The following is a 72,089-nucleotide window of genomic DNA, read 5'->3' as shown; positions in this document are numbered from 1 at the left end:
TTATCTGCTTTACTTGTCACTGATGATCACCATGATTTTATCTTATGTTGAGTTTGATGTGTTTGAGGATACACTTCCAGAAGATTACTAATATACAAAAGTAAATATAAGAGACTGCACTTTCAGATGGAGTTTCCTTCCATCATTTTGCCAGTTAGGAGTGAATTTGCTTTCTGTAAAGCATTTGCTAGTTTATTCCACATTTTTGCCATTATGAATACAAGTTAATGACTTCCAGTAGTATAACTGCAAGTTGAAGCATACAATAAAAAATCCAGCCTAAGCCCCCAGGTACCCTCTGGGTTGCACAATGTAACTCATATAAGTAACATACAGGTAATTAGCCTACTTGGGAGATTCAATTTTAAGAAAAATTGAATATAGAAAACATGCAGCATTTCACGAGCATGGGGTATGGAGGACCACACCAGCAAGAGCAAAGGACTTAGGCTTGTTGCCAGCATCAAGATTTCAGTTTGGATGTGGCCATTATGTTCTGAGGTAAGAAAAGTTATGTCTATGCCTGTAAAATAAATGGACGGAGGACTGCATCCAAGGATGTTAGCAGCTGTCTGCTGAGAAGCCAGCAAACCCCAGAAGGGAATGCTTAACCCTCAGGCCTGTATGAATTTCCTCTACCCAAGCTCATGCACAAAGCCCAAGGCAGCAAGGTCACACCTCTGCTAGCTTTTTTAGAACTGCCAGGGAGAAGAAACAAACATGCCATTAGCATACTTATTTAAAATTAATTAGAAACAGCTGAGAGCGCAAATTTGGTATCACTGTGTAATAAAGATGGGTAAAGTCTAAACCATTATCACTTAGTTTGACATCAGTACTGGTAAAAACAACCAAACAAATGATAAGGGAATTAATCTGGAAGCACAAGGTAGACAACTGCTAAATAAACAGCAATAGCATGGGCCTGCAAAGAGCAGATTGTACCTCACAAACCTGAATGCCTGAGTGAATTTTTTTATTCACATCCTGGAAAGAGGGACCAAGCAGAGATGTTATAAAAGCCAGCTAGCAGAGAACTGTAATAAACTTCATAAAGACCTAAGAAAGATTGGCAATTTGATAATATACCAGCAGATTACCAGTATGGAGTTCATATGCAGAGAAAGAAGCCATTTCAACTGCACAAAAGGTTTCTGAGGTAGAAGTGGTCCAACTGTGCTGAGGTGTCATTGTGAAGATCTTGGTAGCCTCAAAGTTAACTAACCCAGACCCCAAACTCAAGAATACTGAACATATTCTTGAGAAGAAACTTCTTCTCAGTGAGGGTGACGGAACACTGGAACAGGCTGCCCAGGGAGGTTGTGGAGTCTCCTTACCTGGAGACATTCAAAACCCGCCTGGACACATTCCTGTGTAACATTATCTAGGTGTTCCTGCTCCGGCAGGGGGACTGGACTAGATGATCTTTCAAGGTCCCTTCCAATCTCTAGCATACTGTGATACTGTGATATTCTGCTACTACACAGGATGGCTATATATAGCCTTCCTTATTACTGTTCATACATCTACCACAAACCTTTGTATTTGTCTTGATATAATAAAGAAATATTTTACACTAAAAACAATTATTCACCAGAAGAACCTCCCCAGAGATGTGGTGAAGTCCCCATCACTGGAGGTTTTTAAGATGTGACTGGACAGTATGCTAGTTAATCTCACCTAGGCTCCTTTCCTACAAAAGTTCTGGGCTGTTCTATGACAGGCTGCGAAAGTTGGGGCTGTTCAGCCTGGAGAAGAGAAGCTGTGTGGAGATCTAACAGGAGCCTTCCAGGATATGAAGGGGTTTAAAAGACTCCAAAGAGAGACTCTTCATCACGGCCTGTTGCAATAGGACAAGGGGGAATGGGTTTAAACTTAAACAGGGGAAGTTCAGATTAGATATAAGGAAGAAATTCTTTACTGTGAGGGTGGTGAGGCACTGGAATGGGCTGCCCAAGAAGTTGTGAATGCTTCATCCTTGGCAGTGTTTAAAGCCAGGTTGGGCAGAGCCTTAGGTGACATGGTCTCGTGTGAGGCCTCCCTGCCCATGGGAGGGGGGTTGGAACCAGATGATCTTAAGGTCCTTTCCAACCCTAACCTATGAATTTAACTCTCACGTGGCTTTAATTGACTGTAGCATACCGAATGGTTTTGTCTGCTTGAAATTGTAATTATTTCCCAACTTTTGCTGAGATTTCAAAGTTTAGTATAGGAGCAACTTAAGAACACCCCACTTTTGAAACAGCCACCAACTGAATATAATGTATTTGACCTCAAAATCTGCCTTGTTATTTATTTTTCTCTCTCTCTGATTATACAGCATTATAGTTTGGAGAAAATAATCCAAGTACTCCTCATTCAAATATGGTTGCCACCTCATTGAAAAGTCATTTCTTCAGAAGAATATTGATAATGTCTTTGGCTGGCTGTGAACTCATGTGAGAACAGACCGGCTTCAAAAAACAAGCAGGACTCACTTCCAGTAGCTGGGCAGCTGCCTCGGCCAATAGATCAGCAAGACCACCCATCTCATCTGCTTCCTCTCCCTTTCCCCATCATTCATCCTTCACTCCAGAGCTGGGACAGGAGGTTGCCATACAGTAAAGACAGAAACAGGCTGCCACTGCACTGAATACTACAACTCACCAGGGCTTTTATGCTTGAGCAGCAGCAGCACCAGATGATGATGGTCGTTGCTTAGCTCCCTAGCTCTGCTGAGAGCCGCCATTGCCTGGGTCCTGGTAGAGGTGGTTCCTCAGTCCCAAAAGGAGAACAAAGGCTCTATTTAGTGTGTGCAGGCACACCTGTGGTGGTGGAGAAGGCACACTGACTGTGAGTTCAGCATCAGGTGTACATCAGGTGTACATCTGGGATGTCTTCAGCCAGTTCTGGCTCAAGACAAGTTACACAAATACAAAGATTTCTAATGGTTACACAAAGTTTACAGAGCTTTTTTGAGTTATCTTTCTTCCCTGCTTGCTCCCACCTTCTCCAGGTGATTTGTCTTAAAGCATACAGTAGTCTCTTATAGATAGATTTGCCTGCTAATATCTGCATCTGAAGTCTTCCAGTTACTGGTAGAGAGATGGTATGCTTTAAGAGAGGATATCAGAGAGCTGTTACAGCTACCAAGACCTCTCTGTCTACAGAATAAATGTAGAGAGCATAGTCTGATCTGAGCCCTCCAGTTTCTGTACACAGGTAGATGATGCCACAACGGTTTTCATATGAAATGTGACTTTCATCTTACACATGGGTGCAGTAGAAGCATCCAGAGACTTGTCCTTTACTAAAAGTTTGGGTAAAATATGAAAGAAAAACAAAAGCACCAGAAACATCACTTTTCCTTTACAATTAGATCTTCTCTTTCAGCTTCCTTAGCTGCACAGGGACCATCAAGGCTGAGAAGGGATTTCTGCTAGGCTGCATTAATAACCATCTACTAGGTGCATGAGGAGTGTTTGAGTAATTCTGCACTGAGGAGAGCATAACAGAAGTGCCACTACAAGGACTGCAAAGGGGTTTTTAATGCCACGACATTAGAAACATCAGATAATGTGATTGTTTTGGTTTTTTTTTTCTTAGAAGCGTTTGACTCTAGTCACGTCCTCCTTCTGCAGCCATAAGACGTCACAGGAAACAAAATCCTGTAACATTTCTCCTTGTGGGATTTTAATAGAGCAGTGAAAAGCATAGTATTGAGAACAATATTAAGGCAAGCTTGCAAAGATATATTTGACCTTTTCTTTACTGGTACTACATCAGTTTCCATATTCACAGCAAACTACAGAATCAGACGGAGCAAGATCTTTTGCCCAGTTCTTCAGTAATGCTACCCTCAAAGCTGTATATATAATTTAAAACTGCAGCTACATTTGGAAGGTGGTGATTACAACACCTTTCTTGAATTTGCTGACATCAGGCTCCCTGACAGATGGCTGTCTGTGGGCTTATGGAGAGAAGATGATGTATAGCCTGTATTTCAAAAGGCACTGATCAGTCCAGCAACAAGCTCCATACATCATCCAAGTTATGTGGAAATGCATAAATCTTTTTTTTTTTTCCTCATTCCTCATTGTAATCAGACTGATCACATGTCAGAGCTCAAAGAGGGTTTGCAACCAAGTTGTTTTACTCTTCACAGTTTCCAGAAACATTCTGTTAAATATTTGGAACTGATGGCTTCTGAAGAAAGAAACAGATTGGCATTTGAACTTGTCTGATAATGCATTTCCATATGCTGCAATCTCTTGCCATACAGCGAGAATCAGAATGTCTGTCTAGCTCATCTTCTTGGAAGCACCAGCATTTTTGATCAGCCATTTCAGAATTTTTGTTTCTTTTGGTTATCATTGGCAACACTAACACCAAAGGCGCTCTTCAGACTGAAGCTGACATTCCTTTCCAGGAAAACCCGCATTTTTGCCAAGCGTCTACTTGGCCCTCCAGAACATTCTTCATCTCTCAGAACAAGTATTGATAGTGCAGTTAACTCCTCAGTCTTAAAAGAGATGTGTCAGCATTGTGAGCTGTCCTTGGTTGCAGAAAAGTTCTCAAGAAGTTGAGGTATGTTATAAATTCTTAAACAAACAAGGCTGTTCTGTCTTCCAGATACTGATCTCTCTCCTTCATAATCCAAATTATGCCTCTGCCTACAGATTTCTGTTGTACCCTCAGAGCTGGTTAAGTAGGGACTGCATACTTTTTCTCTAACCGTTTCTGTAGACCTGAGTTAGCAGTGCCATCATAAAGTGCAGTTGTTCCAGCGTTTTTTTTAACCTGTTTGCAAGTAGACAATTAAAATACAGCTGGTCCCAGCTAGTCAGTAGACAGGTTATATACATTCAAACGATCTAAGAGCAGACTGCACCGCGTCTTTTCAAGGGCAGAACTACATTATTCACATTGCCTCCATTCAGACACATACTTTGGGAGAGGTCATAACAGTTTTGCCTTGTTTGATGTGGCTGAGAAAGACTTGGGAATGTGCTGCCCTTGACAGTACAATTAAGGGCATAACCATGTGCAGTAAAAGCTGGTTTGGATGACCCTGAGTTGACATGCTTCCAGTTCTCCAGCAGCCATCCTGCAAGGCTGAGACATTCAGACTCACAAGCTTAACTGCAATATTAGTTTAAAAAAATATTTATGCACCATAAAAGCAGCCTTTTCTGTTGGTCTTTCAGTGTATAAAATATCCTAACAAGTCTGGGAAGGGAAATGTTCCCACCTCACCTCAAAGGTGCCGGTGCTGGAGTCCCAGCAGGGTCTACAGTTTGCCTTCCAGCATCACACCCTGCTTATTGCCCCCTTTTCCCAGATTGTTGGTTCTCCTACATTGGCAGGCTAGGTAAGAGACCCAGGACTGCCAGGATCACACCCAAGCACAGCGACAGATGAAATAAAGACAGACAAATACTAGTATATCTGCACGTTACTCCACAGTAATTGCTATATGGGTCTTCTGACACTACTGGTCTTGGGCAAACTGCCCCTTTACAGTTCCAGAGAAAGGTCACAGAGAACAGCAACTTTTTATTTAACCCAAACCATGTAATTATTCATGTCAAAATGTGAGCTTTGGGGCAGTTTGCTTATTTGTTTGATTTCGAATAAAACTAACAAGGTAATTCAAGCAGATCTCAATTTATGTACCCAAATGGAGTACAGGAAAGAACACTGGCCACCAAACAGTCCATTATTGTCATCTATGATTTAGGAAAGAACAGTAGAGCCTACCTCATTTAAAATATAATGCTTCCAAACACAGGGAAAGGGTGAGACCTTTTGCAATGGTTTGTCCTTTACAGAGATCATGAGTATTTAGCAATCTGAATACATCTTAATAAAATCAGGTTTAGTGCAAATAAAATCTCCTTCTATTCCTTCACTCATCTCTTTTTAGTTGTGTGGAAAGCCTAAATGATTTGCTGTAGCAAGCTTTTTTAAAGCCTGCAGTAATCTGATAGCAGGTATAACCTCCAAGCCCTCTTGCTCTACAAAGTTCTTCTAATCCATTATCTGTCAAACAATTTCTAAGTGCTGCCAACCAACTACTGTCTCCTTTTGTCTAGCCAACAGTCAGAAACAGGTACCATGTGCATCTGTTCCAAGCACCACCTAAAAGACAGCATCAGCTTTGCTTGTCTGCGCCATTACTAGGTGAATCATGCCATGCCACATCACATCATTTACTCAGGCCATCACCATAAAAAACTATATTTCATAGTTCTGGCTCAATAAATCAAACCTGAAAATCCAGTAAGTGAAATGGTGGTGTTGAAACCTAATGGGCCCCAAATGAAACCCTTCACTTTTCAAAGCCTCTAGGGGGGCTAGTCATTTCTTGTTTCACAGGCTGTAGCAGATTTATCAGCTAAATTAAAAGCTGGACTTTGAATTACAATAAAAATCTGGAACTAGATGATCTTAAGGTCCTTTCCAACCCTAACTATTCTATGATATTGGCATTGAAAAACTGATGAAAGACATATTACCTTCTTCTAGACAGAAGTCTAAACTTCACCTCTAAACAACTGATATGCTGGATTGTTCATATACAACTGAGCTGTGCACATGTGTAGATCTTGTATGAACTTAAAAACAAAACAGAAAGTCAAAACAAACAGCTTTGCATTAAAAATGAAACGTCATTAAAGGATATCCATTTGCTAAAGTATTTCTTTATCGTCATCAATAATAAGCTCAGCACTCATGTGCTTACCAAGGCTAGAGAAAGCCCATGCAAGTCATCAGAAACAGAAGTTACCAGATAGCCAGGACTACTCAGTACCATTGAGGACACTAGAGATATGCCTACAGATTGGTAGTCAAGTACACTCTAAAACAAATCTTAAAGAGCATTAGTTCACGCTCAAAATCAACAGTATAAAGCAATGCTCAAACACAGGGATTTTGAAAATGACAGTGCAGGACAGCAAGCTCCTGCTCCCTCCTACAGCTTTCTTTCCTCAATGGCACAGGTTGCATTGCCAATGTTTAAATCAGCTCCAAGTTCTCAAAAATGCCTGTTCATGCTTGCTTGTCAAGATGTTAACCCTCATTTTATGGCTTGTTAGATACTTCTGCCTCCACAGATTTGCATGATTTTTGTAAGTGATCCCATCTATTTTCCTGCCAATTTGCGGTAGGCCCAGATCCTCCTTAACAATATGCCTGCTTAGTTTTAAAATATATGTATCTTCTAATTAAAAAAAAAAAAAAAGGGCAAAAGCAAGATTAAAGCAATCTACAGTATTAGTAATTGTATTAAAATATAAAGGTGGTAAAATAATTGTTTTGCACACATATACATATATATACATGCCCTAAAACTATTCCTTCCTAATTTTATCAACACATACATTGTCAGGCCTTGAAAGTTTAGGTTGATAATTTCTCAATACTAATTATTACCTTGCTTAATAAATAAGAAATTGCACTCTCCCACTGTACTTGCACATTGCGTTTTTTCAGTCTTGAACTGCGAAGAACTAGAAGGATGTGAACTATCACATTTTCTCAGCTGGAGTTCAGATACAAGTCTGTGGCTCTGTCTTGGAGGTGTATGCTTTTAATGGACATCATAGTGTTGTTACAAGACTCAAGCCTATAATGGATAGAGCACAAATTGGAATCTCCTGCTTCAGCTGATATAAAAACTATGCATGTTTCTGCTGTGCATTGACCAGAATTCAGCAGCTTTCTATTTTCTAACAGAACATTTAAAATTACCATAGTTGTTTGTTTTTTTTTTTTTGTCATATCTCACATTGTTTAAATACTGATACTATCAGAAGAAAATTATGCAAACAAATTAAAGCTTGCGTGGGAAGAAGAAAAATGTCCCCTCTCATTTCACCTAATGAAGGAATTCTTGAGCTGCATCACTATTTCTAGAAGTCTAGAAAACTAAAAAAGAGAAACAACCTTCCATAGTGTGAGTAAGAAAAGCCTCAGGTGTCACATAATACTTGTGACAGAGAAACCAGGGACATACAGGTGTGACTGTCAAAATACTAGTATGGGACAATACCATTTTTAGGATTTCACTTGCGAGATATTAACTTTCCATTTATACTGAATGTATTCAGCAATCATAGCCACAGAGGGAAGCCCTGAGAAGTAACCTTGGGAATATGATTTGGGCCCCATTTATTGCAGAGGCAGTAAATTAAGGTTTTCCATTTCCAAAATAAGTGGGAGTACTGGAGAAAGCACTACAGCAGGCAGATATAATGCCATTTCTACAACCATTGGCTCTCTAGGTGTTGTTAAAACTAAAGCAGTATGCACCAGTTTTATTAGTCATATTCTGATCATAATCCCCACACAAGATGCTAGTGGGTATTCATACCACATAGCCCTGTGTGTGAATCCTGTGAGAGCTTCAGCAGGGTTTAGGGGCTTAGCTACTCAGGACAGCCACAGCCCAATGCAGTTTTAGGCCAAATTTAGGATTAGCCAGTTCCTGCAGATAATTTAACTTGATAGCAATTTTGAACTTATTAAAAAAAAAAACAACCTTCTGGGTACCAAAATGCTTTTGCAGCTTTCAGTTTATAAAATAAAGTTGTGTTATTGTGTAAATTACCAGGCAATAACAATTTTGCTGGTCTTTCTTAAGGCAGAGATTTTTCTTTATACATGTATTGAACCGTGGCACACCTTCCCCCTTGAACAATTCCTAATTAGAAATGTTTAATTTAATTTAATGGTTTTGCCACTTTATTTTACATAGTCATTAGACCCTGAAAAATTGTACAGTATCTATGATTTTCTTCCAAATCTATGGTTCTCTTCTAAGGCCTCCTCACAAAGTGTGAGAAACTGCCAAATTCAAATTACTTCATAAAATTACTATTGCAAGGACTTGTGTGCCATGCTCATAGGGGCAGTGGGAGAAGCAAGAATAAGTAACTTGTCATTCTGGAAGTGGTGAGAGAGAAACTGCACCACTTGACTAAGCAGAGAACATGCTGCAGTTCCCATGGGAAACAGGAGGCTCAACAAGCAAAGAGTGTATTTTGTGTTTGTGTTTGTTTTCTTAGGGAAAAGACACTTTCTTTCTTCCAGTTTGTTCAGTGAGGCAAATTTCACTGCACCAAGACATGCATGGGAACAGAGATCTATATCCAATGTTAAACAGTACACAGGTCAGCAGGTTTGCACTAGCAGCAGGCATACAGATGCTTTTAAATCTTCCGAATGCACCAGGACAAAAGCAGAACCTATCTTTCCACCATAGGAAAACCATTCTGCCTCGGGTGAGAGAAGGCCTGCAGAAAGGACTATAAAGAACGCTGTATGACACTTGGGAGGTCAGAGGACTGTTTCTGCCTTTGGGTGTCTGTGCATCTCCTTGACACAATTTCTTGGGATACGCTACTTCTCTAGACTCATTTCAAACTGTTCTAGTCCCAAAACCAGCATAGAATGCTATAAGCAAATCCAAGTACTCCACACCTACCTTTCCTTTGGACTCCTTATCATCAACCTAGTTAATTTACAAAGACTTAAAACTTTCTATTAATATTTCCTCAAGGCAAATCCTCATTTCATCCCAAATAGCTGTTTTGGTAGAATAATCCTTTCTTACAATGCCTTTAGCCTCTTTTATCTCACTCTTCTATAGAACCAAGATACATTTTGCTGGGGTTTTGTATATACACTAAGCTACTGCACTTGTAAAAGCATAGTCTTCTGCCTTCAATCTTGTTAACTTCAAGAATTACTTTAAAATTCAGTCTAAGCAGAGAAAATGAAAATTTAACATTCAGTACTAAAAATGAATACAAAATGAAGACATTTACTTCAGGTAGTGTAATCTTGAACATTTGCTGTCTTGTGTGCTTTGACTGCACTCAGAAGTGAATGCCCATAAGAACATTATTATTTAAAAAAACACAAAAAAAGATATAGCTGCTTTTCTTACTTACAGCACATGCTGTATATCTTCCTCCTACAATCCTTCTCAACTGTCTGAGGATCTCAATGTCCATAAACAAATGCACAGCTGCTCCCCCACTTAGGAAATTTCAAGGGACAGGGGCTTTGGATTATTTTGGCTGGCTATGAAAGACAGTTATACTAACTCAAATCACTTCTTAACGTGTAAGAGCAATGGCAAGCTTACCACAGAACAGTCTGCTACAAAGTACCCTACTGCCATGTCTTAAAACTTAAAATACAGGCTTTTATTTAAACCATAGACATTAAAAGCCAGGAAAACTGTAACCGTAGATCAAAGCAGAGTTTAGTAATTCAGGATCCTTGAAAAAAGAGAAGATAACACTGACCGCAACCCAATACATCTCTAGAAGGTAATGGCTACGCTAACACCTGCTTTTTCTTTTAATTCAGACTCTAAGAACAGACTTCCCCTCCTCATATTCCAAAATCCTTCCCTACTGTTTATCATAAATACTTCTGTAAATATAACTTCAGCCAGATTAATGACACCCAGTTGATCTTTCCACAAATTGGCTTAAAACTAACTATCCATACCTGTGTCTCTTTCACAGTCCTTTCATAGGTTAGCAGGTTTGCGCTAGCAGCAGGCATATAGCTGCTTTTACATCTTCCAAATGCACCAGGACAAAAGCAGAATCTATCTTTCCACCATAGGAAAACCATTCTGCCTCAGGCTAGAGACACCCTGCAGGAAGGACTATAAAAAATCTATACCTATACCTGTGTCCCACTCCTGGTGGCCAAGTGATGCTGTGATATAGTCGTTGGACCTTGTTTTCAGAGAGAACTGGCATACAGATTGCTGACACCTCACTGGAGCCAGTTTATAATAACAAGGGAGGGAAGTGCAGTAGAAAAAAGGACTCTGATGTACACCACTTTACAGACCTTATTCCATTACAGTGGCTTCCAGGTGTACCAACAGGAGAGAAAATACTGGGAAGTGGGGAAGGTGATTGTAGATCTCCTGAATAAGCTTGGGAAGAGAGAAATATAATTAAGTCAGCAAACACAGAACAGAGAAGCGGGAACAGCAAGTAAACAAGCAATGACATGAAATCCTTTCTGTCTTCAAAGTGTGCAGGGCCAAAGCCAGCTCAAGGCTCTTGACAGTGTGAAGATCCAAGGTGAATTTGCTGGATGTCAAATTCCTCTAGGAAGAGGATATTCTGCTATTTCTACAGCTGGATTAGCATGAAAGTGCTGATAAGAAATTATCCCTATTATCCAGAGATAATAGGGAAAGGGGCAGGAGCTCTCTGTACCAACCATTTCTCTCCAGGCCTGATTTATATCAATGCTTAACATATTTAAGAAGTTAAAACCAGAGTGCAATTACACTCTCGTTTTAGTGTAATGGTATCTACTTATTAAGTTTAGCCAAATCACAACTGATATTATTCCTGAAAAAGATCTCCCATTGCCTGCACAAAAATCCGTATTCCTCTCTTTTCTAAAAAAGACTTTATGTGTGGTGTGAGCAACCTGCCTTTCCTTGAAAGAAGCTATATTTCCAGTGACCCTCTTGAGATTATCTATTTTCAAGTATTGAAAGTCTGCTGTCTGATGTTAAGACCCACCTCTGCAACATATCAGAACTGTTTTCTGAAGCAGAGGCCTAACAAACATATGCCTAAGGTCTTGCCTCTAATGACAATTTCCACACCAAAACTCAAGCTCCATATCACTATTTCCTCAGCAGTAGACCCAGAGTAAGATCTTTCATCCACATCACTCATTCCTGACTTTGGTAACAGATTTAGCATTTGTTATATGAGTGATTCTGTGGCAGTACTGTTAATGAAATCTGCAAAAAAGAACCAAATAAAACAGGTTGGGAAAGCCAGGAATAAGGAGTTCTGGTTCTTACCTTTTAAAATTTATCATTTAGCAATATGGGTACACCCAACCTATTGAATCAGCCCAAATGAGGGGACTGATAATATCTCAGAAGTGATGATGGAAAAGCATATGGAATTTCTTAACCTAGGTTGGTAACCAAAAGAGTTATAACATGGATCTAGAGTTTCTTTCACGCTTTTGTAATATAGAAAGAAACTGTGCCTCAGCCAAAACTCATAGATAAAACTGTAATTTATATTCATAGGTTTTTATTATGTCTCTTTAGATGTGTGTCAGTCACTCACTGATCCCTATAAATTACATTTAAAAAAGCAGTTGGGCTTGCAAATAGGATCTCTAAGGGGAGCTAGTAGCACAGCTTACAGATGGCATTAGGTGAAGTAAGTGAGAAAGATACTACTAAAGAAATCATTATTTTTTAACTGTATTACCCACCTCTACAGAGAAAGATAATTTGGTAGATTGTTGTGGCTTAAAGCTGCACAAAATGAAAAAAAGCAATTTGAATACATGTTATTTTGAGATTTAAACACATATTTCATGTAGCAGAATGACGGCTTTTTCCAAGAGTCTGTGAATGTCTTTTTCTATTGTGCTTGTATACCATGGGATTAACTTGAACAATCCTATCAAAACCACCAAAATGCATTTATTTCCTCCCAAAGGTCAATGTTAGCAACATGTATTGGTGCAGAATTGCCCCTCTGCACATCTCAAGTGACAAGGATACAGCTACATTAATGCAGCCATCTAGAGCTGGCTTAAACACTCATCCCCCCACCTTACTTCTATCCTGTTTGCACCTGTAGCTAGCAGTGTAGATTCTTCCCAACCATACATATCACAATTCTCACAGCACATGAACATTCTGTCCAGCCCATGATTAACAGTTCCCAGCCATCCTCATCCCTGACATTATTATTTCCAGGTGAGCCCAGAACCTTTTAGGCTACTAAAAGAGCTCAGAAGGCCAAGTCCTGGGTGTGGTGCTGCGCCATTCGACCTGTATGGTAATAGCATGAGTTTCACACAGTATTAACCCTAAAAGACTTCATTACACAGCAAGCTGCTCTCAAAAGGTCTTTCATAATGCAAAATATTTGTATGCAGTACTCTTTATCAGAACGGGATGAAGCATTAGAAATATGCAGGCCTAGAAATAGACTTCATACAAATGCCAGAAAGTCCACGAAGTCTATAGAGGAGAATCCCAGTAATTGTACAAATCATTTTGTACTGAAGCCTCAAACTAGGTAATATGCAATGGGATCTACAGTATCTTCTCTCTAGAAGTTAGTTGTTAAGGCCTGGAATCAAGATTTAAATCAAATGACTGTGGGGAGAAGGGTGTGAGTGTGTACAGTGCTTCTCAGTGCTAACGGAAGTATAATTTAGCTATAAGCATAGCTGAGGAGCAAGATGGGAAGGTATAGCTGAGGAGCAAGATGGGAAGGTATATACAGCATTTTCTTAGCAGCATGCAGTGCCCATGAGAAAAAAAAATAATTTAAAAAAATAGATCTAGCTCCTGATTTCATCACTTCCTTCTCTTTCTCTGAAATATTCAGAGATCTTGCTACCCTTTTAATCCTTCTAAAATGCTGCTGGTATGTAAGTGCTGCAGTGGGGCCAGACATTCAAAGCTGTTTCCTACGTCCTTAGCCTCATTTGTTTCTTTGTTCTCTTCCATGCCTTTTTTGAGACCACCTTCCACATCATGGATTATTCCATTCTTCAGTTTTGCTCTCTCCCTAACGGGATATCTTCTTCCTGCATGTTTCTAAATAATTAATACTTTGGTACATGTAGTGCTTTATAATATATTTTTCATTCTTGCACCATTCCAGGAACTTCATTAGCATAATGGTAGGACAGATGCATATTGAACTAGAAGTTGATTTAGTGCAGTGGTCTCAGTTAGTACTGTAAAGTCACAATTGCATTTCATTAGAGATTAAGAGTAAAGCTGCTAGCATACACTGTCATTAGTTGGTTCTTATTTAAGCTTTCAAAACCAAAAATTAGCATTTAAAATGCTGATAAGAGTAAATTACTAAACCCCTAGGCACCAGAAATATTCACATAGCAGGACTCAAGGTAGGTCAAGTCCCTCAGCTATACTAGTTTACCCTAGATTACCTTGGTATCTGCATTAGTGATATATCATGCAGTAGTACTCTTCCCACAGACAACTTTGTTGACACCAGGAGTCATCTGGTGTATGCTTTGCACAGCAGTGGTGCACTCAGATTTTATTTCCTCCAGCCAGAACCAGGCTGTCACTGAATCACTACCACACAGTGGCAGATCAGCCCTAAAGCCATTCCTGATGAAATCTCTGTTCAACACATCAGTGCAACTAGTGCTGAATCTTCCCCTGAAACCTCAGGAATTTTGGATTTACTTTGTTGTGTTTGTTTATTTCAGGGCACTGTTTTTTGCCTGGTAGAAATATAATTAAAAATAGTGCCCAAATAAAGACTTCTGGTTGCTAGTTCAGATCACAGAGTTAGGCTTTAATGTTATCTAGTTACTTATTTAGTAACATAATTTTCTTACTTCTAAATAAATCTCAAACTCATTTTGATGCAGTTTCTGTTAGCAAAGAACTTAACTAAATAGCGAAGGCTTAAATCAGAAACCTCAGCTACCACCCCCTCAGAGCAGTACAGCTGATGAAAAGGTACTCTTTCATATATCCTTGTAGGAATAAAACATTCTTCCCATCTTTTCAGTACTCAATCATTATCATCTTCATCTTCACTGCTGATGAAGTGGAAAGGCCTGGAAATGGATTCTGCTCCCTTTCTGAAGGTGCAGATGAGTGATTTCATCTTATCTGAGCATCATCGATTACTTTCCCTAGCTTTGTGGCTATCCTGAATCATTTCCTTCTATTCTATGCTTTCACCAAAACTGAGGAAATGGAAATGCTGTGAAGGATCAAACTGAAAGACACTTGCACTGATTCATGTAGCTACAAAGGTTAGAAAAACAACTGTGCTACCTACTTGGCACTTGTGAAAAATCCTGTGTCAGGAAGTGACACCCTGCTTCCCTCCTTCTCCGGCTGTGTTGCCTTTCTGATGTATCTTTATTAACTCTTTGACAGTTTGAGAGAAAGAAAAAATATTGTGGTTTTTCCTCACAATGTCAGGCACAGTATTTTTCTCATATTCTTTATGACAGATTTGCAAGTACCTTTTTGCGGCTGCAGCCTTAACCATAACTCTCTTGCAGAAATGTAGCAAGAACCAGAATAGTTCTAAAAATAAAACAAACAAAAACCCACAAGAGATCAGAGAAGGTTGGGAGAGAGAACGATTTTAGTGCTAAGGCAGAAGTTACCTCCCTCTGAGATATCCCATGCACTTCTTTTCACTTCACACACAACTCCTTTTTAGGTATTAAACTAAAACCTACACTCAGAACTTGTATGTTCTACTTTCTTTCACTATGATTTTGGAGCAGTTTCTGCCTCTATCCTGTCTTTGTTAGACGGTTTCTCTGGCACACTCAGAAAATTATACCCAATGGTTATTGAACAGAAAAGGTAAAACATGCTTAAATATTCTCAACATGCAGCTAGCCAGAGAAATGGGAAAAGCAAGATGGTTTTCTTCTCTTACACAGAAGCAAGGAGAAAAAGAACCTTATCATGGCTGAAAGACTGCAGGCTTTTTTGTCAAGGGATGGGAGAACTAAGAGGAAACATCACAGGGTCTTCAAAGAGAAGAAAGGGTTTTGCAATGACAAAGGAATCCTTGATGCCACAACCTTTGTGTAAGGAGCAAACATAATTGCATCAAATTACACAAAGTGGAAATTTAGGTTAGACATCAGAACAGACATTAACAACAGCAAGGATAATTGAGCACTGGAGGAGACTATGAAATAACCACCAGAGGTTTTAAAAAACATGCTAGACAAGAAACAGTCTGGAAAGATATGTCTACAACTGAAGCTGAGTAATGGACTAAATGGTCCCTAAGGTCCCTCTCAGTGCAACATTTTTTTTATGACTTTGTGATTCCACATGACCTATCCATGCCCTGGATCATATCCCGGAAGTAAAACTAAACATCTGGAATTATTTAATCTGTATTCTATAATAAAACAACACATACTGAAACTTTTCCTCCTGATCCAAAACATAAGTGGGAAACCTTGATCCATGTTTTATACCTGGAGGTACCCAGCAAGTACCTTTCCTCTTGTTGCTCACCTGCAACACCTGCAGTGTGCTACAGAGTCCACTGCATTTTTTTTGGCATGAAGAGCAGCCATCACATTTTCCAGAATGTCTCATTTAGCCCAGAGTGATCCAAATTTGTTCCTGGTATGGAACATGAGGTAAATGACAGAGAAAGCAGCAGAATGTTAAAAAAAAAAAAAAAAATTAGCCATTTTATTGATGACTATATGAGTGGTTTATTTCATATATTATGCAACTGTACTTATGACTGCATAGCTTCAATGACACCAGAAGAGAAAGGACAGCACAATACAATGGCAAAAGAAGAAAAACCATTGTTTCCTTGAAATATGATCAAAAGATCTTGATTTTATGGTTGGGTTGCTATTGTCTGTGAAGGGATCCTTATCATACTGTGAGTTATGTAAGCCAGCACTGGCAGCAGCAAACAGTGGGCTAAAAAATGCACTCCTAAAGAGAGATGCAATTTCTGCTGCATTTCCAACATATGGCTAAAAAAACATCAACAGAAACCCGCAGGTAACTTCAAGGAGTCTGAATAAGCTCCTGTAAGAAATGACCCTCCAACAACAAAGGATCTGGCATGCTTTTGTCCTCCTACCTGCAAAGCAGCAGGAACAGTGGCAGGCAATTGTGTGACCGTTCTCACTGGACTGTGGCCTTCACAGATAGGAACACATGTAAACAGAGACAAAAGGTCAAGCTTGCATCAATACTCTATGATAGTCTCCAGTGAGTGTCACGTACCATGTGTATGGTATGTAACTGGGTCAAGAAAAGAATTTTAGTTCCTCATTGTCCTGTATGTGGCTTCCAGAGACATTCTCAGGTTCTGGCCATTTTTCTCTCCCAGAACTGTAAAAAGAAAAAAACCCAAACCAAACAAAAAACCCAAAACCAACCAAACCAACAAAAAAAAAAAAAGAAAGAAACAAAACCACAAAAAACAAACAAACAAACAACCCCACACTGGATTTTTTCTTTTTAATCACATGGGGGGGGGTAACCTTTTTTTTTTTAAGTTTTTTGGTTTTACTTCAGAAATATCCTCCTAGGATGATGTGGGCATTCCACTTTTAGCCAATGTCTGTGCCATAATAACATCTCTGTGACATAGCATTTATTGGAAATGACAGCCTGACAGATGGCAGGGCAAACCCTTTAATCCTAGTTCTCGACAGCATAGTACATTGCACATCTGATGCCAAAGAATGTTTTCCTCATGTATGCAAAGCCACATGCTCCCTGAAGCCTTCAAACTCCTAAATCTATCATAGAGGTGTCTCAGTTGTAACAAACACCCACAATGCACCCTCAGATGGTTAATAAACCATCTTTGGTATTATATATATTGCACGAAACACCACCTTACTAGCTGAAGAGCTAGACAGAAAGGAAGAGGGAAAGGATGTAAGTGGAAGAGAAGGAAAATTACAGATTTTGGGGAGAAATTGTCAAAAAATTCCTTCTATGCAACTGCCAGGAAACAGCAGCTGACCTTTGTAAGAAGCCACAGAAGACAAACTGGCTTTTCATGGAACATCTTTCAGGTCACCAACTGCCAGAATTAGGAAGTCATAAAAATGAGATGCACAGGCTATTTTTATAAACTATTCACTGTAAAGAAAAATGTAGATTTTTCCCAGATAACAATAATTAGGCCCAAAGGACAAAAAAAAAAATAAAATAAAATAAAAAAAAAAGGCAAGTAAACCCCAGCAATTCCTCCAATTTCTCAGTTTTTCTGTTTTTTTTTTTTCCAGATGAACAACATGCATAGATTCAAAATGTAGGCTAGGAAATGTGAATTACAAAGATTTGACAAGTCTTTCTCTGGATCAGAATTTTACTTTACAATTACTGTCCAAACTAAAATTTCAGATTTAAATAGCACAGCATAACATTTCTTTGTGATGCTCTGCACTGAAGAATCATCAGAGGAATTTCCAAGCCAAAAGTTTGGGTCTCCTAACTTGGGAGGCATGCAGTAAGGATGTACACTTCAAGAAAGTGCCATGTCTTTCAGAACAACCTCAGGGACTAAATGCATATCAGTGTGTCAGCAGCTGAACTCTAGTATTACCAGATTTGGAGGGTCACTTGCCCAGCCCATTACCCCTCATTGAAGTGAGGAACATACACAGCTTGCTGTATGGATCCATTGTCCCACAAACCAATATGGTCATGCAGACCTGCTGCCCAATGAATCTGGGGAGAAGTGGAGCTAGGAGGCACTTGAATCAAAGATTGATGAAAAAAAGGAAACCACTACATTTGGGCTTTGATGAGGATAAGAAGAGTGAACTGGAAAAAGAGAAGGTCAAGCAAACCCTCGTGGGGAAGTTCACTAGGTAGAGTAATATAAGAACAATGAAACATATCCAGGTAAAAGGCTTTGCAAATTAAATGCATGTGCATGACTGAAAACCTGGAAAAGGCCACCATGTAACTTCAACACTGACACCAACTTCTTTTTGGACTATTGTGCACAGAGATGACACTCAACCCATAGATGATGAGTTTTTTGTTCTGAAGGCAGTAGGACCATGCTTCTCCTTATAGCCTCCTCTCTCTAGTGGTTCTCTCCCACACGCTCATCTTCACTTTTCTCTTAGGGTCTCTCACCTTTTGTTTATATTTCCAGCTTACACTGTTTTTCCACAGTACTGACCAATAGCTGGCTTCTGCTGTCTCAGGAACATTCCCTATCTGTAGATGTTTGCAGGCCTGCAGATTTTAATTTCTTTCTTATAAGAATAAAAGAACAGCTGTAGTGGGCCAAACCAAAGGCCCATCTAGCACAGCAGAAGGTTTTATGACAGGAAAAGGAATTCATAGTTGTGGGTGCCATTTGTTTTTGAATTGGAAGCAGCTGAATGTATGGAGGCAACTGTCTCTTACTATTAGGCAAAGCATTTGACATATTCCAGAATGAACCAGGTCTTCATTAAACAAATGGTCACCTGTATGCAAAAAAAAATTTAAAAAAATCCATGTGATTTGTTCTCAGTACACTCTTATTCATCTGTGAATCAGTTAAGAGCTGACCCCTTCCAGCCATTTGTGACTTCTTGTTTGTGGATTCATGCCTTGTCTAAATTGAAATCAGCAGGAGCATCTACTCCTAGACATATTCTGGCTGTGTCAGTTGCCAACAGCAATTACAGAAACTCATGGGGAACATTGGCTGCAGGTTAACGAAACAGATGTCAGTTGTAACAACACAAGCATGAGACTGAATTTCAGAGTGCAAGCAGCCCAACGTGCCATGTGTAAGTTCTAACAGCTCTGGCCACAAATCAGACCCACAGCTAAAAATCACTATTTGCAACCATCATTCACATTCAGAGCACCTCCTACTTTCATTTGCCTCGTGGAAACACATCCATATTGCAGTAATAAAATGCATTTTATTTCCTAGTAAGGTTTTATAACCTCACCAGAGGTATGAAAATCAGAGAGGTGGAGATGTGACAACAAAAGATTAGAAACACGGGCTCATTTCTATTAAAGGAGAACAGTCATTCTAGGAATAAGACTAATAAAATTTAGAGATTAATCATACTGGCAGATTTCTTTTTTTAATCTATTGAATTTTAAAGCAAGTGGCAAGAAATGTTTCTGCAAGTTTTGTGCAGTCATCACTCACAAATGTGCACCCTTTTTAATTCACATCTTTGCTTCTGCATAAGTGAAAAGAGGAAAACATTTTGAAAATCCTGAATATGCTAATCCAAATAAGCACAGGCAAGTCTATCTCATGTGAAGAACTGGCCTGTGCCTGCCCCATCTTATTTTCTACTCACAGTCTTACTGACACAAGCAGAGTCCCCTCTCCTTCCAAGGTAAAAACCCTAGGTGAAAACAGGATCAATGTAGCAGAGTTTTACCATCACTTTGTATGCAGCACCATACAAGCCAGGAATCTACAAATTCTTCAAACACTTTACAAACCTGGAAGGCCATACCAACTCCCAGAATATGTCCTGTACCTTCTCAAAGTACCCCCTGCCCCTCAGAGAAAGCTACCAGAGGTTACATGCAGCATGTTTTCTGCATAATCTAAATAACCAGGGGAAGTGAAGAAAACAGCTCCCCACATACTAGTTGTTGCCCCACTAAACACAGGCAGCAACCAACCTGAAACTTCTGAAAGGAGTTCAGCAAGAAGCACGAGTTTTCCACTAACAAGCAAAACATTCATACCACTGATAACATACAAACTGATTGTAATAAACATTGCCTAACAGAATGAAAATAACCTGGGCCAACAAGCAGTGTTGCAGTGCTCCAGACGCCTGGGACTAGTTTTATATGGAACTAGACATACTACTCACTGAAAACTCTCTGTAGCAGCTGTCTACACAATTTAAAACAAAACTAGAAGAGGTCCTATCCTTCCTGCCAGAGAAGGACCTCAAGCATTGTAAAGGCTCAGCAAAGGAAAACTGTGAGAAGAAGGTGGAAAAAGAATGAGTGTGATCTTCAAGGATGGAACACTGTTCACAGAGAGGCACACTCATATAAAGTCCTGTGTGCAAACCCTTAACCAAAGACCAGTAGCACATCATCACTCCATGCTCAGGTGAGTTGTTTGGCCATGCCCATGCCACCCTTACATCCATGCTCAGAGGGGCAAGAGGCTGCTCTTGTTGAACTGGCTGCAGGTGGGTTGCATTCTACATATTTTTAGATCTTCAGAAAAGAATATGTATCTGGAAAGCCAGGCTCTACAAGGAGCTTGTTAAAGGAATAAAGGATGCAGTGTTACAGAGTCAGGGACAATTCTGGCCTTGGGTCTTTCAACTCCTCTGCCTGCTGATCACCACCCCCTTAGTTTGAGAGGTGGCAATAGAAGGTAGACAAATCAAATAAAATAATGCACTATTTCTCTTTGGTACAATAAAAGATATGTTTCAGAGGCTTTCTCATGTCCAAATGTCCTCTCTTATCCTGTGTTTCATTACAGGATCACTCAAACCAGACAGAATAAGGTAGCTTTAGTACATATAAATAAATTTCTAAAGGGAAAATTTAATTTTGTAAGAATTTATATCATTCAAGGTTCAAGATTATATTAACAAGCTGGTAAGAACAATCAGTACTTTCCAGTGCCACAGTCTGAGGGAAGTTTTGACTGGTCCCAGGAGGGGTGGGAACCACTCCAGCCACACACCTGCATTCCAATAGGAGACCCCTGGGTCCTCATATAAAAGCAAAAATCACAGGGGAGGAAAGTCAGCTATGTATTAAAAGAGAAAAAAGATTTGTAATCAGGGGTCACCTGGAGATCGCTGCTTTGTCTCAGGAACTGCACAAAGCAGGTACGTGCACAATTACAGATGGTACAGTCAGCAGAGAACAGCCTACCCTCTGGGGACAGGCAGCCACTTCTTTTTTGTAGAGATTAAAAAAAAAAATCTCTTGGGAGAAAAATTTATTTAAGCCTTCCCTGTTTTCTCAGTTCGTTTGCAACATCCCCAGGTCAGGCAAGAACCATTATCTCCTCTTTCAGGAATCAATGACCTAGGTAGGATCCAAGCTTCAGCAGCTGCACTGTAGGATAACCACTTTCTAAACTGGACTTGACACTGAGTTGTTGCAACTAAGTGTGAAGTGGATTCAGAAAGCCCAACAGAGAGTCAATCCACATAAACATCTATCAGGAGTTTGCTGCACATTCTGCAAACTAGGTGCAAATACATTTCTGATCTGCTCCATCCATGCCTCAGACTAGCCTGACTGAATAGCTGACATGGCAAGGATGCCATCAGTTTCCAAAAGGAAGCTTCTATATATTGAAAGAAATTACCTGGAAAATATATTAATTACATTTTACTGGAGTCTATTTGAGTCTTTCTTCTTTTAAATATGAATTTTATTTTTAGGGGAGTATAAAGTTGATTATTGTTTCTGTTGAAGCAAAGACAGGCAGTAAGACTATAAAGAACGCAAGGTATTTAACATTATTTAACGAACGAATGATCTGCAACGCTGAATTCAGAAGCTAAAACTACCAGAAAACCACAGCAGAAGCAGAAACTCCCCGTAAGGAAAGGCAACAATCAAAGAGATTAGGGCACAATCCCGCCCTGTCCGGTGTGCTCCTCCCCGCTCCGCTCAGCTCCGCACGGCCCCGCTCCGCGGCCGGTTGATGGCCCCCTGTTGCCACCTGCCGGCAACCCGCAGCCACGGCCTTGTCGCCGAACAGGGCGCTTTATTTCACATACAAGTTAGTCTGATGAAATAATGACATTTTAAGGAAATACACCGAAAGAAACAAAAAACCCAAAACCCCAAGCCTGATATTTAAAAGGTTTAGTCAACACAGAGAGAGATAGGAAGTCCAAACTACATTTCTTGAAACTGTTTCGTGACTGGTCTTTCCAAGCTTCTCTAAAACTGGCCAAGTTGATTTCATAACAAAAAAGAGCAATTATTAAATGGGATGCAACATCATTCTCCTTACAAGTATCAATAAAAATCACTGAGAACTATTTTTCTGGCTATCTTCTGCCCCCCAGAGCAAATTATTGCATACTACGATCCCACCTCCTGGGCTGAGGATGGATCCTGGGGATACCGAACTCCTATATATATGTTAAATCGCATAATTAGGTTGCAAGCAGTCCTGGAAACTGTGACTAACAAAACTGGTGATGCATTAACCATATTAGCCAAACAGAACAGCAAAATTTGTATGGCGGTATATCAAAATTGCTTAGCCCTGGCTTACCTTTTAGCCCAGGAAGCACGTGTGTGTGTGAAATTCAGTCTATCCAACTGTTGTTTACAGATAGATGACAAAGGAAAAGCTATCGAAAAGATAATTACTGAAATGAAAGGGTCGCACGTGTTCCCGTTCAAACCTGGAAAGGGTTTAACTTATATGGAAAAATAGTGGAACAATAACTGGTGGAACTTTGGGGGGTTAAGAGGAATCCTGCTGGGTTTTGTTAATAATTGTTTTACTCATTGTACCTTGTGCTGTTCCCCTGATGAGTAGAATGGTCCGTAGGACCATAGAGCAATCACGGTTTGAAATAATTACTCCTGAGAGAACAGAATCAAAAATTAGAATGTTAAAAATTTGGACTTGTGATGATCCATTTGAGGAGGCAAAACTAATTTAATAAAAAATAAATGAACGAATGAGAAAAGCCAGAAATGGAAATTATGTCTCAAGTCAAACAGATTAAGAAAAACAGGGGGAATTGTGATAAACACATAAATGTACTTGCTTCCACAAATCATACGTGTTGCTATGTGGATATAACTGTATGAGTTCATGAGTTCGCAAAGCTTGCTAAAGACACAAGATTAAACAACAAGTTGTAAATGGCCAGAACTCTTGAGCAAAATGGAGTCACATAGCAAAAGAATTTGTAGAGCTAAAAGAAAAGGTGTGTGTGGGGGAGGCTTGATATGAGGAAAGCTATTGCCTGGAAAACATAGGGTTAAAGTACTTTTAGCTTAACTTAGATTGAAGATAAAGAACGTTTGTGTTGTAAGTCTGTGATGAGATAACAAAATTTAGTGGCCACACCAAACATGAGCGAATTACTTCACACCATCGTTCTACTTATCAGTTAGTTTAGAGACTGCCTCCCAAACATCTGCAAGCTTTGGATACTCCTTGTCTGCCCGTCCTGTTTTGCTTGCAATAAATTTTGTACGAAGGTCACACTGTTCTAAATCTTTGCCAGCTATCAGAAAAAATACAGATATGGCTGGTTTCAGCTAGTTTGTGATTACTGGGGCATCCAACTGTGCCAAAGGTGAAAAGTGCACCATGAGGAAGACTGCTTACTTCATCTTGAAGACCCCTGCCCGCATGAGGAAGATTGCTTACTTCATCCTCAAGACCCCTAACCATAACCACCAGAGAGCAGTGCGCAGACAGATGCTGTTCCTGGAGGTAGTTATAATATTCCCCACCTATACGGAGGAATTATCAATATGTATATGGCTAATGCAATAGTGAAAGTATATAAACCTGTACCAAATGCTAATCAGTGCACCTCTGGCTATGGTCACATGCCCAGTGCTGTCGCTTTTCCTTTATTGACTTTGTCCCTCAAAAAAAACCTGTTATCTTGATTAGAGGAGTGAGCTCGTATTTCACATCTCCCATCATCTTTGCAAGCCTAGCACGAAGTTTTAAATCCTGGTTTAGTTTTGAAGAAACACTGTCAAAGGAGAACATTTTCATGAGCATCAGGAACTCAGATTTTCTCAACACTCATTATACATACCTAGAAACATGCCCTAGAAACCAAGCTGATGGCACAGGATGGCCTGTGGATAGCCTAGTAAAAAGTCTGTTGGCTGCAAAAACAAGGACCCTATTTCCCACATGCATAGCTGGAATGGGATGGAGTATTAAAAATCTCCTGCCTATTTTTGTGCCCAATCTCATTAATATCTCTACAAAAACACCTACAACCTCTGCTGCTTTCTCACTGGCTTTGTGCAGCACATGGCAATATGCCATTCTGGCTGCAGCAGTCAGCATCCAGGTCATTCCCTCATGTTCCTCTGCACTTCACCATGGTCACCCTATCCTCTGAAAACATGACAGGAGAGGAGGAAGAGAAGTGCTTGTTTGCCTGACAGTCTATTGTGACACCAGACTACAAACACAGTGTGCCTGCACTGTGACTTCCTGAGGAAAGATAATCAGAATATTGCTTTTCCCAACATGTGTGCACTTGGAACATCTATTCACATCAGAATCCAAACTGACCACTGCTAACTAAATTCTGAAACACTGCCACTTGGGCTGCAAATTATCTGACTCCATTCCATATTCATTCTGTATAAACCTCCATATTCAGGCTATTCACGTTTTCCTGAAGGAGATGCTTAGGATTAGCTAGAATTCACCACCCAGGATAGGTGTCTTATTCCTCCTATCACTCAGCAAATCGTGCTAGTCCTGCGGATGCTGTGAATCAGGCCACCCACACTTCAATCAGGCTGCCTAACTGGGCAGACCAGAGTTGGCATGCTGAGCAGATACCCATACTCAAATCCCTTGTCACTCACTCTTGCTCCTTAACAACTATGACAGCACACTGTGCAAAAAGATCTCAAAAACCATCAGTCTTCTTCAGTGATAAAACTTCCATGAAGCACTGGAACAAACAGGGATTCCCTATACATTAAAAACAAAAAAAAACAACAAACCAAAACAAAACAACAAAAAAACAAAAGGCATTTCTTCATCACACAGCGCTTCAAGTAGGGGCACAACTTTTGTCTTAAGCCTGCAAAGGAGCCTGTGCTTGGTACCCTTTATTTCTACCTTTAGGAAAAGCTCTGTTTCACAAGACACCAGAAAGGCTGCTATGAGGAAAATTATCTCAGCCACAATACAAGAATTAGATTCATAAGGTGATAAGAGTTAGTCTTTTTTTTTTAAAGTCTTTTCATCAACTACTTGTTTCTCAACCTCTATATTTAATACCTTTTCAAATATCTTAATTACAACCTTTCTGGCTTATTCTCAGAGGCTTTCCTGCATGTCCATGTCCATTTGAGTAATTTTCCTTCATAGGCCCCAACTCTGGGCAGGATCCTTCTATTCTGCAAACTAAAAAGGAGGAAGGTATAGCTACCTTGTTAAAAGACTGGATTCAGCCAAAGCTCAAGCAGACCTCCTTAGGTAAAACTTGGTGCAGTTTGGCTACTATTGAAGTACATATAGTTTAGATTTCTAGTCACTTAAAGACAGGTTTAAACAAAGCAGCACAAAAGCCACTTATCATAGCAAATATATGAAAATCAGGCCACCATGACTACAGTATATTAATTAATACTTCACAAAAAGGACCATTAAGAAAAAAATACTGCAGACAGTTTCCAGAAACAACAGAAAGATGCTAGGATTTTAAATACTATGTGAGGTTTCTTAAAATCTCTAGTCATGCTACTCAATGTAACTTAATAAAGAATTAAGACTTTGCCTAACTGCTAGCAGAAACACTCAGTGCCTATAGAGCATTTTGCATCTGTTACTACTTAGAAAGGAAAATCTGAAGAATGACTTGGTAGAAATCATAGTCTAGGCATTAGCATACTAACAAAGAGAGGCAGAACTGAATATGCCCACAAACGACACAGAATTTGTCTGATTGTCTAACAGAAGCAGTTGATAATGCTGCCAAGTTTGCTAAAAGGCAACAGAATGTTATTCAGAATTTAGAGGCAGCAGGAAAAAGTTTAAGAAGTTCCACTGAGTACAGAACAGTACATCGTGTATTCTCTGAGCTCCTGGAGAAAATACAACATGGGAGAGACAATGACCTGAATTTTAGGTTTTTCATTAGTGATGAACAAAGTGATTTTTCAAGTTCTAGAAACCAACAGAACTTGCGTGAAAGACCTCAGTTCACTGTAACAACTGCATGTGCAGAGTGCTGAACAAAGCCAACAGACAATGATAGGATAATGAATATATGGTAGGTTCATACCTACAGGGTAGAGCTAGGAAAGGGATCCAAGATGAGAAGCCTGAGAGTTGAACAGTCTTTGGCTGTTCTGCCAAGGGAAAAGGGGTCAACACAAACAACTGTTCCTCTCTTCCATCCATTCAGGCATGCTCCACTCTTACCTTGTCAAGGTAGCAGGCAGAAAGAGTACACTAGAATAAACATCCTCCGAAACAGCTGACATATTGACAACAGGGTAGGTAGTAAAGGTTTTAGGGAAGCAGAACAGCCTATTGATCAGTAAAACACTGCCGCATACAAGCTAGCAACACTAAGGATGCAAAGAAAGTGAATAGACAAATCTAGGAGGAAAAAGACAGAAGCACACATGGATAGCTGACCATGAGAAAATGATTCAGTTATCTCTTACTTTGATCTTATATTTCAGAGAATAAGGATTACCAGAGGAAGAGGTTGTTATCACACCCCTATGATCCCGGGGGTGTGATTTCAGGCCTATAGGTACCTAGGTGCCTGTAATACCAAAGAACTCTGTTAACTAGTTTGCTGTATGCAGTAGTTTACCACTGAAGTGTTACACACGGTACATATGTAGGTAAGAAAAAAAATCAGAATGGAAATCTAGAGGCAAAACTTAGATTGTCACATAGGATCTGAAAATCACAACCTCCACTGCAAGCATACCCTGAAACAAGAAGAGCAGCAGAGGTTCAGAGCATGACTCAAGAATTGTGCAAGAAAAAAGAGTGTTCTTTGGGACCTGCTAAAATTTCTGAGATAAAGTTTTTATCAGAAGAACAGACATGAGCTAATCAAACTGCTAGTCAAATTCAAATAAAGGGCAGATTTTGAAGCAATGGTTATTTTTGCTGGTTGCATGCTAATCCCCAGGGGCTCCACTAAGGTATGTATCTTCTCAGTTTCCAAATGCACCTTTCATGCCCTTGGCAAAGCATTACTCAATCTTTCTGAATTACCTTGCAACAGTTCTAGTCAGGTTAGCAGAAACACGTGTTATGTTTACAGATAACTTTTTTTTTATACTCCCCCTTTATTATTTATTACTCTCCCTCCCTTTAGCCTTCAGTCATGATGTTTTTCCTCAGCTAGTTATGCCCCTGCCAGTGAACAGATTTACCCTGGTTTTCTAATATGGTAAGGCCACAGTGAACCCTACAGTATGTGCATATACAGGTAACTCATAAGTCATGCTGCTTGCTCTGTTATGTTTTATCCCTACCAGTTTCCCTACTTAATCCTGAGTTTGAACTCTTTTTAAGATTATTAACCCTTTACCAACCAGCAAGATCTCTCACATCATGGTTGTTTAGATTATGGCTTAGCTACATCTGTAAAACTATCTGACTGGTTTTAAAGACAAGTTTGGGTTTTGCTGGTGTTTTTTTTTAAAAAAAAGAAAAAGGAAAAAATGATGTTTTACCTTTTGGTATTACAATAACTATGAACACTCTTTTGTCTGCTTTAAGCAAACACTTAATTTAAAGGGTGAATTTTCTCATTAAGACCCTGCTGTGCCACCTGCTTCCCCTAAGCAGGTGGGTAGGGAAAGGCCTCAGAAAGGCCCTACTCGAGCTTAACCTATGAGGCAGGTTAAAATTTTCACAGCAGTCTCTCCCCAGCCCAAGCCATCAGCAGCTTCCCACACTCCGCCTGAGAGCAGACACCCTCTTCCACTCAGATCCTACTACCACGAGAGACACAAGAACTCCACAAACCGCCCTGACGCCACCGGCATCCCGCCTCTAAGCGCGGCGCCGCCCCGCCCCACCCCTCCGAGGCTATTTCCTGTCCTGGCCAAACCCAGGTGCTTCCGGGTTGCGGAGGGAGCTGTAGGCTGCGGTGCTGGCGGGCGGGCGGTGGTCCCGGTTCTCCCTCCCGGCACAGCTGTGTGCCGCTCCTCTGTTACTTCTGCCTGCTGCGCCTCTCCTGGAGGTGAGCGGCGCCGGGCAGGGTCGTGCTCCTCGGCAGGGTGAGGCTGGGCACTACTGTTCGCTGTACGGGTGCAGCAGCGGCCGCAGGCCCCGGGCGGGGGTGAGTGGGGGGAGACTGCGTGTCTGAGAGGGAGGAGATGGGGGTCTGGCAGTAAGTCTCTCAGCCACTGTAGACTCAACATCCTTCTGGACAAGTGCTTTCAGCTGAAAACCCGCGGTTGTCCTGGTGCTGCTAGAGCGTCGCTATGTTCTAAGGGTAAAATTGTTAAAGTTTGACTGGGCAGCCCTAAAGCCGCTTTATCTCTTCCGTTTTTCTGTCCTCCTCAAGGAAATGTGTTAACTCTTTCAGTGTCTGAAATAGCATTTTCTCTGCAAAGGTGAGTTGGACTTGTCATTGCTCTCCTGTCCAGGGAGAGAAAGCAGCATAATCAGCACAGGGTGGTGTTCACTTCCTTCCTTCTTTGGGGGGAACAAACAGATGTGACCCTGTTAACCTTTACTGCACTTTAATTCATGCTGCTTTTGAAACTTCATTTTGAGTCAGCAAAGACTGGTGTGTGCTAGTGCTGATTTGGCACTTAGCTGGCCTTATGCTTCTGACAGCTATGTTGTTTCCTGGCTAATACCAAGCATGCATGCTCACATTAGGGAAGTGTAAATACATTGCAAGTTGGACAGAGAGTCTTAGTCTTTCTGACAATTACCTGACTCTGTTAAGCAGAAACTCATGGAAAATGAGGTTCACTTAAATGCAAGAGATGCTTATGTACTTTTAACAGTCAAGCTTGTTCTCTAGATATTTATCTTGGCAATTATATGGCTGTACTCAAAATCAGAGCCTATCAAGAGTGACTGACTTCTGTTTAAAGTTATACTGAAAAGGGAAAATGTGACCTTAACGATCTCATAGCTATTTTTTCCTGTGAATTTTAAAGATTTCAAATATCTCTATTGCTTTAACACTTTTTGTTTTTGCAGATTAATAAGCTTCCTGGAGCATTGTTACAGAGCATTAATGGGAATGAAAGGAGTTTTTATTGTTCTCTTAGAATTATGAGTTTTAAATATAGAAGCATGTGGTTATTCTGGGCCTTGTTTTTGAAGGTTTAGGCATGCAGCTGGTCATAAGAAACAGGAGTTAATGTCAGTGTTTGTTTACTTATTTGCTTTTATTTCAAACAGAGTTTGTCCTCCCCTAAGAGAAACTGCTAGTTAAAAAACTGGTGTTTAAAACTGCTTGTTCTCATTTCGGTTTAGCTTTTTCCTATAAGCTAGTTTAAATTGGTCTGTGAATTTTAATAAATGTTTTGATTGTAATCTGTCACTTGGATTCTGTAGCTTTTCTTCTGATTGTCCAGAGTCCAGCTTGATCTAGGATTGTAAGAATGCTTATGCAAGGAAAAGATTCTTTATTTAGCACTTTAAGTCATCAATATAAAAGGTCCTTTTGTATCTCTTCTGTAATCTAAGTTTTACAACTATTCATATGGTGCTTATTTTTAAAACTTTGACATTTTCTTCAGGTTAAAGTTTATTTTATCATAGAAGTTCCTCAGTGCCATAATGAGGCTAGTAATTCTTGAAGATTATGATCAGGCTAGTGAATGGGCAGCAAAATACATCTGTAATCGTATTATCCAGTTCAAGCCAAGTCAAGGAAGATATTTCACGCTTGGTCTACCAACAGGCAAGTTTTATTCAAAGCCTATGTAAATGATTAAACCTAGAACGATGGTTGTATCATTGCTAACAGATGTAGAATTAAAAAAAAACCCACAAGTATACTTTTGGTAATACTCCAACGTACGTCTTTTTAAATACAGATTTGATTTGTTTAAAAAGTTGAAGTTTGAGAAACTGAGAAATATTAAATGAGAAATAAGAGATTTCATATAATGTTGAAAAGCCTTGTAGCAAAATTTAACTATAAAGAGTTTTAAATACACTCAAAATGTTGTGTGGATACATAGAACAATAGAAACGTTTTCTTTAACAGGGAGTACTCCTCTGGGATGCTACAAAAAGCTGATAGAATATCACAAAAAAGGAGATCTGTCTTTCAAATATGTAAAGACTTTCAACATGGATGAATATGTAGGTAAGATGTGCTAATTATTTCAGAACACACTATACTGGTAACTTTCTTCCATTATTAAAACTTAAATACTTCGTCAAAGCACAAGGTCAGTCTAGTATGTTTGCACTCCTATGTTAGACTTCTGTCTGTGGGGTCACGTTTAGCATTTTTCCCTATTCCTTTATCCACTAAAATGCAAATAGCAAACAAGTAGATCCTAGACTAAAATCATTGCTTTACAATACTTCTGTAGAAAGTATGTTGTCATGTAATGTTGTGGCTGTATTTCTTTTGAAGACTACACTGTGATAAGATGTATGAGAATGGAATGTAAGCCAATTGCCCTGTGCATGCCTAGAATTTTTTTTTTTTCTGAATATAATTTCAAATACTGTTTCATCTGACCTGCTTAGGTTTGACTTGTGTGCCCTACATTGGTTACACATAGACTAGAATTAAGGCTGTTTGGTTAAGTCTTGTAATATGCTAATTTCGCACTAAATGATTTCAGGGCTTCCCAGAAACCATCCAGAGAGCTATCATTCCTACATGTGGAATAACTTCTTTAAACATATTGACATAGATCCAAATAACGCTCATATCCTTGATGGGAATGCTCCAGACTTACAGGCGGAATGTGATGCATTTGAAAAGAAAATTGAAGAAGCGGGGGGGATTGATCTGTTTGTTGGAGGTATGAGGAAATGCTCTGTAGCTAGGTTTCAAATGAGTATACTGACTCTTTAATCACTATTTTCATGATTTAGCTAAACTTATTTTTTTTCAGTTGTGATGTAAGAAAATTCTGTGATTAACAAAGAACCAGTACGGATTCCGTAAGAGTATGGTTGGTGTCCAAGTTTCTAATAACTGAATTTCAAATAAGTTTTGACTGGTTTTGTTTACTTTTTTGTAAAAAAATGGGGAACCAAAAGGAAAGATTCAGTCTGAAAGCTTTTTTAATCATTTACAATGTTTGAGGATATTTGTTGACTCACAGGTCTGGAATGATTTACTTTTTTTAACTTTGAAAAGGCATTGGTCCAGATGGCCACATTGCATTCAATGAACCCGGATCAAGTTTGTCTTCAAGAACAAGATTAAAGACTTTAGCAATGGACACCATTTTGGCAAATGCTAAATACTTTGATGGAGACTTATCTAAAGTACCAACTATGGCGCTAACAGTTGGTGTGGGTACAGTGATGGATGCTAGAGAAGTAAGACCTTATTTAGTTCTAGTTGCATGTGTCTGTTTTAAAGACTAATTGGTATTGATACTGGGATTGAAAGTAAAGAGACCTTTGTTTTGCAGGTGATGATTCTTATAACAGGTGCACATAAGGCATTTGCTTTGTACAAAGCAATTGAAGAAGGAGTCAATCATATGTGGACGGTTTCTGCTTTCCAGCAGCACCCTCGTACTATCTTCGTATGTGATGAAGATGCTACTTTAGAACTAAGAGTTAAAACTGTAAAGTACTTTAAAGGTGAGCACTAAATCAGAAGTTACACATATCTTTCAGAAAAACTTACATTGCTTTAAGTGTGAGCTTTCCAACACTTTACAGTAGCTAATGTCTAATGTTATATATTAAAAATGATGTTAACTTATTTCTTGTGAATGGTAAGGTGCTAGGAAGCAGAACTTGAGTTCCTTACATTCCTGACAAATCTACTTCAAAAGCGTTTCCTTTGCTTCCCATTTGCAATGATAGCTTAGTCATCTCTAACAGTTTGTAGATCACCAGCAGTCTGGTGTTCCAGAATAGTTGTCTTAAATATACTGGAAAGTTTCACTCAAAGAAAACTTGATACATTTTAATCCTGATCTGTTTTCATGCTGCTGTTGCTATGTGCTGTAATGTGCTGTCGAGTAAACTTAAAATGTGTGATGCCAACTTTGAAGCCACCTGAGGACACTTTTCATCCAGTGCAACCGGCGTAACAGTCTATAGTGACTCTGAATATATTGCACCTTTCTGCTGTGCTTTTATATTGGCAGTAAGCATATTAAGGCAGACTTAATTGAGATTTTTGATAGTCACTGAGACTTCCTGGATGTGAATTACATTCATTGTAGAAGCTGAAAAGTAGTTTTCTCCTAGCTGTGTTAGCACAGTAAATGCAATTGAGTAAATCTGTATATCTTTCTCATTGGCATGGATACCTACAGTAGCTGAGGCATCTGAGATCAAGATTGTAATTTAGGAAGTTACACTTTAGATCATTACTTCACCAGTACCCATATATGTAGTAGATTGCAATTCTGTCATTACTGTGACTTTTATCCTCATATCACTGTGGCCAGCTTGTTAATTTTTGGTTCTTTCAGTATGCTGTTCTCTGCTGTGTACTGGGGGGTGTGTTGGTCTCTACCTGTATCACACTGCTAGGTAATATTTGTAGCTTTCTTTAACTGCGTGGATAATTTTTAAACGCTATCCTGTATTTCATATAAACAGTAGCTTTGCTTGAGGAAGATATAAACCTAATGTAGAATTAATAGGTATGAATGACACTGAACACTGCTTTAAAAACATCAAGGGCTACAGTATATGAATGTGTGCTATGTGTCACACTCTATTTAATTACCCTATAATACACAGCAATAGAATTCTTAAAAAGATTCTTTAAACTTGCTTAAATTTACCTGCCCTCAAATCGGTGAGATTCCTCCCTTTTAAGATGGAGGAGAAATCTGTGTGAGTCAAATTCAGAATTATTTTTGAATCTTGATCTTCAGGTTAGACTTCTTAGTTCTTAATACTGCTCATTGTGGTAGCTATTTACCACGTTTTTTTCACCATTCAGAAAAATCTTAAGGTACTGTATGAAACTTCTGATTTTATTTTTTTGATAAGTAAGTACCACACTGGCTGGTAATGAGGATAACTCTTACTTTCCTTCACTTTTTTCTAACTTTCTGAAAGCCCTCCTAGAGGCTAAAATTATCAAGTGTACTTACATGTTCTTACTAGAAAAGGGAAAGATAACTTCCTTGCAGAATGAAGCAGAAAATGAGTCTTGAATTTACTAATTAGTCTGCAGAAAAGTCAGTCCATATCCACAAGTATGGATAGTCCATACTTTCGCATGCTCGTCTTAAAACTGTATGCAGAAATCTGTTTATTCAAAGCATACTTGAGACTTTGAAATAGTTCTTTTGGCATCTATCAAGTAAGGACCAGTGCATATGTTTAAAAAACCCTTTTGTTTCTTTTTCCTGAAACAATTTCATTAGCAGGATTTAAATATCCTTCATTAAATATGGCAGAGGCATTACTTTGTAAGCATTTTTCATGCATGCAGGAAGTGCATAATTATCTCCTTTTCATTTCCCTTTTTTAGAAGAGGAAAAACACTGGTAGTAAGTAAGATGCTTTCAGGTTCAAAATGTGGCTGTAGCTTGAGTAGTGTGTGCAGCTGTTACTCTTTCAGTACAAATGGCTTTTGTATTGAATGTATACTTAATATTTTCTCACTGTTAAACTCAACTGAAAATGTTAGACTTGATCTTTCCATGTACATCAGCCCAGTAGTTATCCTTCGTGAAATCTAAGAAACTTTTTTTATGTTGCCTTCTGAGGTTTGAGGGGTTTTGCACAAATAACTGAAGCCAAGTCATTATCTCCAGAGACAATATGAGCTGGGTTCTTGAGTCAGTTACAGGTGGCTGTGTAGTATGGCTGAACATGTCAGAAAGTGGGTAAGGAATTAGAAACATCTGTTTTATATCCAGTAATCACAAACTAATTATAAATAGATGCTGTATAAAATGCCTTTTGCTGTGGTCATATACTGTAATGGCCTCAGATTGTATAGTTACTCAAATTTTAGACATTTCTGGAGTGACACTGACTTTGCTGCCAGATGCATTATGTAGCAAAAGGTATTTGAATACTCATCGCCATAATCACTAAAATGTGCACTACTGTCAGACTTTTATAGATTTTTAAGAAAATTTCTCTTTTAATGTCACGTGTTACTTCCATTTGTAACTTTATAAGTTAATCTTTAGTTTAGTTTGGGGCCTATAGGGATGCTGGGGAGGCACTCTTCATTAGAGACTGTAGAGACAGGACAAGGGGTAACAGGTTAAAACTTAAACGGGGAAGTTTAGGTTGGATATAAGAAGGAAATTCTTTCCTGTTAGAGTGGTGAGGCACTGGAATGGGTTGCCCAGGGAGGTTGTGAATGCTCCATCCCTGGCAGTGTTCAAGGCCAGGTTGGACGAGGCCTTGGGTGATATGATTTAGCGTAAGGTGTCCCTGCCCATGGCAGGGGGGTTGGAACTTGATGATCTTAAGGTCCTTTCCAACCCTAACGATTCTATGATTCTATGAAAATGGACTTTCACTTTGCAGATTGTGAACACTGATCAGTTACTGTTACTAGTTGTTCAGGTGAAATGAGGTTACAAATATACCAGAGTGCGAATGTCAGACCTACCTACATGTAGGTGACTTTTTTACTAAATTGTAAGAAAGTAAAGAAAGAAGCGCTTTTTTTTATTGCCCTTTTGTCATCATTTTCAAAAAGCAAGTACCTGAATAGAAGGGGAAAAAAAAAAAACCTCCTCTAATCACAACTACGGATGACTTGTATATGATCAAACCCAGCCCAGCTAGAATAGAAAGCAGTTGAACTGGCCATAAGTAAATGGTTAATTACAAAGACGGTAATGGTGCAATGCTAGAACACTGCAGTTCAAGCTGTAAAAGTATCAGTATATGTACAATTTGAATTTTATGCCAAATTGAGGGAACTTTATGTTGCTGTTATGCAATCTTTAACACAAAAGAAAGATGGGTGGATTTCATGTATTCACTTGGCAGTGTTCCAGATCTACTTTTTGATGGGTCTTTTCTCGGAGAATTCTCTCATACCTGCTCACTTTATACTGAAGTTTTCATCAGTATTCAAGTGATACAGGAATATATATATATATATATGTATTGTCTTTAACTTTTGAACTACTTTAGCCATTATTCTCTTCAGTGAAGTATTTAAAACGTGTACTTCAAAGCAAACTCCAAATAAAAATGTGGATAGAAGGATATGTTGAAAAAGTATAACTAATGTAAAGCTGGCATTGTTGCTTTCCCCCCAAGGTTTAATGCATGTGCACAATAAGCTTGTGGACCCACTGTACAGTATGAAAGAAAACTGAAAGAAGAGTTGAAGAGGAACTCCATGTGGGTCAACAGCAGCAGTTTTAGGTAGCAGATGAGTTCACTGCTATGCAATATGCTGAAAACTGTTTAAAATGGGGAATCCTAGGTACTGTATTTTTTTAAAAGGTCCAATATCTGTACATTTACATTCCGTTTGCTGTGTTGTGCATTTTGCTTTAACATCTGGAGCTCTGTTGTTGACTGGTACGTAACTAAATGGAAAAGAACAAACCTGTGGGAAGACTGCATGTTATGTAGGGGGAGAAAAGCAGAGCACTTATTCTAGCACAGCAATGTAACGCGTCTGCCTTGTGTTAGAGAAGATGATATGTTTCTAAGCATTTGTAGTTTTTGGCTTGATTAGTGTAACTACATTTTTCATTTGTGTCTCTAGGCAGAATGTTTTTGGCCTTTATGGACTTGTAATAGTTGTACAATTTCTACTATGAAATGTTCTGTTTACATATATCTAATGTACACGGAGCTTTTGCACTTGGTTGCCTTAAGTATCTAACAGTTTTTGGGCATCTCAAGTCCTGTTCTACAATTCAGGCAAATAAAAACACAAAAACCAGTGCCTAAAACTGCACTAAATTCTTGAAAATTATAACTTATTCCACAGATAAAAATATTAAACTTCTGCCATAGCACTTTTTCCTCTCATGTATTTCAAATTACTTTAGCATTTTTATATTTTTGGTAATTGAGCTTTATACATGAAGAAATGTTCCTATCTGGAGGTACCTGTTTAATTGTACTATTGATGTTACTATTAAATGCCTGAAAAGAGGTCAGTTTACAGGAATATAATGTCTGCAAGTTCAATACCTGATCATTTGAAGTTAACTGTTAATCACTTTGCAATAGTTACCTCTCATTGTATCATTACAAACATTAAGCTCTTACAAGGAATGTTATTTCCTACTTTGAATATAAGTAAAACTTAAATATAAATCCTTAATTTCAAAATTGTTTTGTTTTGAATATAAATTCAGACATGAATAAATATACCAGGGTTTTATGGAGAGGTTAGGAATTTTGTGCTGCCTTCCACCTTAAGGAGGAGTTTATTAAGACTTTTTGTAGGGGAACAGAGGAAGCAGGCTCTTGTGTACTTATTGGGAAAAGGTGAAACAAAGCATCACTTCTACATTTTAACTTTTCACCTAGATGGTGGCCTTTTACAACCCAGGTTACATCCTCAGGGATGTGGCAGAGTGCTGGAGGGTTTTCAAGATGTGCTTGGACAGGGTGCTAGGGAATCTCACTCAGACTCATCTTTCCTATGAAGGGTCTTTTAAGGTGCCTTCAAGCCTGGACTGTTTTATGATTCTGTAAAATTACAGAAGGATGGAAGAGTCCAGTGTAGGAAGCCAGGCCTAGTGTTTCAGTTCTTAACAGTAGATTGAAGAAGCACAGATTTAAAACAGGCTTTCAGGTTTAAGACTCAACTTTTGCACTTGCATTCTTGAAGCATGGTGCAACATTGGGGGGTAGCAGTAACTGACTTTAACAAGACTGTTTCAGAAGAATGCTGTTAGATGTGGCATATAACCCACAAAATGCATTGTTAGGTTTGTCATTCTTAGTGTTCACAGTTAAGACTTTATATAATATCTGTGCTACAAGAAATGAGACTAAAAATAATCCTGAGTTCAGGTTGCTATTAAAGAAATTCAAGTATGTTTTTGTCTTACTGATCATGATCCACCTTGTGCCAAAACTGGGAATGCTGTTGAGGAAACAATGTAATTTAGGGTTAAACATGAGTGTAAATCTGTAGCTTTTATATCCCTCTACTTGTAAAAGCTTTTCTTCCTTGCAACTCCTTGTTTTTGTTTTTTATTCCAAAGCACCTTTCACTTATCTGTCATCCTAGGCAACTGTTCCAACTTGTCTTTTGTGCTCTCTCAAGACATAGGAGACAACTGAATGGGCATCTCTTTTCCTTTTGTAATTACTGTAACTTCTGTGAAGCACAGGCCCACGTATATACTGGTACCTGTACTCATCTGAGTAGAATTAAGGCTGTTTCTGCCTCTTTCCATGAATAGTCTTCATTCCTCCAGTTTATTTCTCTTGTTAAACAGAATTCTATTGTAGGCTTTCTAAACCCAGTTTCAGTGTTTGTGGGTTTTGTTGGGGGCTCTTCTGTGCTTTTTTTTGTTTTTTCCTAGTACCCTGGTTTTATCATTTCAGACCTTAAGATACTTCCAGTTACTTTCTTATGGAATACCAGTTCTTCAATGACAGTACTTTCCCAATTTGTCAACTACTAAAAATAAGTCAATCCTGTAAATCAGATAAAGTTTTACCTGTTACCCTGCAGTCCGTCATTAAAACCCAAATGGCAAAAGCATTTAAGTTTGTAAAGTAAGTCTTAAGTTACTGGATCTTGGACAAATGAGTAAGTTTTAACAGCCTGTCACATCTGCCCCACCTGACTAAATGGAATAATGTTATTTTTTGTCAAAAGCTAAATTACCAGTTCATTTAAGTCCTTGCTCTCAAACCAGACATCATGTATAAATCCTCTCAAAACTAGACTAGAAACTTGTATTTTTTTTTCTGCTTCAGATGCCTTGAACAAGGCTAAAAGGCTGAGTTCTTCCATTGTCAAGGCAGCTTTATCCATGCATGTCACTTTCATTTAATTAGGTAACATATCTGATGTGTCATACTCAGTGACTTTATGGAAGATTTTATGTTTGGATACTGTCTAGTTTACCTTTAGTTCTGCTTTATTCCTCAGGCTGAAGGCAGTGGTTTCTCTCTTTTAGGTCTATTTGACGGAAAAGAGGGGGGAATAATACTGCTTTTAGTTTCTTTGCTTTTACTGCATATTACTGTATCTGTACTTACTTAAAAAATCTTTATCTTCATCTTTTTTAAGCTAGCATTCCTGCTAGCATTTTTTTTTTTGAGGAATAATAATGTTAGAGAGCCTTTATCTACATAAGCATCTTTCTTCAGGATCAGTAGTAGCAGCAGTAGCTTATACCTTTATTAGAGATCAGGGGATACCTTGTTCACATCCAGATCTTTGGATTTTTGATTTTTAGCACAGCTGAAAACAGCTTCAAATAAAAATGAAAAATCGCCACCTCAACATACCAGGCATCAACAAACCACTACAGTATTAGGATTCCTCTCCTCCTCTTTCTGCAGAGTCGGGAGTAATATATGTTGAAAGGAAACTTCTGAATTATCCCAATACCATCCATCCAAGGATTTTCACAATTCATCCTTGTATTCAGACTGAAATAAAAGAACTAGCTTACGATTAATCAATATCAAAGTGTAGTTACAAGTCTAAATTTAAGAACAGCCTCTCCTGGTGGTTGATTGCACTGGTGGAATAGTTACGTATCTTGTGCTTTACTATATTAAAACTTGACATTTATTAAAAAAGTTATCATTTATTTTTCCCGATATTATTTTCCAGCATCATCATGATTTCCTGACAATAGCAACTTTAGAAAGTAAAATAGGAAGTAGCTTGATATTTTTGTGGCAACAGTTCAGACTTTTTTGATAATAAAATAAAAAGCAGCAATGTCTGTTTATATATATCTTTCCATTATTTTTATAAACTTTTTGCCACACTGTTCCTATTCTCTCAGACTTGCAATGCAAAAATAAAACAGTTACACTAAAACTGCATGTTAAAAATATGAAACAATACAATGGAAACTTTGATTCAGTCAAGTCAAGTTAAATAACTTTAATTTCATAATAATCTACAAATACCTGTACATTTTAAGTATGTAGTCCTTTCAATGTATGTTCCCCCATATACTTAATTTACAGCATTTAAAGTCAAATATGTTCCCTCTCACAGTGATACATTAGCTCATTATGCTACCGTCTACAAAAAGTTGAGAGAAGAATCAGCTGCGTATCACCAATCTCTACTTGTCAGGTTCTCTCTTTAAAACACGTATAAAGGCATCTCTTGGTACTTCCACATTGCCAATTTTTCTCATCAGTTTCTTTCCTTCTGCCTGCCTCTTTAGAAGCTTCATTCTTCTTGTAATGTCTCCACCATACTATGAAAAGGAAAAATATTGTAGTGAGATTAAACAGAATACAACTACAGTCTACTTCAGAAATGCTAAACTCAAGGCCAGAAAACCTAGTTATATTATGACAAAAGGTTATTTTATACCCCAAGTAGTTTCGACGGGCCACTAGTTAAAAAGAACAAATGAGCAAGTAAGCATATTCGTTCGGACAGCTGAAGGTCGAATTCAGTTACCTAAATACATGCATTCACATAACCCTGGCTGACATTAGACAAAACCTCTAGGATATCCAAATTCCCTCCAAAGAGCAGCAGCTTGCCAGCTCAGATACACTGTGGCATCTTGACTAGCCCTAGGTGCTTAGGTGCTAGATAGATTAACTGAAATTAATTCAGCGCTGAACAAACACCATCCCATGTACGTGCCTATCAGAAAAATTCTGTAACAGCTGTGAGAAAGGGACACTTTATTTATTTTCTAACATTTTAGAGGGCTAAACACAAGGTAAGCAAGTAAGAAGCATCACAGTTTTACTACAGCTTTGTCAAGTCTTGTTGACAGTCAGCTATTGCAATATTTAAGACCTTATGATACACTATTGAAAAGCTAAGTCTAATCACAATCCAGTCTCTAAAGAAGTAATTTTATAATTTCTTAAATCACCTGCAGACAACTTAGGAAATGTGTGAAGTTACACACATGCGTAGACACACATTTATCTACAACTGTTAGGAAATGGTGAGGAGACAGGAGTGAACACACACGGCTGAGTTCACTCTAAGTGTGTAATTTTGAAAAAGTCATTACTCTTATATCCCTTAATACACCGCTGACACTTAAGAGCACAAGCAGAATGTGTCTTTGGTGGGATTCTAGAAGAAAGGCCTATCACATTAGCAGGACTCTTAGGTTTATAAAGATTAGAAACAAAACAAAAAAAATTACTTACACATTTTGCCACAACATTTTTTCTGTAAGCTTTCAGCCTGTTAAACAACATAAATGTATTAACACATTAGGACATCTGTATGTGGAGCTAAACACTGAGTCATCAAAATTCTATGTGTTGCTTTTCTGCAAGTTTTGTAAGATGCGTTGGAATTATGATATTTTGTGTACAAAAGATGAAGTTCTAAGCAGAAGACTGACTTCACATTTCTCAATTCTAGAATATTCCGTAGGGTAATACATACATAAAAATTACAGTCTTGCCTTTTCATCCAGGATTTCTGCTATGATTCACAGTTAAGTGTTACGTATTTAGAGATACATACACACAAATTCTTACAGCACCCCTGCTTGGGTCTCTGCCACAGTTTAAATCCTGTTTAAACAGCAACAGCAAAAATGTGACATTATGTTCAAGTTGCAACATACTTCCTTTGGAACAGTACAGTACAGTTCAGTTCTTTTTTTTTTTTTTCTGACACTTCTGGGGATGAAAATATTCCAGAACTAGCTGGGATTTCCCCCCCCCCCCCCCCCCCCCCCCAGTAGAAAGAAGCTTTTTCCACTGCCAAAGAGGAAGTGGACAAATGGGTAGTGCCAGCTGTACTCTATCCACTAACTGCAATGCGGACCACAGGCAATTTAAAATACTTTTTTTTCTTTTCTCCCCAGTTAAATTTATACAAAGTCCTTAGGCATAGTCACAGCTCAACTGCCTTTCTTTCCCCTGCCCCCAAGAGGACCCAGCAGCATATACAAGAAAAACAGGAGTTTACAGTAAAGTACTGTAATGTACAAAACTATTTAGGTGAGACACTTAAAAGTCCATATTTTAGGTTATCTTAAGATAAAAAAAAGGGGGGAAGGAGGGAAACAGATGGGCTTCACTTACGTTTCTCTTGCAATGATTCTCTTGCCAATAGCAGCCTGAATGGCTATTTCAAACAACTGTCTAGGTATAGCATCTTTTAAACGTTCACATAAGAGCTTACCAGTAGCATATGCCTTATCACTGAAAAAGAAAGTCACTGGTGTTTTAAGAAAGTCATACAACCCTCAAAATACACCCACACCAAACTGATAAAAGGATTTGAGTAGAGTATCTTTTTAACTCAAAAGATAAAGCTGATCAGATCATAATTTTACATCTAATGAGTGGTCACCATATATCCCCTGCTTCATACAAACAGGTGATAGGACTGTATTAATAGAAGTTCTTCAAATAAATTTAAAATATTTACAATAAACACCCGGATTACACCTAAAATACACAAACCATTAACACCTGCATTACCACAAAAATATTGTATTTAGTGCTCAAATTAACAAAGGGAAGTAGAATTTTTTTTTTAATTATGGTATGTATTCCCTTATTTTTCTATTACAAAATGTTCCTCTTTTTCACATCATTTCCAAAAGTGGCAATGTGGCAAAATCCTCTGTTTTCATTTGTATTTGTTATCTAATAGTAATACATGTATGTCAGTCATTTAGAATCATTTAGGTTGGAAAATACCCTTAAGATCACCGAGTCCTATTAACATACAATGAAAACACTGTATATTAATTGGAAGTCTTTATTTATTTGGAATGGAGAATCCAGTAATCCTACCTATGTATGATAGTTGCCAGTTCTTCAACTGGATTTCCATTTAGAAGAATATCCATTTTGATGAGGTCTGCTGCCTGGTATCCTGCATCTTCATAATCAAAACTAAATGAAAACAGTTTAAAAGTTAGTGAAGATTTTGTAAAAATTACATTCTGCACTCTTTGTTTCCACGAATTTTAAGTTAAAGACACATTTCTTAATAAAACAGTTAGAAGCCCAGTTTTTAATAGTCCCTTAGTATGTCTCCTTTATGCAAGACTAGACCAGAAATTTACTGCAGATAGATCTCATATCCAATGCAACAGAAGACATCATCCACTCTTCCAACCTACTGAGCAAGGTAAATGAATTTAAAATTCTACATGCTTAATGCAAATCACTTAAAGAGCATATTCAAGTACTTATTTTCTATCAGCTGGAAAGTCTTCAACACAGCTTTTGAACAGTATATATCCTTCATGTCAGAGAAATCAAACACTAACACCCTGGATTGTTTTCTTTTCATCCTCTCATTTCAGAGACTATTTATATGGCCCCAGTTATCATTCTCTCTGACAACTAAGGTTTTTTCTTCATTTCCAAAACATATTTGTCCTTTGGTAGGTATGGGCCTTGCTGTCTGTGTATCAGTTTGCAAAAATTCTTAAAATGCAGGAGATGTGTATCTTACATATCTGCATCTTGTATGGAAGTATAAATGTGGAGAATGCTGGTACCACTAATTTGGTCAGATCTGAAATACCAGAACAGAGGGGAAAAAGAAAAATCCTTCGAGTATTTGAAAGTACTTCTATCTTAATAGGTTTAATAAGCCATAGTTGTGTAAATATAACAGAGGTATGATTACTGAAAGCATTAAATACAGTAACAAAATTAGGGAGTATTAGGAAATAAAAATCAAGAAGTAACACAATGCAACACTGTCACACCCAAATCAAAGGAAACACTGCACAATTCTACCCATGAGATGGCTTCCTGATAAACAGGTTGGTTTTCACTTGGCTGGACAGCTAGATCCCGAGAGAAAATTCAAGATCTTCATTCCCCTATTTCTTCTACCTGTCCTTGACTCTCCACTTTTGCTTATGCTTCTACTGCAAACAGATGTCTAAACTTGGGCAAAACACATCTTTCCTCTCATTTTTACACAAACTCAAACTAAATTCAGTCTCGATAAAATACAGTTTTATTCTTATAAAGTGAATCATGTAATTAGGTATACCAGTTCCTGTCAAAATGTATCTTACTAACCACATCTCTACACACCACGTTTGTAAGAGCCTCCTGTGGCATAAAGCCATGGAGGCATAATGCCATGCAACATTTTTCTTCCATTAAACTCACAAGGCCCTTCACAAACAGCTGAGCATTATTCTAGCCTTTGAATTCCCAGAATCCACCCACCACAGAACATTCTGTCTCAAAATACAGATGATTTATTTTATTCCCATAAAATAAGTAAGTGTTGTTTGTTTTAAAGACAGTATGTTGGTTAGTTTTACTGGCTTTAAAGAATCAGCATTCTTTTCCAAGAGACAATGAATACAGTCAGAAGTACAGTTTCAGTGATTCCTTTGATAGAAAATGCTAATTGTCACTTCAAGACAAGTAAGAACCATCCAGATCTTACTCATATAGATGAGTGAGTGCCACTCTAGAGGGCATGCTTGAAAAATACATGCATCAGTAAAGAAAATTATTATTGTGTAGTGATGCACTTTCAGTTTCTCAGACTTACTTCCATCCATTTTCATAGTGAATCTAATCCATTAAGGGTGAAGCAAGACTAGATGTGCAGCACCACAATATTCTTCACTTGTGCCTTTCCATATATTCTTCTCAAATCTTTTCTCATTCCCTCCCTCAGGATCCAGGGTGGGGGGTGAAGAAGAGGGGGGAACAGAGGGAGGTAGTTACCTTGCATAACCAGAAGACAGAGACTTAAGAGCATCATAAAAATCCAACACAATTTCATTCAGTGGAAAGAGGTATTTTAGCATAACCCTGTGTTCATCAATGTACAACATATCCTTCTGGACTGCCCTACGATCCTAGACAAATAAAAACTGTTTCAGTTCCCCTTGACCAAAATTTGCACAAATAAATACAAAGCAAATTAAATAAACAACTGTTCAGTTACACAAGAGAACTCCAGTACTTCAAGCCCGAAAGCAACTTTCTTAATGGTTGTTTGCTAAAGTCCTAGAACAAATTGCAGCACCGTAATAAATTAAGTGGTTGTAGCTTAACTGGACATATGACACAAGTCTATCCTCTCCAAAAGCTGAATTTCTGAAAATATTAACAGCTTCTGTTTACTGCTGCCTTTTAAATGTATAATTATTTGTCCACAAAATTTCACTGAAATTAGATTTCACACACACTGGAGTTTCACACACCCTGGAGTATTACACAATAGGACTTGCAGGCTCATCTTTCCTGCCAAGAATTATTTTTAATAGATCTTTCAAAAGCATTTAGTAATTACTGTACTATTACCCAGCATCTAGTGTTTTCACTTTTAAGAATGACACGAAGAACATAAATTGCAAATGACAAAACTAAAAACTATATACCAACCTGACATAAAACAATTATTTTCCCAATATATTCCTGAGGTGTTACAATAGTACCAAGAACAGTTGGCTCCAAATATTCTGATACTGAAATTTTATCAGGAAACTGAGCAGGGTTGATAATAGTAATCTCTGCTTTACCATGCTCCTGGAAACAAACAAACATACTGTGATTTTACAAATAAGTTAACTGAATAGCAAAGGAGACAAATAGGAAAAAATGCTGAAAAATGTTTCACTAGTTTGGAAACACTTGTGGATTATGTAACCCAAACCTATACCAAGCACAATTTTAGAAGAGATTTCTACACCACATATAGAAGTCCTTGATGAACTACAGGAAGATTATAGGAATGACTTTTCATTTGGGAAATGGTGGGTTTTTTCAGGCATTTTATTAAATGAATTTTAAATAGAAGAAGTGCTTAGCACTGGGACTACAACCTAGGATTATCCATAGGAATTAAAAAAAAAAAAAAAAAACCTTTCTGACCATCTTTCCAGCTTTCTCTTGCCTGTAAAGCAAGGATCTTCCTTCTTACTCCATCCTGGTTCTGTAAGGTGCAAAGCACAGGTTCAACAAAAGACCTGCTCTAAGTATTCTGGAGTTTGGTGAAGGGAACATTCTTCTCCAAGTAGAACTTGGGGTTCAGGCTCCCTTACAGGCTTAAGTGCACTTAAAAATTAAGTTTTTTATTCCTGTGTGAGTGCTTTCATGACCTATTCTTTCCAGTTCATCATCCTGATATGGGCTGGAGTTACCCTTCCAAAGTAAGAATAAAAGGAAGATCATGTTTCTTACTGTGTACATACAATTTCCCCACCAAAGCAAGTGATTATACTGCTTCCACAAACAAGCACCTACTTCCAGTACCATCTGAAAATAATCCCACATCAGCAATCCAGAATCATTTGTGCACCAAAGGTGTCAACTGCTTCATGCATAGCTGCTACACTGCCTAAGCAAGAAACCAAAATAAGCTGAGAGAAAAAGGGTCTATGCATTACAGCTTCCAAGTACAGCAACCTTTCACATATGCCCTGTTACTAATTTACAGATTTTCTGTAGTGTTTAAAAGTACATGTTGGATAATGAGCCAGTGCTATTTGCAGCCTCCTCTGTCAGCTGGTGCTCATAAGCCCTTATCTGTCTGTCTCTCAAACTCAAAATAGTGATTTTATTTGTACCCAGTGCAGTGAAGTATGTAGATGCCTGTTCACTGTAATCAGAGACTGACTTGGTTTCACCAGCCCCTGCCAGTCTACAGTAGCATTATATGCTGTTCCTAAAAATACTGTTTTCTGATGGGTAAAGCCTTAAAGATTATTTCACCTGCTTTAAACTCAGCCCAGTCAGTATGCACTTAAAAGAACACAGCAAGAAATGTGTCCTATATTCCCATTTTCAAGGGCAGATGTAAGACATAAAAAGAGAATGCTTGAAGTGGAAAGAGGAAGGAAAGTTAGTGTTCTTAAAAAAAAACAAAAAAAAAAAAACAAAAAAAATATCTATTTCCATTAAAAAAAAAACTTTTAAGTTAAATATTGGTGTTTCTAGTATTTACCATAAAATAAAGTACTAGCCTAGATTTTGGGGAAAAAAAAAAAAGTGTAAATGTTTATTACAGGAGGCGTTTAAGCTGCTCTTTACACAAAGCTATCATAAATTTAGCATACCTTTATCAACTTTGCCGAAGAAAGAATAGCTTTATATGGAACCGTAGGTGCAGTCAAAATAACAGACATGTTATACTCTAGCTCCAAACGCTGATTGAAGACTTCCATATGTAAAAGACCAAGGAAACCCAACCTGGAAAAAATATCCTGTTGGTAAAAGTATGCATATATCCTCTGGAATGTTACAGCGGTTTGTTTTGTCTGCAGGGCTTTTTTAAGCTCCAGCTTGTTTACATTGCTAGCCTGGCAGTATCAGGCACAGCAAACAACTTCCAAATGATCCTACCCCTCAATTGTATGAATCTTGGAAAACAAAAACTATCAAACACAACAAATTTCACACTCTGCACAAATAATGCAAGAAAAATCAAACGCTCTCGATATTTACCTATAATGAATTTGAATTAAAGCCCCTATTGTTTAATTCATTTTAGTTCTACCTTCAGTTGATTTAAACCTCCATTCTCAATTTAAGAACAGTTCCAAGCATGAAAGCAGTATAAAAAGCCTAACCTCCATCCAGCTCCTAAGGCAAGGCTACTGTCACGATGAACAGTTACACTGGAGTCATTCAATGTCAGCTTTTCCAAAGCACTTTTGAGATTATTATATTCTGTTTGATCTACAGGATACATTCCTGTCAAAACATATCAGGTAGAAGTGATGTGATAGAGATCTTTATTTTTGTGTGTACTTACCTTTCAAATATGCATCTTACAGTGAACACAGTAATAAAATCAGAAATAGCTCACTTTCTGTTCCAACTGTTTTTAAATGTGAAAAACAATATAAGGTTTTTTTTTAATTAGTTAAAGTACAATAAAGTTTTAGATTACCTCACAACTAACATTCAAACCATAATGGTACGGCCACTGTATTCATCTAATCCTTCACAGTTGTGTAAAATGCACAATTGAGTATAACAATGTTTTGCAGGGTTGCAGTGTAAACATACAGTTTAAACGTAACTCAATAAGCAGACCAATGTTCCTTCAAAGGTAAATAAAAAAAAACAAAACTGCCATTTCAAAGTTGCAAGTGTTGTGGGTTGTTTTTTTTTTAATTAATGAAGCCAGCTGTTTGTGCAGTTACTGCCTGGAATAGGTTCTACTGTATCACTTTTCACATCACCATGTGTTCAGAAAGTGTAGATTACTCTACACCAAGCAGTAACACACATGTACACCAAAATATTATTTACAGGACTACCCCTTTCTGCATTGACTGACAGGTGACCTAATCACCATGAGACAGTTCAAGTGAGTTTTGCACATTCCTTCACAAGTCCAGAAAGTGTTCTACAGAATCTGTTTTTTTCTAAAGCCATCCTCCATAGCATTTGTAGTGGTTACTGAAGCTGGTGGCAACAGTTCTTCAGAACTATTCAAGATTAAGAAGTCAAATATTTTACAGAATCATTCTCAGTATTAGCTTTGGCAGTTTATCGTGTTTAACAAAAATAAAATAGCTGCTAAGTTTTAAAAGACTAAAATCCCAATTATTATGGAAACCTGATTATCAAGATGAAGAAATCCCAAAAATTTACTATTTTTTTTAATTTACTTTTTTTTTTTAAGTCGCAACATTTCCATCTTATCAGGAGTTTACTGGCATTAAAAGCAATAATCACTACTAAAAATGTATGTTAGACTTCTATTCATAGAATCATAGAATAGTTTGGGTTGGAAAGGACCTTGAGTTCATCTAGTTCCAACCCCCCTACCGTGGGCAAGGACACTTCACACTAAATCACCTAAGGCCTCATCCAACCTGGTCTTGAACACCGCCAGTGATGAAGCATTCACAACCTCCCTGAGCAACCTACTGGAGTGCCTCACCACCCTAACAGGAAAGAATTTCCTTCTTATATCCAATCTAAACTTCCCCTGTTTAAGTTTTAACCCGTTACCCCTTGTCCTGTCACTACAGTCTCTAATGAAGAGTCCCGCTCCAGCATCCCTATAGGCCCCCTTCAGATACTGGAAGGCTGCTGTAAGGTCTCCAAGCAGCCTTCTCTTCTCCAGGCTGAACAGCCCCGACTTTCTCAGCCTGTCTTCATACGGGAGGTGCTCCAGTCCCCTGATCATACTCGTGGCCCTCCTCTGGATTTGTTCCAACAGTTCTATGCCCTTTTTATATTGAGGACACCAGAACTGCACACAATACTACAGGTGAGGTCTCACAAGAGCAGAGTAGAGGGGCAGGATCACCTCCTTCAACCTGCCAGTCATGCTCCTTTTGAGGCAGCCCAGGATATGGTTGGCTTTCTGGGCTGCAAGTGCACACTGCCGGCCCCTGTTCATTTTCTCATCAACCAACACCCCCAAGTCGTTCTCCACAGGGCTGCTCTGAATCTCTTCTCTGCCTAACCTGTAGCTGTGCCTGGGATTGCTCCGACCCAGGTGTAGGACCTTGCACCAGGCATGGTTAAACTTCACGAGGCTGGCATCAGCCCACCTCACAAGCATGTCGAGGTCCCTCTGGATGGCATTCCTTCCCTCCAGCATATCAACCGAACCACACAGCTTGGTGTCATCGGCAAACTTGCTGAGGGTGCACTCAATCCCACTGTCCATGTCACGGATGAAGATGTTGAACAAGACCAGTCCCAACACCGATCCCTGAGGGATACCACTCATTGCTGGTCTTGTGTTGGGACATTGAGCCATTGACAACTCTTTGTGTGAGGCCATCCAGCCAGTTCTTTATCCATCGAGTGGTTCATCCATCAAATTGATGTCTCTCCAATCTAGAGACAAGGATGTCGTGTGGGACAGTGTCGAACGCTTTGCACAAGTCCAGGTAGATGACATCAGCTGCTCTACCCCTGTCCATCAGTTCTGTAGCCCCATCAGAGAAAGCCACCAAATTGGTCAGGCAGGATTTCCCCTTAGTGAAGCCATGCTGGCTGTCACCAAGCACCTTGTTGATTTTCATGTGCCTTAGCATGCCTTCCAGGAGAATCTGCTCCAAGATTTTGCCAGGCACAAAGGTGACACTGACTGGTCTGTAATTCCCTGGGTCATCCATTTTCCCATTCTTGAAAATAGGGGTTATATTTCCCTTTTTCCAGTCATCGGGAACTTCACCAGACTGCCATGATTTCTCAAATATGATGGCCAGTGGCTTTGCAACTTCATTTGCCAGCTCCTGCAGGACCCACGGATGGATCTCATCAGGACCCATGGACTTGTGCACATTCAGATTTTTAAGATGGTCTCGAACCAGATCCTCTCCTACAGTGGGCCCAAGGTCTTCTTTCTCACAGTCCCTGTGTCTGCCTTCCAAGACTTGAGTGGTTTGGTCAGAGCCTTTGCCAGTGAAGACTGAGGCAAAGAAGTCATTCAGAACCTCAGCCTTCTCCAAATCCTGTGTAGCCAGTTCTCCCGAGAGCTTCCTGAGGGGGGCTACATTCTCCCTAGTCTGTTTTTTATTTGCGATGTACTTGTAGAATCCCTTCCTGTTATCTTTAATACCTCTAGCTAAGTTTATTTCTAACTGGGCTTTAGCTTTCCTAACCTGGTCCCTAGCTTCCCGAATATAAACCCAATCTACAACTATTATTGACACTGTTAAATCACAGGGAAAATTACACAAAGCTATGACATGCCTCTGTAGCTAATTTTCTGTTTAATTTCTTAGCTAAAATTTTATTCCTCACAGCTCTAAATATTCATATATATTCTTTTACAAGCTTTAATGGCTTTCTTTTGTTACTGGAAAAAAATAATTCCACTTCATATCAGTTTACTTCTTACCTGCAAAAACCATTGGTTTCACTGACTTAAAGCCAGGCAAAGGCTCCACTGGTTGTTTATACAAAAACAGTGTGTCTCCTATTTGGGCTTCTGTTACTTCTTTCATTCCAGCAATCACGTAGCCCACCTGTCCAGCATATCTAAATAAAATTGGTGTTATATGGACGTGGATCTTGGCATTATTAGTATGTCCAGTATTTTTCCTACTTGACTTAGCCCAGACAGAAATTTTAATAAATTACCCCATAAAAGCCCATACACAGTCCAGAAGCAAGAGTTATCTCTCCTCTGAGTTGTGAACTTTCTCAAGTAGCTCTATTTCTGTTTCAGTTAAACAGCACATCTGTAGTTCTAGATTTTTAATTCTGTGTTACTCCCAGTTAAAAGCTGTAGCTAGAAGGAGCTTCTCACAGATCTAAGACACAGAAGCCAGAACAGTTCTCAGGTGCCACCACAGCAAGTTTCGTATACCAAGAGGGAGAAACAATACACAAACGCCTTCCACCAGCACACAATGCTATTAGGAGAGGAATCCATGGTAGATAAAAATACAGAGAATACTGTTTTTTGATAGGATGGAGTTAACTTTCTTCAGAGCAGCACTGTATGACGCTGTGTTTTTGATCTGTGACTAAAATGCTGTTGATAATATACCAGTGTTTCACCTATCGCTGAGTACTGTTTGCACAGCATGAAGGTGTTCTCTGTTTCTCACTTCACCCCTCACAGCAAATAGGGTAGGGGTGGGCAAGAGACTGGGATGTGACACAGCCAGAACAGCAGATTCAAACTGACCAAAGAGATATTCCAGGCCATGTAACATCAGTGTAGTTTTTCCAAGGTAGCCGTTACTTGCAGAATAGGAGGGCATCAGCCTGCTTGTGGGAGGTGGTAAGTTACTGACTGCCTTTGCGTCACTTTTTTATCTTCTTTTTCATTCACTTACTAAACTGTCTTTATCTCAACCTACGAGTTTCTCCTCACTTTTGCTCCTTCTTCAATTCTCTTTCCCATCCCAACTAGGTTGGGGGAGTAAGCAAATGGCTGGCTGGGAGCTTAGTTGCTGGCTGGGTTCAATCCACCAGACACAGTAACATAGGTTCACTGAGAATCTCCCAAGAAAGTAATTAACACATACTTGGATGCAAACAGATAAAACTTCTCCACTAATTCTAAGTACCTGTTTTAATTCCCACTGCTGCCATGAGAAGCCAGTTTCTGGAAGCTGTTGTATTCATGGATTTTAAGTCTTTCACCCTCAAAATATGCTGCAGCAATAACTAAGATGGAGCCCCACTCCCTTCCACTCTCAAACAAGGTAGTTCCTAGAAATAAATTGGACAGCTGAATAAGAGTATCAAATGTGAAGCCTTAAAAAAACCTAGCTGCCCAGGTGTTCCATGTACTATAGATGACAGAATGGCTTCTTCCCCCTAGAATCATCCAAAAAAGAGTCCCCAAAATTTCTGCCTCAGAATGCATTAAATTACAAGTAATCATTAAAGAAAAAAAAAACCACACAACAAAACCCACCACCAAAGAACTAAAATCCCAGACATCGCCCAGCCACTCGAAGCAAAAAAAAAAAAAAAAAAAAAAAAAAAAAATCAACCAGAAATGCAGAATTTTATCTTAGACCAATTTATGATTTGTTCCACACTAAAAAAATTTTTTACTTACAGCTTATGTGTCGGCTGTTCATTTGGAGTCAGAATTCCAACTTCATTAACTTCATATCTCTTCTTTGTGTGTGCAGACACAATTTTATGCCCTTTCTGAATCTCCCCACCAAAGAGTGCAATGTTAGCTATGACACCTCGGTAGTGGTCAAAAGTGGAGTCAAATACTAAGGCTTTCAAAGGATCAGCAGTATTACACTGGGGTCTGTCACAAAAAGAAAAAAATATAAACCTATATATTACATATTGTGTTTTTAAAACACTGAATGAACAAACACTCCCACCCCCCAAAAAAAACATAGAATACCAGGTTGGAAGAGTCCTCAAGGATTATCTGGTCCAATCTTTCTGGGAAAACATAGTCTAGACAAGATGGCCCAGCCCCCTGTCCACCTGAATCTTAGAATTGTCCAGTGTTGGGGAATCCACCACTTTCCTGAGGAGATTATTACACTGGCTGATTGTTCTCATTATGAAAAATCTTCCTCTTGTGTCCAATCGGAAACTCCCTGGGAGTAACTTGTACTGAACTGTATGCCTGTGCTGCACTCTTGGATTATGTTTTATCAGGTGCAAGACCTTAGACTTGTCCTTGCTGAGCTTCATGAGGTTCTTGTTATCCACATCTTCCTGGAGGATGGCTCTCCCTTCCAAAGTGTCCAGTCCCCCACTCAGTTTGTTATCATCAGCAAACATGCCCAGAGTACACTTGATCACATCTTCCTAATAATTTATGAAGATACTAAACAGCATTGGGGCCCAATATCAATCCCTGGTAGTCCTCACTAGGGACAGGTTGCCAATTTTAAAAGGGGCTCTTTGACACCACCCTCTGGGTGCAACCAGTCAGCCAGTTCCCTACCCACTGCACAGACCACTCGTCTAGACCATAATGAGTCATTTTCTCTAGGAGGAGAATGTGTGAAACGCTATGAAGAGCCTTGGAGAAACCTAGACAGACAACATCCACTTTTGGTCCCACATCAACTGAGCAGGTTACTTTGTCATAGAAGGCAATTAGGTTTGTCAAAAAACAACATTAGATTTCTCCCACATATCTTTATAGAGTATTGACTTAAAATCAGATCAACACTCGTCTAGACCATAATGAGTCATTTTCTCTAGGAGGAGAATGTGTGAAACGCTATGAAGAGCCTTGGAGAAACCTAGACAGACAACATCCACTTTTGGTCCCACATCAACTGAGCAGGTTACTTTGTCATAGAAGGCAATTAGTTTTGTCAAAAAACAACATTAGATTTCTCCCACATATCTTTATAGAGTATTGACTTAAAATCAGATCAACATTAAGTGCAGAACTACTGCCAATACTGTATAAATGCAACTCATGGTTTCCTCATTAACCTCACAAGGTTTCATAATTAAATCAAGACTTACGGTGGAATCTTCTCAATGATCTTCTGAAGAACTTTTTCAACATTTGTTCCTTGTTTAGCAGAAATCTAAAACAAGTCCAACAACAATTTTATAAAACATATTTTACACTTATTCAGTATCTATTAGTGTTATGTTTACTTAGTTTTAGTGGCCACAGATAATACTTCTATCCATAAAAACACTCTGAAGCACACTACAGAATGCTAGTACTCCAAAACTTTTCTTTGATTATAAATTATTCTGGAACAAATTTTTTCTCTCTTGAATAGCAATTATTGCCATGGTACAAATTAAAGCAATTTATGGACAACAATGAGAAATAATGTAAAATCTATCTGATGTAATTCATCAAGACATACTAGTTTTTTAACAGAGATGTATGTTTTCCACTCTTCCAAGACACAAACTTTAAAGAAATTCACATATGTCAAAAACAGGCAGACAGCACCCTGTTGATTTCCTACATGTACCTGTCTTTCATTAGCTACCAAGTAGATATAATTGTACAATGTTGTAAAATGCAATACCATGTTATAAAAGTTTTAAAAATTTAAGAGATTTTACCCTCACACATTCATCTACAGGGATATCAAACAGCTTCTCAATTTGTTTTTCAACTCTTTCAGGGTCTGCGTGCTTCAAGTCAATCTGAAAAACAACAAATATATCTTCCATATGATCCAGCACTGTAAATTTCAAATATACAAGTAAAGGAACCTTTAGTTCACAGCAATTACTATAAAATATTAAAGAGAGTAAATACACAAATTTCTTACTACACTCCAGTTATTTTTCATTATGCAATCCTATTTGAAGGTACATTTCAATATTCTACACATTTAAACAATCCAACTATTTAATATGACACTCTAAAACATTTATTACCTTATTTATGACAGGAATTATTGCAAGCTGTGCTTCAAAAGCAAGATAGAAGTTTGCCACTGTCTGAGCCTGAATACCCTAGAAAATAAGCATTATAAAAGCTCAGAATGGAATCTTCCTGAGTTTTGGTAGTAGGGTTTGGGTTTTTTTAGGGATGCTATACAATATAAGATTACTTCTACCCATTTGGGGCACGGAAAATAAGTCAAGGTTATTGATGATACACATTGCTGAGAAAGAAAACAACTTTCCTAATTATCATTTCACATAATCTGAATATAAGTAAACAAACGAATAATGCTGTGTGTGTGTCCACTTACATGGAATTATAGACAACACAGTATTATGCATACATTATGCACTGAGTACATATTTTGTGTATGTTATTTATTTCTGAAGAGCCAAGATTATAACAGGTACCTCAAACAGCAGATTCTTTGTTCACAACTATTCACAAATGGACTACGACAGAGGAATGTTATCTTTAATATATGATAACATGTTATTAAAATAACATTTTAATAATAACATCATTATCTCCAGACTGTCATTTGCAAATTTCATACTCCGTAAAAAAGTAGGATCTGATTCTTCACTAATCCTCTGCTTTTACTGCTGTGCCTGTAAACACACAAGTATTAGTCTCTAGATTTTTAAAACTCTTAATACTTTTCCTGCCACAAAATACTTCTGTGGAGACAGACTTTCTCTATAGCTTACTTAAAGAAACTACTGAAATTCTAAGTAGAAAACAAAAATTAAGAACTCTACCTCATTGGCATCCACTACAAGTATGACACCTTGGCAGGCAGACAGTGACCGTGATACTTCATAGCTGAAATCTACATGGCCCTGTGCAGGAAAAAAAAAAAGCTTACAATTTCAAGTATTTCTAGAGTCTTTTGCAAAGCTTTTTATATTATGATGTTTTCATTTGTATATACGTTCAAAGGTCTTACCAAAAAAAAAAAAAGCAACTGAACAAACATAAGAAGCCACAAATCTCCTACTTTTAAATAGAAAGACATATAGTTTTGTGTGACTTAAACACTGTATATACTTAACTTACTGGCGTGTCAATAAGATTTAAGAGGTAGTATACTCCTTCATGATTGTAAAAGAGAGATGCAGATTGTGCTTTAACTGTAATTCCTCTTTCACGTTCAACTTGCAGTTTATCCAGCACTTGCTTATTATGGGCAGTTTTAGCAATTGTTCCTAAAAATTAAAAAAAACAAAACACCACCACAACAGTTTTCTTGCCTCATTTAGTAGATAAGCTCTCAAAATAAGTTATTAACCAGAAGAACATGGAACTTGCAGCTGCAGAAGCTTGTCCATCTGATTAGGCTAAACTTACATTTTTTATTTAAAAATAAAATTATGCCTCAACTCCTTAACATTTATGAATTTATTTTTTTTTACATATAAAGTTACATATTACAGAAGAGATTCAGAGCAGCCCTGCGGAGAAGGACTTGGGGGTGTTGGTTGATGAGAAAATGAACATGAGCCGGCAGTGTGCGCTTGCAGCCCAGAAAGCCAAACATATCCTGGGCTGCATCAAAAGGAACGTGACCAGCAGGTCGAAAGAGGTGATCCTGCCCCTCTACTCTGCTCCAAGACCTCACTTGGAGTATTGTGTGCAGTTCTGGTGTCCTCAACATAAAAAGGACATGCAACTCTTGGAACAAGTCCAGAGGAGGGCTACAAGGATGATCAGGGGACTGGAGCACCTCCTGTATGAAGATAGGCTGAGAAAGTTGGGGCTGTTCAGCCTGGAGAAGAGAAGGCTGCTTGGAGACCTCATAGCAGCCTTCCAGTATCTGAAGAGGGCCTATAGGGATGCTGGGGAGGGACTCTTCATTAGGGACTGTAGTGATAGGACATGGGGTAACGGGTTAAAACTTAAACAGGGGAAGTTCAGACTGGATATAAGGAGGAAATTCTTTCCTGTTAGGGTGGTGAGGCACTGGAATGGGTTGCCCAAGGAAGTTGTGAATGCTCCATCCCTGGCGGTGTTCAAGGCCAAGTTGGACAGAGCCTTGGGTGACATGTTTTAGTGTGAGGTGACCCTTCCCACAGCAAGGGGCTGGAACTAGATGATCTTAAGGTCCCTTCCAACCCTAACTATTCTATGATTCTATGATTTTATATAAGATACTTCCCTTAATAAGCAGGATACAAAACATCAGAGATTAAGAAGTAACAGAAATTCCATCTGGTGCTAAATAATTTTGATGTTTAAAGCAATTTCACTTCCTACCATTGGAGAGCAGCTGCATGGCCCACAGTTCTAACCACTCCCAAGTGTAAGAGCATTATCATAGAGCATGACAGACCTGAATTCAAAACTCCATTCTATCACAGGCATCACGTAAAACTGCCCATAGTGACACACAGGGGGTAATCATAAATAGTAATTTTTATCAATAGCTTCTCTGCCATGTTTTGTTTTGTTCACCCCTTAAATGAGAAAAAGCAAGACTCTCCAAAATTAATCTCCTCTTCGGAGATACAGCAATTGCTTTATGGCTTACCTTAGAGAGCCCTCAATGGCAACCTCTGTTTCTCTCTTCCAAGGAAAGCCTAGTTTCAGAATCACTTATAGTTATGAAGATCCCTTAGCATTTCTGTTTCTCACTTTCATTTTAAAAGGAGTAGTTTTCCTTATCCTCAACAACAACAGAGAAATAAAAACACTGAAGTCCAAGAAGCACTCCAATGAGAACAAAATAAATACCTCTGGAGATGAAAGTAACACATCTTCGCTAATACTTAGAGTGAAGGAAAAAGCAAATATATATGGGTGCTAAGAATCCATGGAATTTACACTTACTGACAGTTATTCTACTCACTAAATCTAAACAAACATAACAGTGTACATTTCTTAAGCTTACAATGCTGCATCTTCAAAGTATCAGTACACCAGTGAGCACCACCACCATGAAAGGCAGCTGTTTACAGTTCATTCACAAGAAGGCATAGGATTACTTTCACCTAAGTACAAGCAGCTGAATTTCCTCTCTGTTTCAACAACACTTGAAAACTACTCTTCAGAGTACCTGGGTGTGACAGGCCCCCTTCTGTCCACTCCAAACACTGGTAGTGGATATCATAAACTTGCCATGTACTGGTCTAATGGAACACTAGTCAAGAATAACAGGAATAGCATCTTGAACAAGAAAGTACACTCCTTTTCAGTCTTTTTTTAAAATACATACTTCCTTGAGTGAATTACACACTTCCTTCATATTCACATCTGTAGCACTACACGACTGACGGCCCAAAAGTACTAGCTACCTGGCACTAGAAGAACAAAGATATTAGAAATTTTAGTAATAACTAAAGCTACAGAAACTTACCCATCATCTTACACGTCAAGAAAAGGTAGTATAAGTGAGAACACTTACCTGTAATTTCCAACAATCTGTCCGCTAGTGTACTTTTGCCATGATCTACGTGAGCTATAATACTGAAGTTTCTAATGTTTTCAACAGGGTATGTCGACATATCTAATTTTTCCTGAAAAACAGAAATTTATTTTCATAAACCATGGTTAAAGTCTCTACATACAATATGACCTGGCCTTTAGAAAAAAATTAACTCTTTTCTCCCTAAGAGGTATAGACTGAATAGAGATACAAAAACTTAAATTGTCATCAGTGTCTAAATTACTAGGATTTCACTTTACTCCTAAGTACATATATCATTTGCTGCTCTGAATAATCATCAAGTATGGTGTGAAACAGCAAGTGTTGTGAAAGGCACTATGTTCCTAAGAATATAGGGAGCTGGAAAATTTAAAGCAGTTTCAAGTTTGTGAAACTGTTAAACTTAAGGATTAAGAAAACCGGATTCAAAGGACCATTATGGACATCATTCTTTACAACCATGATAAGAATACAATTACATTACCTAGCAGCTCAGGTATCAGTGACCTATCATAAGGAGCAAGCAGACTTCGTGGAAAAGGAAACTACAGGTAACACTTATCTTGGCTAAATTAAAAAAAAAACAAAATGCAGAAAACCAGCCTGACTTCCTTGGTTCACACACAGAAGGATCCAACGCTAAAAGACTTTCCTTTTTGTTACACCTGCCCATTCCAAGCAATATCACATTTTGAAGAAAAATAGCTTTTTTTTTTTGCTTTTCAAAGCTTTTGACTTCAGGAACCAGGAGACTCCCCAAAGCAATCAGTTACACTTCACCTAAAAACGCTGATTTCAGATACACAGAGCTCAACCCTCTTACACAGGCTATGCATGTAGCCCCGGGACAAGAGGAGTAGAAAACAAGCACGGAGTTCTAGCAACAAAACACGGCATTAAACAGCATTATCTGCCGTGTCCCTTGCAGGCTGCCTCGGGTTGGAGCGGCAAGCCTTGCTGCGGCCACAGGCCCGCAAACCCCTCTATCTCCAGGGCGACAACGCCTGTCTGGAAAGGTCCCTCCTACACGAGGGCCCGCCGCCCGCGTTAGGGAACTCGCTGCAGTCAAGTTCGGGCTGGCGGAACGTCCCCCCACAGCCCTGCGGACCCACCTTGCCGGGAGAGCTGTACAGCCGCTCGCATGCCGTCGGCCCCGCGGGCAGCCAGGGCGGCAGGCAGAGAGAGGCTGCACACGGGCAGGGGCTCCGCAGACGGGCCCACCACGCGGCCGTCCTGCCAGCGAGGGCCATGGCGCTCGGGGCTTGGCCGACCCGGTTACAGCGCGGAGGGACGCTGGGCAGCCCCAGCCCACATGGCGGCCCGCCTCCGCCCCGCCGGCTCCGCAGCCGCCCCTCTCCTCCTCACGGCCCCGGCGCGGGAACAGGCAGAGTCCCACGGCACGACGCGGACTCGAGCGGCCGCGCGGCTGAACGCGCTGCCCCGCGCGCCGGAAGCGCTCCCCCCGCTTGCGGAAGCGACCTTATCCCCGCGCCGCTGCATCGGCTGGGCTGTGTCGGGAGCCCGCGCGGTGTCCGTGACAGAGGTGGTGTGTGGTGTGTTAACGGGGTTAGGTGCGGGCTGCACGGAGCATCTGCCGGTGTAACTGCCGCTGAGCGGTGCCTGTAGGCAGCACGTGTGAGCAGTTACAGAAAGCAACTGCAGAGGGAGCTAAACCGCGCGTTTGCGCTAGCAGCGCATTGGGTGTCGCGACATGCGCAAAAGGGCATAATCACAAAAATAGCTACGAAAGCGGAAGTTATTGCAAACTAAATAAAGGTTGACTAAAGGTTGCGCTTGCACTCCATATCTAGTCCTTAAAGAATTCAGACTTGTATTTGCACTGCTTGCACACCAAGCTGGCTGAATACAGCCAGCATTCAAGGAGGTTACTGGATGAACCTCTGCTGCGTCTTCATCCTGGAATTCGTTCTTGTCCTGTTGGAATGGAATGAACACCTGTGGAGTGAGTGCCGGTCCATGCAGGGAGACAGCAGTCCTTAACGTCAAGCTATTGGCAGGTCCGCATGGTTTAGAATTCTTACATGAAGAAAAAACAGGAGTGGAACTGTGTTTCAGTTATGACTTCCAGTCATGTGAACGCAATACATTAACTGTAGAGGTGCCATGCTTGACCTCGTGCTCACCAACAGGGAAGGGCTTTTTGGAAGTGTGACTCTCCGGGGCAGCCTTGGATGGAGCGATCATGAGATGGTCGAATTTGAGATCCTCAGGACATTGAGAAGAGAGTGCAGCAAGCTCACTGCCCTGGACTTCAAAAGAGCAAACTTTGGCCTCTTCAGGAACCTGCTTAGTAAGGTTCCATGGGATACAGCCCTAGAGGGCAGGGGGGCCCAAGACTCTTGGTTGATATTCAAGGATCACCTGCTGCAAGCTCAGGAGTGTTGCACCCCAACTAGAAGGAAGTGCAGCAGGAGGGCCAGGAGACCTCCTTGAATGGATAAGGAGCTCCTGAGGAAAATTCAAAGGAAAAAAGAGGCTTATAATAAGTGGAAGCAAGGACAGGTGGCATGGGAAGAGTACAGGGATGTTGTCTGGGAAGCTAGGGACCAGGTTAGGAAAGCTAAGGCCCAGATAGAATTAAACTTAGCTAGAGGTATTAAAGATAACAGGAAGGGATTCTATAGGCACATTGCAAATAAAAAACAGACTAGGGAGAATGTAGGCCCCCTCAGGAAGCTCTCGGGAGAACTGGCTACACAGGATTTGGAGAAGGCTGAGGTTCTGAATGACTTCTTTGCCTCAATCTTCACTGGCAAAGGCTCTGACCAAACCACTCAAGTCTTGGAAGGCAGATGCAGGGACTGTGAGAATGAAGACCTTGGGCCCACTGTAGGAGGGGAACAGGTTCGAGACCATCTTAAAAATCTGAATGTGCACAAGTCCATGGGTCCTGATGAGATCCATCCGCGGGTCCTGAAGGAGCTGGCAGATGAAGTTGTGAAGCTGCTGGCCATCATATTTGAGAAATCATGGCAGTCAGGTGAAGTTCCCGATGAGTGGAAAAAGGGAAATATAACCCCCATGTTCAAGAAGGGGAAAATGGATGACCCAGGGAATTACAGACCAGTCAGTGTCACCTCTGTGCCTGGCAAAATCTTGGAGCAGATTCTCCTGGAAGGCATGCTAAGGCACATGAAAATCAACAAGATGCTTGGTGACAGCCAGCATGGCTTCACTAAGGGGAAATCCTGCCTGACCAATTTGGTGGCCTTCTCTGATGGGGCTACAGAACTGATGGACAGGGGTAGAGCAGTTGATGTCATCTACCTGGACTTGTGCAAAGCATTCGACACTGTCCCGCATGACATCCTTGTCTCTAAATTGGAACGACATCAATTTGATGGATGAACCACTCGGTGGATAAAGAACTGGCTGGATGGCCTCACACAAAGAGTTGTGGTCAATGGCTCAATGTCCGGCTGGAGGCTGGAGACCAGCAACGAGTGGTGTTCCTCAGGGATCGGTGTTGGGACCGGTCTTGTTCAACATCTTTGTTGCTGACATGGACAGTGGGATTGAGTGCGCCCTCAGCAAGTTTGCCGATGACACCAAGCTGTGTGGTTCGGTTGATATGCTGGAGGGAAGGAATGCCATCCAGAGGGACCCTGACACACTTGTGAGGTGGGCTAATGCCAGCCTCATGAAGTTTAACCATGCCTGGTGCAAGGTCCTACACCTGGGTCGGAGCAATCCCAGGCACAGCTACAGGTTGGGCAGAGAAGAGATTCAGAGCATCCCTGTGGAGAAGGACTTGGGGGTGTTGGTTGATGAGAAAATGAATATGAATTTGACAGGCCGTTATTGGTTTTGGGAGGACAAAAGCTAGTAAATCCTTTTCCTTTCTTCCTTTTCTCCTTCCTTTCTTCCCTTCCACTGTCGCACAGTATCACACAGTATCACAGTATGTTAGAGATTGGAAGGGACCTCGAAAGATCATCTAGTCCAATCCCCCTGCCGGAGCAGGAACACCTAGATAATGTTACACAGGAATGCGTCCAGGCGGGTTTTGAATGTCTCCAGGGAAGGAGACTCCACAACCTCCCTGGGCAGCCTGTTCCAGTGTTCCGTCACCCTCACTGAGAAGAAGTTTCTTCTCAAGTTTAAGTGGAACCTCTTGTGTTCCAGTTTGTACCCATTACCCCTTGTCCTATCATTGTTTGCCACTGAGTAGAGCCTGGCTCCATCCTCGTGACACTCCCCCTTTATATATTTATAGACCCTGGAAGCGTTCAAAAACCATGTAGATTAGGCCCTCAGTGATCCGGTTTAGTGGTGGTCTTGGCAGTCCTGGGGTATTGGTGGGACTTGATGATCTTAAAGGTCTTTTCCCACCTACTTGATTCTATGATTCTAGAGGGACAGCAGTGATTGGCGTTCATATTTTGCTGACAGTGAATTTCTCACATTTCTCACACTGACTTCTCACGTTTCCATAGTATGTCAAGTTCTCCAGACATGCTTGAAAATGCAGCTTAATCTTTTATTCTTTGTAGTTTGTGATGATGATGACCAAAAACTTCTATTGTAGCCAAGCTGACGAAAGTAGAAGACACATATATTTCTTGCCTTAAAAATAAAGCAGAAATGGTCATCAGTATCTTTGCTTTCTTCAAAAGCCACAGCAGCAACCAAGTGAAAAAGTAGTGATTCAGTCTGTGAAAGAATATAATCTGAGATTATTATAGTCTGTCTAATATAAAGAAAAGACAAGAATGTTTCCATTTTTATTGTGATGCCAAATTACATGCTTCTAAGCCTATGGAGGAAAAAGTATATAATAGAATACATAACAGATAATTGGTATTTTTCTTTATGTTGGAAATCTTTGTCATTTAAGGCATTCCCCTTCTATGTTCTGCTTAGTAGAAAGACAGTATTTTAGAATTATATTCTGTTTACTTCACTAGGTTCATAATTCCAATGTATTTTAATGAGCAGTAATCAAGAATATTTCTTCGCCTTCTTGTCCCCTGTAATATATTCTTGGAATGTAGACTGTGATTAGGACCTTTCCGTGAGTTTACCAGTCTAGTGGAAAATTTTCTATCTTGAGATTTTCTTGAGAAGGCTTAATCAATATTAGATGGATTCCTGTTAGCTTGATTGGTGTTTACAAAATAGTTCAAACATAGGTTCAAACATAGTTCAAAAATAGGTTCCATCATCTTAACAAACTGCATATTGAGAAAAATGCTTGAACAATAAAAATCACTGATTAGAAGAGTTTTATTTCTAATGAAATATTTTCTTTCTACCAATGTGATATTTTGAAGTGTGTTTTCACCCAGGTATTACCCAGTTAGTTTTACACGAATGTTCTAAATTTTAGAGGATACTTTGTAAACAACATATTATAGCACATTGAATAGATATGCATTTAATAAAGTCATTTGAACTAACATTCACTCTAGACATTTCAAAATACAGAAAAAGTGTCAGATGCGTCTGGATAAAAAGTCAAAAAAAAAAGAAAAAGGATGATGTGCTTTATGTTTCACCTATACATAATAAAGTTTCTAAGACTATCTGGATTTCATTCTTCTTTGCACTAGAATATCATTATTAATAAGAAGCAAGGAGTCTTGATTTAGAAGGCTGTCAGTGATGCAGAATCTTTTGCCACATGGGACAATCACTCTTAACAGCTAACTAGTTATAAATCCTTAAAAAGGTGGATTTATTTCTATTCTGAATTATTCTATTATCTGCTGCCTGTTGCCAGGACTGAAAAGACCATAATGAAAGTTTCCCTCCTGTATAAGTTCTTAGCTGATCAGTAGGCCTTTTCTTTGTAAGCCAGGCTAGGTTCCCTGAGGTTTTGATTGAAGGAATTACATTTCTGGTTTGTTTTTGTTTGTTTGTTTTTTGTTTTGTTTTTTTTTGTTGTTGTTTTTTGTTTGGTTGGTTGGTTGGTTTTTCTTGTTGTTTGGGTTTTTTTTTTTTTTGCTTTTTCCCCAGGCAATCGATTTTCCTATCATATTTGCATTGTTCTCTACTAATGATTTTTTAATGAGGAAAGGCTAGTAACATAGCCTTCCTTTTCTCATTATTGACCTATTTATGCTTTGAAGGGCAATTCTTTTGCTACAAAGTTTCTGAAGCTGATGTTGCCACCATTTAAGCAGGCACTGCTTTCTATGTTCCTCGATGGGTAACTACCTTTGGCCACATCATAAATAGCAGATTTGATTATACCCGCCTTACAATACAATTCAGATTGCTTTGCATCAGTAACTTATCCTTCTCATTATCTAAATAATTCTCAATCTCTGTGTTATTTTTAAGACTATTAGAATTTATTTATTTACCCACTGTTAAACAGAATTGTTAAAATACATACAAGCAAGGAAAAACTCTGCTAGACTTCCAGTAGAAACAGAAGTATGTGATGATGAGCATTTCCTCTTACCGTACATTTGAGACCTAACAAGTATACAAATCCATTTGATGTGCAGTGTAAATGTTGTTTTGTTGCAATTTCGTAGTCAAATATTGCATGTTATCAAACTCACATACTGCATAGAAATCTACATGTTTTATATTGAGAGTGTTATCCATCACCTCTGTCAACCTGTCTTATAACTTTATTTTAACAAAATAAAGTTACTTTGATGGGATATATTTTTCACAAATCCTGGTTGATTGGCATTAATTATGTTCTCCTCCTTTAATTCTTAATTATAGTCCTCTAGCATCCATTCCACTATTTTGCATATGATTGACATCCAGCTGATGGGTCTGTAATTGCTCTCTTTAAAAATTGTAACATGTTTGCTCTCTACCACTGTTCTGGAACTGACAGAATTGCTGAAAAGCCTTGTTAATGGTGCACAGAGCTTGTCAGGCAGCACTTTTAAAAGTTTTGTATGCAAGTTTTCTGGATACAGCTATTTTAAAATTTAATTCTGCGATATTTTCTGGTATTGTTATTAGAATGTAAAGAATTCAGCCCTCGTTATTGTGTGGCATACATGTATAAATATTGATGGATTGGATTTTGATAGAAATTAACTGTTCTGTATAACAAATATTATTTTTCATCTGGTAAGTGTATCATTTAATGGATCGATATGTTTGGAAGTTTTTTGTCTGAGGAAATGGATTTGATTCCTGAAAACATTAAAGAGTCAGGACTTAATAATCTTTAACTCTGCTAAAAAGCTTTTACCAAGTACCTGTAGTTCTCATCTTGTTTACAGACAGTATATGGCTTTTCTAGATTATTTACAATTTGGCCTGATTTTTTTTCCAAATCGGTGGCTTTGATTCTGCTTTTTCATAGGGCATTCAACCAACATAAGTCAGTATGAGCTGACTTTCAAGACAAAATTCACTTCTTTGTATGTTATTTTACATCTATACAATTACAAAAGCTGCCTGAAAAACAAGTGATTTGATGATTAATAGAAAGCAGAAAAAAAAAGAGAGAAAAATTACTTACAAAACCAGCTAATCAAACAAAACAATTCTGCATGTATGTCAAGATGAAATAAATAAATATATTTATTTTAAAATATTAGCCAGGCAAAGAGTGGATAAGTCCCTGAAGCAACAATACCTTTCAGCTCCTAGCAGCGAGAGTGAGTACCTGCTAATTATAGGCATTTTAAATAGCATAGAACCTTTAAAACTATAGTGTGTTCCGTCCATCTCCGCATTCAAAGGGCAATTTCTGAGCTACTTCAGCCTTTTGAGTGTTTGGTGTCTTTTCAGTTTCTCTAAGGCATTGACCTTTTGGCCCAATGTGCATTTGAAGTCTGAGCAAATTTGGTGTTATTAAGTTTACCAGGGAAATAGGTATTTCCTTTGGTGTCACTGTTAATGAGCCAGTTACTGTCTGCTGCAGCTGCTGGTTCATTAGGCTTACTTCCAAGACACATCTGCTATCTGTCCCCATTTCAGGATTCCTTGACTGTGTGCTGTAGGAACAAAATCTCTGTGTGCCACATGAAGTGTGGCATGCTGTGGCATATTGTTATATCTCCATTTCTCCCCACCCCAAGGTCTTTCATCTTCTGTGGTTGGATCTATTCCATTCTGCTGCTCAACTGCTACCTGAGGTTAACTCTTCCTTCGTATTTGGTAGTTATAAAACCAGTTGGAGTCACAATTGCATTAACCGCAAATATTTGTGGGAATGCAATACTTTCTTAAAATCGAGAAAATCAAAGAGGATATATGCAACTTAATATGAGTAATTTCATTATCCACAAAAGACTGGCTTCACTTTAATTTCCACATTTAATAGAATGAAACCTTGCATAACTTGATAAGCCTAACTCACTTTTATCTTTCCATTGATCAAATGTATACTTTTAGGATGGCTTACAACAGTAGCTGAAAGCAGGAAGAATATAAGAAACACTTCACTGGGTGAGATGAATGGTTTGCCCATGTTTCCTTCAGCAGCGGTAGCAGGAGGTGCTGTTTACTGGGAACATGAAATTTTGGCCGAGGCCTCCAGTGCATTCCCCATGCCCACCTTTGCCTTCTCTCCAGAGTGAAGAATCTCTGCCTCCACCCTTTTCATCATTTTTCTTGCTGTTCATTGTATCCTCTCTAGCTCCACTGGCTCACCATCTCTTCTTAAGATTTTACTTTCTGGAAACATAAAAGGCAATTTAGCACTTTATTGTTTAAACATGAGGTCCCAGTATATTGATAGTCAGTCCTGAGGATTAAAGCAGTATTCATCCGGGCATATAAACCATATCTGGTAGAGCACAATCCACATTCCTTACTAATTCTATTCAGTTCTCTCCAGACATACATCAGGCCAAGGTCATTAATCCCAATTTTAATTGCTTTTCTATCTCATTAATTGTCTGTGTTAGAAAGCTAGGTGCATCCAGCTGTGGGGAAGGGACAATTAAAATCTTTTTGATAGTTATTGCCTAAAAAATGTTGGAAGTAAAGAAAATGTTTCTGAGCAGAAGAGAAAGGATTGTTCATACTGGACACAAGTATTGAAGGTATTTCAAAAGGGCAGCTTTGAAGGTTTGATTTTTAAAACACGGTATGTTTTGAATGACAGTTGTATCCCTGCTTTTTATTTTCAATGACAATAGAAGGATACATGCCTTTTGTACCATTGTGCTTAATTTTCCCAATAGCTAGAAATATCTATGTTGTATGACTTGTCCAGCAAGATAAATGAATGTCTCTGAAAATTACCTTATATATTTCTGGGTACTTCAATCTGTAGCAATAAGTAAGAGCTGTGCAACAGTACAATTCATGACAGGCTTTTCATTTTCATCTTTCAGAAAGGAGTTTTTAAAGGAGTAAACTGATATACAGCAAGCACTGTAGTAAACCTTGGTAAAAAACTTTCACATTATTTCTTTTCATAGTTATCCTAGCAAAACAGGTTTGGGGCTTTTTTCCTCCTTGTTTAACTTAATGCTAAAACAACATTAGTAGTAGACAGTGATGATTTTAATAAGCACTTCCAAAAGCAACTCACCCATTAGAATTTTGGCTCTGATACTTATACACCTATCTTTGTAGTATTGATTTTTATTTGGGGTTTTTGTTTTTGTTTTTCTGTTGTGGATCTTCTCAATGTTGATAGGAAAAAATTACCCTGGGTCTTTGTTGAACTTCTGCATTTGGCTTTTAGCTGATAAATTTTGTCTTGTTTCTGTATCCATCTCTGATAATGGCTACTGTGATATAGAGTAACAACACACAAAACATAGGCTAAGGAAATAGTAACTGGGAAGTTTGAAAGCATTGAGAGTGAGATTCTGTTTACAGATGTAATTTGAATTAATACTGCTCATTCATTTTTATACTTGATCAAACACTTTTTCCTTCATAAAGCATCATTTTTTAAATGATCGTTAGAAAACGGCAGGTATATTTTCACTCAGTTTCCACCATGAAAATAAAAGGCATGGTGAGTCTAAGCTCAAATACTTAAGATTTTACAAATTTATAAGCAACAAGGTCTTTATGTAAGGTCTCTAATTACAGCATGGGTTGTGTCAGTAATCCTTTGCTTGGATTATGAATGAGTGTACACTCTGTGTCGCAGCAAGCCTGTACCCTGAATGACCTCAGCTGGGATGAATCCTGAATTCACAGATCCCTGTCACACCATTTGGAATCCAGCATACTGTCACTGTGTAGAATTTTTTTGTATACAAACGTGTCTCATATATCTTTTTCCTATTCAAATTGGGTTGGGCCCAGGAAGGGCTCGTCTGCAACAGCAGATTTTGTTGCTCAAGGGAATAGACCCTGTGCTGCTATCCCCTTTTTTCCTATTAGTAACTTGCAGGATCTGTGTGGCATATGTCTGACTTTTGGCAAGGTCAGGATATACTCAGAAATTCATTAGGAGGCCCAGATTAATTATTAGTAAAGGCTTTCTCTGGTGATTTAGGTTTATTTCCAAGATTTCAATGTATTTCTTTTCCCCTTTCCTTGCCTCCTGTGGAAGCAAAATTGAAGCAATCAACAAAAGCTTTTACTGTATGCTTTTCTCTTAGTTTAATGTTCTGTCATATGCAACACCTATATATTTAAAATAATATGAGCAAAGCAGTATATATATCCAGAGATCTATTGCATGTTTTACAAATCACCAACACCTTTTCCTGCTCTTTACCTAGGTGCAAGCCAATACTCCTCTGTACATAATTACTCTGGGTGCAGAAAGGAAAGTGAAATTTTGCCTGAGAAGCCTTTTAAGGATTCCAAATTAATCTCTTGTGTTTTTCCAAAACGTAAAACTCACCTTCTGGAGCTAACATTCCCTCTAGGCGAGTTGTGATCCATAGATTATAGACAGAAAATGCTGTAGCTGCTCATTTGAAACCTTTGCAGCTGAAAGATCCTGAGTATGCTTAGTCTAAAAGACTAATTACAGTTTGTCCTTAGGAGCTTTGTGCCCTCCACACAGAAGAAACTTTGTTGCTCAAATGTTTCCACCTCTCCTGTTCAGTCCGATTTAGGAAGAGTCATTGTGGTTACACAGGATACAGTGTTGCAGTTTTGTTATTCTGCTAAAAGGCCTGTCAAAAGTGCTTATGCAACACACTTCTCATGCTGAATGCCTTCATTGTGTTTGTTTAAATAATGTTACAGCTTATTTTAAAGCTTGTCAATAGTCTAATATAAGGTTCTGTTACCGCAGAACCAACATTACAATACATTAGTAGAAAAAATTCCATCTTAGGTCTCAGAAGCTTAAAATTTCATTCCCAGCTGTATTCTAGTTTAATGAGTTTAATTAGATTTCCTAAACTCCCTTTTCAATTGTCTAACAGCAATGATACCTACTTCCTGCATAAAACACTTCACAGCCTATTGAGCAAAAGCCCTACAAAACCAGTGTCCAGCAGAAAAAGCTGAATGGGGAAGATATGTATTATGAGTCAGAAGCTGAAAGGTGGCTAACTCAGAGCAGAGACAGGAGAACAAGGACTCCAGTCAGAAGTAAAAAGCTGTGTGGAAGGAGATGTATAGTTAAAGCCATACATAGCTGGAGTTTTGGTAATTGTTGGAAGTCAATAAATGCATCCCATATAGAATTAAGGATGTTATTATCTTATGCAGTGGGTTTCTGCCCTTTTCTTATTTTTGAATTTGTATTCTTTTGGGTGCTTTCCTCCTTGACAAACATAAAGAATATGAATGGTCATATATAAGACAAGACACAAAGTCTCTTCAGCAATGACAGTGATTGAATGGATGGGGAAGAAAATCAATGCTTCCTCCAAACATTTTCCTGGTTTTCTACTAATTCTAGTTTATGGACTTCTTGAGCTGCGTACTGTTCCTGTGCATTTAGAAAGTCTTGGTTGATTTATCTTTCATAGACTTGTTTCAGATCCATGTAAATATTCAACATGCATAACTTCCTTTGATGAGGAGTTCTATAGGTCTGTCACCTATGAATGCTTTGTTTCTTTGCTTTGAACCTAATATTAATGCTGGCTTTTGTTCTTCTTTCAGAAGAAAGAGTCAAGAGTTTATCCCTACCCACCAGTCCATGTCACTCAAGTTTTTAAACCACTACTATTCCATGGTTTTCCAGCACAAAGACTCCTCTCTGACCTGGTTTTTCTTCAGGTGAAACCTGTTCCATACACACCTCTTCTGCCCTTCTCACAGCATGTCACCATTCCGCTGAACACTTTCTGAGATAAGGGGCCTAGAACTGCTCACAGTATTCGTCAGTCAATTCCAGTTTTATTTCATGGTACAATCATGTTCTCTCTTTTACTGTCTTTGCCTTTCCTAGTAATTTCTAGCAGTAAAATTGTGGTTTTGACTGCAATTGGGCATTGATATGTACAACTATTCATGCAGGAACCCATAACTTATTACTTTTTTTGTCCAAGTCCAACAAACTTGTTCAGCATAAAAAAGGAAAACATCAATAGTTTTGGATTTCACTTTTTTTTTTCACCTTTTACCCACCCTCTGAAGACCTGTTATAGGAAAGAATTAGTGTTACAGTAGATGTGTCTGAGGACTGTGTGCATAAAATTTATTTAGTAGACATTTTATATAGTTTAATTAATTGATTTCATAACAAAACCCCACATTTTGTAGAAGTGGCAAATGGTATAGTTCTTTACAAATAAATTTTCCTCTCTTCTTTACTGACATATTTTAATACTGACCGACTTCTAAAATTACTAATGGGGACTGTAAATGTAAGTAATTAAGCTTAAGGCTTACTGAATTAGTCCTTAATGTGATTAATTTTTACATTTGAAAGAACTATAGAATAATTGACTAATTATTATAATGGACTTGCCATACTCATCAGTTTGAGTAATAAATATAGTGTTACATAGATGATTCTACAGCCAGAATTCTATAGTCTTTTCTATCTTACCTTGTTTAATTTTGTGCTAACTTTTTTAAAAAGGTGTACCAGAATTTTTTAAAATATTTTTATTATTACCCCAAAATGGTGAAAATTATGCTCCATACCCCCCTTTTCTCTTAGCTGAGCAGACACCATATAGTATGGAATATCCCTTTGCTCAGTTTGGGTCAGCTTTCCTGGTGATGTTCCCTCCCAATACCTTTCCCACCCGTAGCCTACTGGTGGTGGGAATGTTGGAGATATACAGCCTTGATGCTGAGCAAGCACTGCTCAGCAGGAGCCAAAGCCCTGGTGTGTCATCAACACCTTTGTAGCTACCAACACAAAGCACAGCACAAGAAGGGCTGCTATGGGGAAAATGAATTCCATCTCAACCAGACCCAGTACAGCTATCTATTTTTGAGTCCTGGATAAACAAAGGTCATGGAGCATTACTGAATAAATTCCCTACCTAAACTAAAATATAATGTATGATCTGATTATTAGATGTCTTATTACAGGAAATTTGCTAGCACTTTTGCGCTTTTCTGCTCTGAGTTTTATTTTACCATTGACTAATAGCTTCAACGATCTTTTTGCTATTTGCTGTTTTGTCCTAACAGATTCTGGTCAAACCACCCTGTGACTGGCTCTGGTTGGTAGATCTTGCTTCAAAAGGTCTTCTAGATGAGGTTTGTAAAGCTTCTGTCCTGTAAGGCACCATTAGAAATCTTCCCCTAATTTACAATTACATTTAAGACACATCTGATAGCACTTATTTAATCAGTATAATGGTTGTCCCATTAAGCAGTGATGGTCGTATATTTATTGAAGCAAAATCAAGTAAAATGCCTTGTATAAATATAGGTCATCAGTAGTTACCTTTCCCAACTACAAACCTTGTTAGAAAATAAATTAGTTTGAAATGAGCTAGTTTCCAGAAGCCTATGTTGATTGGATTCATTGATTCTGTTATTTATTATTTGAGCCCATAATTTACTAGGATTAATAGCATGGTGACAGGCCAATAATTACTCAAGGCATCTCATTTAGCCTTTTACAAAATGGCATATTTACTTAGTTTTGGTCTTCTCCGACTTTCCTGCTTTTTCCACCTCAACAATGTTGACAGTTTTTGACGAATTCTTCAAAAACTTTTAGATGCAGAATTTTAAAATATCCATTTGAGCAGTTCTAATTAAATGTTTCTCCAAGTGAAATTTAAGAAATTTGGTCTTCAACCTCACAGAATCTAATATGCACCTGAGGCATAGATTAATGACCTGATAATGCATACCATTTAATATCACATTCCTTAGATTAACCAGCCCAATTAGAAGCTTTCCAATAGAGAAGTGAAAAAGGCAGTACCTGTTAGAACTGGTTAAGTATCTGATATTAAAGAAATGCTGCCTTTGAAGTTTAAATGCTCTTTCAAAACCCATGCTGTGCTACAAGTTTTCCAGCAGCCAGGACTATAGAACAGAGGTTCCTAATGTTTTATTCATAACAGGTCAGGTAATGAAAAAGATACCA

The 72,089-nt window shown here is 38.8% G+C and overlaps 2 protein-coding genes across 4 annotated transcripts; one reads left to right on the top strand and one right to left on the bottom strand.

The window, feature by feature from the left end:
• The first annotated feature begins 28,364 nt into the window (after window positions 1–28,364).
• Window positions 28,365–36,680, top strand: GNPDA2 (glucosamine-6-phosphate deaminase 2). Of its 2 annotated transcripts, none has more exons than XM_061471839.1 (7): window positions 28,365–28,458; window positions 29,981–30,144; window positions 30,454–30,555; window positions 31,046–31,228; window positions 31,570–31,754; window positions 31,850–32,024; window positions 35,649–36,680. In XM_061471839.1, exons 2-7 carry the CDS (start codon window positions 30,021–30,023, stop codon window positions 35,705–35,707), a joined length of 828 nt encoding a protein of 275 aa, XP_061327823.1. In that variant the 5' UTR covers window positions 28,365–28,458; window positions 29,981–30,020; the 3' UTR covers window positions 35,708–36,680. The 2 variants fall into 2 exon arrangements, with proteins under 2 accessions (XP_061327823.1, XP_061327816.1); XM_061471832.1 differs by having other exon boundaries at window positions 29,981–30,148; window positions 30,458–30,555.
• Window positions 36,681–39,415: 2,735 nt separating this feature from the next.
• On the bottom strand, window positions 39,416–59,160 carry GUF1 (GTP binding elongation factor GUF1). 2 transcript variants are annotated; one of them, XM_061471810.1, is made up of 17 exons: window positions 58,816–59,160; window positions 57,683–57,794; window positions 55,339–55,487; window positions 55,041–55,121; window positions 54,270–54,347; window positions 53,949–54,032; window positions 53,385–53,449; window positions 51,988–52,191; window positions 50,308–50,447; window positions 47,063–47,186; window positions 46,550–46,682; window positions 44,877–45,020; window positions 44,214–44,347; window positions 42,297–42,398; window positions 41,577–41,696; window positions 40,686–40,722; window positions 39,416–39,760 (listed from the first exon to the last, which is right to left on the bottom strand). In XM_061471810.1, the coding sequence occupies exons 1-17, from the start codon at window positions 58,951–58,953 to the stop codon at window positions 39,623–39,625; spliced, it is 1,983 nt and encodes a 660-aa protein (XP_061327794.1). In that variant the 5' UTR covers window positions 58,954–59,160; the 3' UTR covers window positions 39,416–39,622. The 2 variants fall into 2 exon arrangements, with proteins under 2 accessions (XP_061327794.1, XP_061327803.1); XM_061471819.1 differs by lacking the exons at window positions 47,063–47,186; window positions 50,308–50,447.
• Window positions 59,161–72,089: the final 12,929 nt, after the last annotated feature.

This window comes from Pezoporus flaviventris, unplaced genomic scaffold, assembly GCF_033815535.1.
Source record: "Pezoporus flaviventris isolate CSIRO_AGI_PZ_B2104156 unplaced genomic scaffold, CSIRO_AGI_Pfla_v1 ptg000002l, whole genome shotgun sequence".
NCBI lineage: Eukaryota > Metazoa > Chordata > Aves > Psittaciformes > Psittacidae > Pezoporus > Pezoporus flaviventris.
This window is presented reverse-complemented; position numbering and strand designations above follow the sequence as displayed.

Bases quoted from the DNA above. Each gene is read 5' to 3' on its own strand.
- GUF1 (XM_061471810.1), bottom strand. From the start codon at position 58,953: ATGGCCCTCGCTGGCAGGACGGCCGCGTGGTGGGCCCGTCTGCGGAGC. The intron at 57,795-58,815 runs GTGGGTCCGCAG...TCTGTTTTTCAG, and splicing joins TGTACAGCTCTCCCGGCAAG to GAAAAATTAGATATGTCGAC. The intron at 54,033-54,269 runs GTAATAAATGTT...GTTGTTTTTCAG, and splicing joins TAATTCCTGTCATAAATAAG to ATTGACTTGAAGCACGCAGA.
- GNPDA2 (XM_061471839.1), top strand. From the start codon at position 30,021: ATGAGGCTAGTAATTCTTGAAGATTATGATCAGGCTAGTGAATGGGCA. The intron at 30,556-31,045 runs GTAAGATGTGCT...AAATGATTTCAG, and splicing joins CAACATGGATGAATATGTAG to GGCTTCCCAGAAACCATCCA. The intron at 31,229-31,569 runs GTATGAGGAAAT...AACTTTGAAAAG, and splicing joins GATTGATCTGTTTGTTGGAG to GCATTGGTCCAGATGGCCAC.